This window comes from Solanum dulcamara, chromosome 4 (assembly GCF_947179165.1).
Source record: "Solanum dulcamara chromosome 4, daSolDulc1.2, whole genome shotgun sequence".
NCBI lineage: Eukaryota > Viridiplantae > Streptophyta > Magnoliopsida > Solanales > Solanaceae > Solanum > Solanum dulcamara.
Genome location: NC_077240.1, coordinates 55,024,169 through 55,096,257, shown reverse-complemented (window position 1 = coordinate 55,096,257; position 72,089 = coordinate 55,024,169). Strand labels below are relative to the sequence as shown.

The 72,089-nt window shown below is 38.3% G+C and overlaps 1 protein-coding gene across 4 annotated transcripts; it reads right to left on the bottom strand.

The window, feature by feature from the left end:
• Window positions 1-32,585: 32,585 nt before the first annotated feature.
• LOC129887435 (protein kinase and PP2C-like domain-containing protein) lies at window positions 32,586-57,645 on the bottom strand. Of its 4 annotated transcripts, XM_055962536.1 has the most exons (12): window positions 57,336-57,519; window positions 57,139-57,256; window positions 56,215-56,381; window positions 55,094-55,161; window positions 54,744-54,967; window positions 52,532-52,583; window positions 47,473-48,004; window positions 35,715-35,784; window positions 35,385-35,604; window positions 35,199-35,303; window positions 34,284-34,379; window positions 32,586-33,015 (listed from the first exon to the last, which is right to left on the bottom strand). In XM_055962536.1, exons 1-12 carry the CDS (start codon window positions 57,448-57,450, stop codon window positions 32,821-32,823), a joined length of 1,962 nt encoding a protein of 653 aa, XP_055818511.1. In that variant the 5' UTR covers window positions 57,451-57,519; the 3' UTR covers window positions 32,586-32,820. The 4 variants fall into 4 exon arrangements, 3 of the variants coding, with proteins under 3 accessions (XP_055818511.1, XP_055818512.1, XP_055818513.1); XM_055962537.1 differs by lacking the exon at window positions 34,284-34,379 and having other exon boundaries at window positions 57,336-57,642; XR_008766373.1 differs by lacking the exon at window positions 32,586-33,015 and having other exon boundaries at window positions 34,285-34,379; window positions 35,390-35,604; window positions 57,336-57,644.
• Between the last annotated feature and the right edge of the window lie 14,444 nt (window positions 57,646-72,089).

The following is a 72,089-nucleotide window of genomic DNA, read 5'->3' as shown; positions in this document are numbered from 1 at the left end:
CATAAAGGGCTGGGTACAGTATATAATGATTATGACACCGAGTCCCATAAAAGGCCAGGTACGGTATATGATGATTATGACACCGAGTCCCATAAAGGGCCGGGTATGGTATATAATGATTATGATATCAAGTCCCATAAAAGGCCGAGTATGGTATATGATAATTATGATACCATGTCCCATAAAGGGCTGGGTACGGTATATGATGATATGATGACACCGAATCCCATAAAGGGCTGGGTACGGTATATGATAATGTGATGACACTGAGTCCCATAAAGGGTTAGGTACGTTATATATATGTAATGATATAATACAATGATGTGGTATTGAGTTATGATATAAGATTATGGCCCCGAGCCCCATAGTGGGCCGGGTGCGATATATGATAACGATGTGCCTGATTTGTCTCGTAGGACACAAGTACAGTGCTTTATTGAGTATCATATTTGTTTCTTAGATCTCTACTTCAGATGTGACTTTGTTTATGAAATGTTATGCTTTATATACTCAGTACATATATCGTACTGACCCCCCTTTCCTCAGAGGGGAGGAGGGGCTACGTTTCATGCCCACAGGTCCAGGTACTTATTTCAGAGATCCACCGGCTTAGGCTTTCTGCTCAGCTATTTTGAAAGTGCTCTATTCTCCCGGACCCTAGCCTTTTGGATAAAGATCTAGTGATATATGTATTTATCCAAAGGTACGATGGGGCCCTGTTCCATCATATATTACTATTATTATTCTTAGAGGTCTGTAGACATGTGTGGGGGTATGTGTAAATGAGATCCAGCCATATGTGGTTCAGCTGTACTAGTGCGACTTATGTTTCGGAACGTCCCCTTCCCAACAACAGCCTTGTCGGCTTGCATGTCCTTGCATGACATAATGCAAATAAAAGAGGTTATATGTAGATGAATTTGCTATGACCCTTTGGATTCGTTTGTATAGTTCTTATAGTTGATAATTTTGTATACGGGGGTCCAGGTCGGACCCCAGTCATGGCCTATGGAGTTGGGTCATGAAAGAAGTGGCATCATAGTGGTCCTTCCTTGAAATATTTACAGACCGTATCTAGTAGAGTCTTTTTATCGGTGTGTTGTGCACCACATCTATAAACATGAGGCTACAGGACATTTAGGATGTTATCTTTCTTTCTGTTTTAGATCGTGCGATAGAGCTATGTTCTTAGGATGACCTTTCACTAACCTACCATTATATTTTTAGTAATGCCTCCAAGGAAAGCAACAACTGCCCAGAAGGGCAAGATGGCGGCGGGGGAAACCAGTCAGGCCCCGAGAGTTACTAGGGATCGTGCCCATTCTATGCCGAGAATTGTGGTCCAGTCGGTAAGATTTACTATGCTACCACCTCTAAAGGAGCTTAGGGCAGCAGCAACTGTAAATCCGGAAACCCCAGTACCGGAGCCTCCAGCCTCACAGCTAGGGGTAGAAGACAGGGCTATAAGAGATGCAGTGCAACTGCTAACCGAATTAATAGAAGGGCAGGCTCAGAGATATGGGTTGGATGGTGCCAATAGGCAAGATAGTCAGAGGGTTCATGACTTTCTGGCTTATAACCCCTAGAGTTTTATGGGTCGAGACCTACAGATGATCCACAAAAGTTCATTCGGCAGATGCAGCGTACATTAAGAGTAATTTATGCCTCGAAAACTGAGTCTGTTGAATTGGCATCATATCGGTTGCGTGATGTAGTCATTAATTTGTATGAGTCTTGGGAATTATCAAGGGTACTCCTCTGGCAGAAAGGGACTAGTTTGTAGAAGCCTTTCTTGGCCACTTCCTACCTCCGGAAATGAGATGGGCCAGAATTGATAAATTCTTACAGCTAAGGCAGAATGGTAGGAGCATTAGAGATTACAGCCTTGAGTTTGACTCATTGGCGAGGCATGCACCCACTATAGTAGCTGATATAGCTAATAGGGTGCATCACTATGTGATAGGGCTAGACCATTACTTAATTGATAGTTGTATGGCCATGTCTTCTCAGCCAGGCATGGATATTACCCGGGTATAGGCGTACGCACAAGGGGTGGAAGATCAGCATCGAGGGCGTCAGCCCGATAAAGATTATAATGGAAGTCAGCGTAAAAGAACTAAATTAGCTGGGTATTATGGCGAGCTCCGAGGCGGAAAGCCTCTATAGTATAGCAGATATCCTCCTTAGTCAGCCTAGAGTGCACCCCCGCAGTTCCCAAGTAGAAGATTTGGCATCACAAGGTATTCAGGAGCCGGATAGAGCTCTAGGGTTTTAGGCTCACAGACAAACAAGGGTTTACGTCAATTGAGGTTATCTTTGCCTCAGTGTTCTCATTGTGGTAGGGTTCATTTTGCGGAATGCCATTTTTCCACCAACATTTTCTTTGCTTGTGGCAGTCAGGTCCATGTTATGAGAGAATGCCCATCCAGGGGCAGTCTAGGGGGTGCAATTCAGCCTACCAGGTCAGTTTCCGGTCCTTCTTCTTCTGTGGCTATACGCCCTATGGGGATGGGTATGCAGGCACCAACAGGACGTGATAGAGGCCGGGGTGGAGCTTCTAGTTTTAGCGGTCCTTTGAATCACATATATGCCTTAGTTGGTAGATAGGGCCAGAAGGTGCTATCAAGCATGGTTACAGGTATATTATTAATCTTCTCCCAGGATGTGTATGCATTGATAGATCTAGGCCCCACCCTATTATATATCTCCTTTTGTTATTGATATTTAGCGCCTTGTGTGGATGTGATAGACTATGATATGCATATATGTATTGGCTCTATGAGGCATTGTTAGTATTTTCTGCGTGCAGGTTTTGAGATATGAGTGAATATAGAGAAAACTCTGCTGAAATTTTCCTAAGAAGTAAAAAGAGAATGAAATATAGGGTTGTAATATATCTTGAAAAGGTTGTATTCATAGTAATGGTAATTAGAGAATTGATACTGAGATGGTAAAAAGAATTGAGACGGATATGAATGCCTTAGGACAGTTAGTGGAATATGTAAAATAGAATGAACCAGGAGACAAAATGATTATGTCTACCTTATACAGGTTGTATTAGGATGGTTATGCAACCTGTGAATATGTATATGTTGAGTATAGGGTTAAATGATAAGTACGCAATAAAAGGAACTAGAATGTTTTGGATACGTTCCAAAGAGATGTCAAAATGGGTTAGACCAAACTACCGAGATGGTGTGAGTACTAAGGGAAAAATAGGACCTAGCCGTGGTGGAACCAAAGATCTACCCCGATATCGATTGTAAAAGAGGAGAAGAAAGGGCAAGGTGAAGCATGATGACTAGAGAAACGACGTTGAGGTAATTCTTGGGCGAAGTTGAGTGCCTTCGCACATTATTGTAAGAATTGCAATGTATCGTGTTATAGAAAAATTGAAGCCAAATCTGAGGAAAAGGATCATAGAAGAATTTGAACTAATAATAAAGCAACGACCCAAGATTATGTACCTAGAGTGTTATAAGTAGGGTTAAGGGAGTTGTAAAAGGGCTTAAGTAAAACGAGCAGGAGTAGCTGGTTACTAACAAATGACGCATTGGTATGCCAAACTTGTGCAACATTATACCAGTAATGATAGACAAAGCACAGAATGGCTATGAAGGTTATCGTGTGAGGGAACTTCAGCACCACTCGGTAGCCAACTCTGATAGGTAAAAAGCAAAACCCAAAAGGTAAAGGTACCAGTTGATGTCGTCTAAAGAAGGCAATAAGTAATATACGAGGTCAAAGATTCCACAACATGACCTTAGCTATAAGACTCATTTTGCACTCCATGGACGGATGATGGTATATGGAATGTCATCCGTAGATTAACAATATCAGCTGTGTTCCTTCGATCAAGGACTACCTATTCAGCCGAGATTGTGTGAAATTGTAGATCAAGAGAATGGTGGGACTTTAAGGAGTTCCCAGAACTATTGTCTTAGATGAAGGAGCCCAAGTTATAGTTAACTACTGAAGATCATCCCACAAAGAGATTGGGAACACAGACAGGTCTTCATACACTATTGTACCCTCAGACCGATGGAAAAACTAAGCTTACTAGCTAAACGCTAGAAGATATGTTACCGGCCTATACAATTGACTCCAAAGGTAGCTCGGACAATTGCCTACTACCTGTTAAGATTACTTACGATATTAACTATCATTCTAGTCTCTAAATGGCCCCATGTAAGACTTTGTATGATAGAAAGTGTAGGTCGCCATTGGTTAGTCTAATATTGGCGAAACACGACTAATAGACCCAAACATGGTCCAACGGGCTGTGGAGAAGGTAAAGCTTATTCAAGAGATATTATTAGCTACCCAAAGTCGACAGAAGCTATATCCAGACAATCGACGTGGACCTTTGGAATTTTAAGTAAGTGACTGGGTGTTTTTGAAGGTGTTGGCCATGAAACGAGTAACGAGGTTTGGCAAGAAAGGGAAGCTGAGTCTGAGATATATTGGCCCTTACCAAATCCTTCGCCGAATAGGCAAGGTTGCCTACGAGCTAGACTCACCAATGGATCTGGAAGTGGTACATCCAATCTTCCATGTATCAATGCTTTGCAAGTGCGTTGGTGATCCATCCCAAGTATATCCCATAGATGATATCCGGATCACAGAGGAGTTATCCTACGAAGAGCAACCTATCGCCATCCTGGATCGGCAGATTAGAAGATTGCGGACTAAGGATGTAGCTTCCATCAAAGTGTTATGGCCAAATGAGAATCGTGAAGAAATGACCAAGGAAACTGAAGAGAAAGTGAAACACAAATATCTGTACCTATTCCCTATGTCTACAGGTAATTCCAACTTCTGAAACTCTTAAGTTGATGGAAGTATGTGTTATTGCAATAGAAAGGAATTTTTCCTATAGTCTATGTAAGATTTTGAAGAAAGTTTTGTTTAACATTCGAGGATGAATGTTCTAAAGAGGGAAAGGATGTTACACCCCATACTTTTGTACCTTGGAATGCGTTCTTAAGCTTTTTAAGATCTTAAGTTCTTAAGCTTCTAAAGTTTCTTGAAAGGCTCTTAAGCTTCTTAGAAGTCACCATGTGAGCCGGATAATCTATGACGTCATCAAATAACTTTAAGGTAGGGAGAATGAGATAACCTATAATAGAGAAGATTGGAAATAGGGTCGTAAGAATCCGAAAGATGTTGGAGAGAAAATAATGAGTCATAAGACTCGACTACTTACTTAAGCTACCAACTTGGAAATCTTACGTACTTAAACTACTTAAGTACATACCAAGCTTACGTAGCAAGGATTACATAAGTTCGTAAAGCAAGACAAGATTATTAACCCATGAGGAGAAGAAAAGAGCAATACGTGGCAGCATGGGAGAGTGCCACGCAGCTGCAGCAAGGGGGTGGGCCCCTACCTGCCATATGGCATCCCCTAAGTGGAGGGGGTGGTGCATTGGCCCTATGAGGGCTTGACACGTGTCACCACTTGGGGCTTGACATGTGTTACCTCCTAAAGTGGCATATATATATAATTTATGACTTTAAGTTCATCTTTATCCAATAAGTCTCATCTTCATCCAAGAATAGTCTAGAAAAACATAAAGAAGAGAAGAGAACTTATGTCATTGGCATAAGTATGTAAAACTTATCCTTTATCTTCTCTTGGCATGTCATTTGCATAATTATGTGAAGCCTATCCTTTCTCTTCTCTTGGCATGTCATTGGCATAAGTGTTTGAAGCTTATCCTTTCTCTTCTTTTGGCATGTCTTGATATAAGTACAACATGATGCAAGCTTTGGGGAGTATCCCATCCATAAAGCTCCGAGCAAGATTTGTTAGTCTTACCAACTTCATAATGTTAGAACTTCCATAATAATGGAGCTACATCTCTCAATCCTTCTATATGATGGAGGGTAGTAAGTATGTAAAGCTAACCCTTTTTTTTGGTATGTCTTAGCACAAGTATGAGATGTGTATAAAATTTGGGAGTAATTCTATTCTTAAACTTCTAAGTATGGTCCATAAGTTTTATTCACTTCTCGATGGTAGAACTCCTATACTAGTTGAGTTATTGCTTCTCAAGGCTTCTATGTGATGGAAAGTAGTAAGTACGTAAACTATCATCTCTTCTCGTTTGGCATATCCTAAAAGTAAGTTATGTATAAAAGCTGGGGTAATCTCATTCTTAAGTTCCGAATAGGATTCTTTTCTCTTACTCATTTTCTGACGTTAATGGTCTTATGGTAGTTTAGTTACTACCCTCGAGCCTTCTGTACGTAAAACAGGAATTGGCATGTGGAAGTCCATATGCTCATAGACGCTATAGTGGCTCATGTCCTTACTTTGATAAGCTCATATTCCTAAGGACTCTATGACGACTAATGCCTCTGATTTCATAAGCCGTTTGGCATTACTTGATAAATGCCTATGATTACTGAGACTCTAGTTGATACGACTCCTAATGACACTTAGAGGGCACTTGGGATAAGTACCATTCTGAACCTCAAAGGATAGTCCAGTATGATTGTTTTATTGACTCTCAGATGATAATAGGATGATTATAACACTAAGTCCTATAAAGGGTCGGGTATGGTATATAATGATTATGAAACTAGTCCCATAAAGGGTCGGGTATGGTATATGATGATATAATGACACCAAGTCCCATAAAGGGCCGGGTATGGTATATGATAATGTGATGACACTGAGTCCCATAAAGGGTCGGGTACGGTATATGTATGCAATGATATAATATAATGATGTGGTATTGAGGTATGATATACGATTATGGCCCCAAGCCCCATAATGGGTCAGGTGCGATATATGATAATGATGTGCACGTCAAGGTAATCGGCTAACCGGGAATTCATCTTCAGAGCTAAGATTTGTCTCATAGGACACAGGTATAGTGCCTTATTGAGTATCATATTTGTTTCCTGGATCTCTACTTCAGATGTTACTTCGTTTATGAAATGTTATGCTTTATATACTCAGTACAAAGATCATACTGACCCCCTTTCCTCGGAGGGGGGGAGGGGTTGCGTTTCATGCCCACAGGTCCAGGTACTTATTTCCGATATCCATCTGCTTAGGCTTTCTGCTCAGCTATTTTGGAAGTGCTCCATTGTCCCGGAGCCTAACCTTTTGGGTAAAGATCTAGTGATATATGTATTTATCCAAGGGTACGACGGGGCTCTGTCCCTTCATATATTACTATTGATATTCGTAGGGGTCTGTACACATGTGTGTGGGTGTGTGTAAATATGATCCAGCCATATGTGGTTCAGCTGTACAGTGCGACTTATGTTTCGGAACGTCCCCTTCCCAATGATAGCCTTGTCGGCTTGCATGTCCTTGCATGACATAATGCAAATAAAAGAGGCTATATGTAGATAAATTTGCTATAACCCTCTAGATTCGTTTGTATAGTTCTTATAGTTGATAATTTTGTATACAGGGGTCCAGGTCGGACCCCAATCACAGCCTACGGAGTTGAGTTGTGATAGAAGGTTGAATTGAATAGAACCCACCTAGTTGCATTATGTTTTAAAGAAGTTTGAATTGAAAGCTTTGACTCCAAAATGAATGTTTGTGAAAGAAAATATCTATGATTGCAAGGAGTCTTATTAAATGAAAGAATGATAAAATGATTATGAAATGATGGATTCCTCTTGTAAAAGGCCAATTCTCACTTGTGTAAATCAAAGAAGAGTTTTAATGAGCTATACTACTTAACAATCCTTTGATGATCTAAACTATGTATATGAGTATGTTCTTATGTTATATTAAACTTTTCTGTGGGATTGACTTAACACCAAATGGGAAATTGAGGGTGAATTCGGTAAGGAAATCCTAGTAGCAACCCCTTGTCTCATTAACTATGTGTGAACATAGGAGCCCTTGTAGTCTTAGGCTGGTGGATCCATAAATATCCCTAAATATTTCAAATTAAAAAAATTATTGGAATTGATCAAACTTTTTCGATCCAAAGTGTTTCTCTTCTGCCTTATTCCATGAGATCTAGAAGCACTTTTAAAAAAATGAATGAAGTTGATGGAGTTCTACCCGGCAAGTAGTCTCTCCGCACCACCATAGAGGGTTATGTTTGAGTCCATGTAATAGCTCGCGTGGTCTTGAATGTCGGTTATGGTCATCTTCCCACAAAATGAAAATTTTAATGTTATTTATGTTGATTTCTCATTCATCCATCTACTTATGTATTTTATCTTATAATACTTTAATGTTTTATTGAATTGCATGCCTATATACTTAGACATTCAAAGTACTATCGCATACTCTTTTCTTACATGATATAACTATGTAGGAACTGGCGTTGCTCCACATTCACCTCCACGTGGCTAAGTTTTTTCGTTGATAGCTACATAGTTGGTGAGTTCCCATGTTCCAGGAACAATACTCATCTCCTTTTCTAACTTTTGTTATGTAAAGACTTTTGGTACCTTTCATAGTACTTGTTTCCATCTAATATGAGGGTAAGCTAGGGACATGTCTTATCCCCCGCCAAGACTTTTAGTATAGGTATGCTTGGACATAAATATATGATGTTTTAAGTTTGATATTTATTCTTATTCTATGATTTTTCCCTTAGTCTCTTTTTCCTTTTATTGCTGCTTATTGTTTATTATCATCACCTATGAAAGGCTAAAATGAATGTTAAGAGGCTTGGGTGAGGTATCTCTGGGTTCCTCATTCGTCGTGTCACGTCTATGCCCTAGGCTTGGATCGTGACATCTGCGATGCTGACTTATTCCCTGACAAGCCAATTTTGAGAGAATGTGAATTTGGCCAGATTTTGACTTGGGGAAAACTTGCACTGTGGGGGAGCAGGTCCATGTTTCATGCACCTTTCTGGAAATGCATTTTTTTGAAAATTTTATCTTTTGAGATACATGACCCAAAACTCCACTGAGGCCATTTTTGCAATGCTGAACCTTATTATATCATATTTCAACCTTCAAATACCCAGTACATTACATCTACGATCGAACTTGTACATTGCATAAAATATTCTACAGTCCGTAAAAGGGTCCATAGGCGGCTAGAACCCAATTTAATAAGGGATAGTTTTGTCTTTATCCACCTTTCCCAAACTAAACCCAAAACATTTTGGGACTAAAAGTAGTCCCTTATCAGAACCCAAAATTCCATTTCTCTCATTATTACTTAGAATGTTTGGAGAGCAAGAATATGGAAGAAAGGTGAAGCTAGGGTTTAAGCTTTTCGAGCAATCACTTTGAGTTTTGACTAGATTACCATCATTCTAGGTATGTAAGTCTATTCATAGCATTAGATTGAGTTCATCCATGTACCCTATATCTAAATTTCTTTGTTAGAGTTGAAACTTGTGTTTTATCCCTAATTATATGGAGTTTTGTTAGACCTCGAAAGTTGGAGACTCATAAAATGAGGATCAAAAGATGAATTCCCTAAAAATCTCAATTTTTTGCACCAAGTGATGACCAATAAGGCCATCATGGGCTATGGTCCTCCCCACAGATCGTGTTCTGCCACTGTGGTAGTGATTCATAATTTTAAACCTACAAGGAAAGGTCTATGAAAGGGACCAAGGGGCCGTGGTTAGCACCTCAAGCCATGGTTCCCTCTATGATGACCCCTCCCCTGTGTCCCTAGAAATCATCCTAAGGTAGGGACCACAGTTGACCACCATGGACCATGGTGCCTTTAATGGGCCATGGTGTGTCCCGTGGTAGCTTCTTTTGGTGAGTCCTCATGTTTCGAGGATGAGATATTTGCTTCTTATGAGTTTATGACTTCTTTTACTTTTTATGTTGGGTGAGATAGGAGATTGTCTTGTGCCCCTATCTAGACTAATAGAGGCATGTTAGATAGCATGGATTCTATGTTGTCGCTTTTGTCATTTCGAGACTTATGTCCTATTTGAGATTTTGCTTCCATATTAAGGTTTAGTTTTATTTCTTATTTACCTTATGTATGCTCATGAATGTTATACTAAGAGGCTTAATTTGGTTCATTTGGGATTCTAATTGTCGTGTTATGGCTAGGCCCTAGGTTGGATTGTGACAAACTTGGTATCAGAGCATAAGGTTCAAGTGTCTTAGGAAGTCTAACATGCAGCGTCAAGTAGAGTCTTATTCATCTGTGTGAGGTGCTCCACATCTATGAATAGGAGGATACGTGTTACACCCCATACTTTTTACCTTTGAATGTTTATTAAGCTTCTTAATTTTATGGGAAGGCTCTAAAGTTTCTTAAAAGTTGTCATGTGAGTCAGATAATCTATAACGCTATCAAATAATCCTAAGGAAAGGAGAAAGAGATACTCCATAAGAGAGAAGATTAGAAATAGGGTTATAAGGATTTGAAACGAGTTGGAGGGGGGAAAAATAACAAGTCGTGGGACTCGACTTACTTGCGTAAGCTACCAACTTGGATGTCTTACGTACTTAAGCTACTTGAGTACACATCAAGCTTAAGTAGAAAGGAATACATAGGCTCTTGAAGTGGGACGAGATTACGAACCTACGAAAGGGAAATAAGAAGACGACGTGCCTACGTGAAACAAGTAGGTGATGCACCTACTTTGACTAAGTAGGTGATGCACCTACTTGGACCAAGTAGGTGACTGACCTGCTTGGGGTGGACTCCATGCTGCCACGTGGCAGCATGTGAATGGGTGCATGGATGAGGTGGTGCCCTAGGGGGATGCTACATGTCACCCCTAGGGGATGCCTCATGTCCCGTCTTAAGGAAACATATATATACATGTTGTGATGACTATAAGTCATTTTCATCAAACAATCAGCAACAAAGAAGAGAAAAAACGTGAGAAAAGAGAGAAGGCAGCCACGGATTTGGCCAATTTAAGGTAAGACTCTTACTTTCGTTACATGAATTAATTATTTAAGGTATACCATGGCTACATGATGGTGTTTAACAGCGTAAAATTACTATTTGGGTCAGCGAAGAAGGGACGCGAATAGCCCATCAATTTTCAGCATGTTAAGAGAACTTCCGAGGTAAGTTTTAGCGAGTTCTAACAAGGTATGGCTTGGATCTCTTCTCCCACATTTTGGTAAGGGTTTGGACATGTTATGAATGTTTAAATATGGATTGGAAACATGAAAATATACATGTTACGACTAAAGAACGTTGCAGGTCATATAGGGGCTGGTTTGACGCGATTTTAACGGGTTAAAGTTTGGCTAGAGTAGTTGTTATTGTGGTGTTGTGTTGGGCTTTGTTTTGTAGTATTGTTGTTACACCCCGCACTTTTGAACCTTGAAACGTGTTCCTAGTCTTCTTGAAAGTGTCCAAGGACCTCTACTATCTAGACACTATCAAACAGTCGGAGGGGAAAATATGATACCCCATAGTAGAGAAGGTTGGAAATTGAGACATAAAAATCTGGAAGGAATTGGAGGCCAAGTAATGAGTCGTAGGACTCGATTTACCTACGTAAGCTACTAACTTAGAAGTCTTACGTACCTAAGATATTGGAGTATGTACCAAACTTGCGTAGCATGGATTACATAGGCTCTTAAAGTAAGAGAAAAAAGACACGTGGCAGCCAATAGAAGAGTGACATGTGGCAGCACCTCAAGCAAGCAGGTGACCCACCTGCTTGGGGGAGGTTGGCCCCACTGTCACGTGGCAGCCCCACCTTGCTTGCATGGATACGGTGGCCCAATAGGGGATGGATACGTGTCTCCCTTAGGGAATGACACATGTCACCTCCTAGGACCACCCACATGTATGTATATATAAGATATACTTCAGCTTTGGTCTTTAAACTTCAGCACAAATTAAGAAAATAAAACCCTAAGTCTAGAGAGAAAAAGAGGACGGCTAGGAGAGAAAAATAGGTATGTTCTGATTTTGCTCCGTAAATTAATTATTTAAGGTATCCTATGGTAATATAGTGGTTTTTAATAACATAAAAATACATTTTGGGGAAGCAAAAATGAGCTACAAACAGTCCGCAACTTTCAGCACGCTAAAGAGGTTTCCGAGGTGCGATTTTGGCTAGTTTTGGCCAATTTCGGGTAAGGTAAGGTTTCTCCTTTAAATTTGGACTTTATGGGGTTTTTATGGAGTGTATATGTACCTTATATACTACTTGAAGTATAAAAAATTCGTGGAGATGCTCAGTGAAAGAAATAATCTGAATTGAAGTCGCCGTAGTTAAATTGTAGTCAAAGGGAGGCGTTGTGTGTTTGGAGGCGGCTGCTGGTTGTGTGGTGTGTGTTGCAGGGACTAAATGTCTTCTAAAATAGGTGGGGGAGCTTCTGGTTTCAGACACATGACTCCCCCACTTTGTACGATTAAAGGTGTTACAAAATAAAGGCTAGACACCCTATTTTGATATCGTAATCTTAAGCGAGTCATTTGGAGTTTATGTTATATATTGTTGGTGTGAATTGCTTAAACATTTGCTTCAGGTTGTTGTTGTTGGTTGGCTATAGTGTTTAGGGATCTAATTAGAAATTTGGATAGGGCACGTTATAGGGGAGGTGCTGCCCAATATTTGTTAAACGCCTTAACTAGTTAAAGACATAGTCGAGGAGATGAACAAGGAAATAGGTTCCATGAATACTAAGGTGCAATTTAAGGTGCTGGAAAGTCAAGAGTGATTGATATTCGTATTACTTCCATATTGAATAGGTTTAAAGGACGACGAGGTGAACAGGACAAAGAGTAAACCGTACGAGATATGTGAAGCTTCCTCTTGGCATGGTTTGGAATAAGTATGTAAAGTTATTTTTTATTCCTTTTGGCATGTCTTAGCTTTAAGTGAAATGTACGTGAAATGAGGGGATAATTCCATTCCCAGAACTCCAAGTACACCTCATAATCCATATCCACTGCTTAGGATTGGAACTTCTGTAAGGATTGAGTATTGCCTATTTAGGCTTCTACGTGTCAAAAAGTAGTGTGTGGAAAACTATCTATCCTTTATCTTGATATGTACTTGGTATGAAAATGAGATTATGATGCCATAGTTGTTCACCGAACCCCATGATGGGTCGGGTACGAAATATGTATGTGATAACCACATGAAGGAAAGTACAGACTATATAGAGCTTATTCTCTTTCTTTTCTGGCATATCTTAGTTGTAAGTGAAACATGATATGAGCTCTGGGTAACTCCATTCTTAAACATCTCTTATTTACTTTTGAATATCGAACTGTTGTAATAGTTGAACTAGTTCCATGGAAACTTCTATGTATTAAGGAGATAATGAATGTAAAGGCTCCAAGTCTTAAAGACTATATAATACCAAATATTTTGATTCCATAAATGATTTGGCCCTATGTTAATACATGTCTAGGGTCCACGAGATTTCAATTGAGGTAGCCCATAATGGCATTTAGAGGACACTTGTAATGACTACACACTACTCGGGTCCTTAGGTAAAAGGTTAACTTTCTTATTCTGTCGAGTCTCTGATATGATTTAAATTTTATATAGTTACTCACTACTCTATTCGTGTATACTATAACACTTCTTCACCGAGTCCCGCGCCGGTTATCAGATTCGTGCAATTTACTGTATTGTCTATCACCCCTCACTAGAGGTCTGGGTACGTATGTATATATGTGATGATGTGTTGTAATAAGGTGGTGATGGCATGGGGCCTATGATGGTTTTACAGATGTATTCACCGGATCCCTGGTAGGGCCGGCTATATGGTATAATTTGAACATGCATGCTATTGTAATTCATAGAGTACAGGTACAGATTTCTGATTTGACTTTTATCCCCTATTCCTCTATCTTAGATATGCTTTTAGTTGTATTAAGTTATGTTTTACATACTTAGTACATATATCGTACTAACCCTCTTTCTTGGGGGGCTGCATTTCATGCCCGCAGGTACAGGTACTAGTTCTGGGAGTCCGTCAGCTAGGGATTCCGTTAGCTAGGGATTCCGTCAGCTCATCTGGAGGAGGATCCATTGTATCAGAGCCTAATTTTTGGCACTGGCCACTGATGTATAGTATTGTTTTGTTATTCAGAGGTACGGCGGGGGCCCTGTCCCGCCATATGTTGTCATTACTATTTATAGAGGTCTGCAGATGTGTATATGTGGGTTGTGTATGTCAGTTTAATTTAGCTGAGTCTATATGATGTATGATATATGTTATTATGTTATGGCGACCTTGTCGTCTTGCGTTCCCTTTCATGAGGTAATACAAATGAAATAGGCTATTGGTTTATATAAATGTTATCGCCCAATAGGGCTATGATGCATGGCATTGTGTTTTTTGTAGTCCGGTTTGACTTCACTTATTTTGTATGCATTACGTGTCCATAATCTGACTTGACCACAGCTGATAAATATATAAATGAGGGTCCAGGTCGGACCCCAGTCGTGGCCTACGGGGTTGGGTCGTGATAATTGCAGGTATCGAACATGACTAAAAATGACTGTATATGCTGATGGTTACAGCCACATGACACCCCGATTTGTGTGGTTAAAGGTTTTACGAATTAGAGATTAAAAACCCTATTTTGGTATCGTAGTTTTAAGCGAGTTGTTTAGAGTTTGTGTTGTGTAATGTTGAATTGGTTTGCTTGTATATATGATGCTGATTGTTGTTGTTGGTTGGATGCTAAGGTTTGGAGGTTAAAACGGAAGTTTGGATAGGGCAAGTTATAGGGGAGATGCTGCCCGATTTTTGCTAACTTCAAAACTAGTAATGAACTAGTCTAAGGGAATGGATAAGGGATTGGTTCCTATGGGTAATTGGTGGTAGAATTACAAGCTGGAAAGTCGAAGGTAACTAACCTTAGAATTACTTTCATGTTAAATAGGTTTAAGAGATGATGAGGCGAACGTGTTAAGAGTAATCCGTAAGAGGTATGTAAAACTAACGTTTCCTTCTTTTGGCATGTTTTTGGCATAAGTATGTAAATCTTATTCTTTCTCTTGACATGTTTTGACATAAGTATGAAAAGCCAAACTTTCTTTTGGCATGGTCTTTATGAAACAAATATATGAATTTTTTATGTTCCTATTTCTAGAGCCACTAGGATGGCCAATTTCTTGATTTCCAAAGGATATTTTATTACGCTTTGATGCGAGTATATAATTCCAGAAGTTCCATTTTGATGTAATCCATAGTGACTTTCAAAAGGTACTTGATATGATTCTTGTCTTGATTTTGAACGATAGCTTATTTTAATTATTCCATTGAGCCTCATAATATATTTTGAAATATGGAAACAATTTCAGAAAGACTATTTTGACATAGACCATCATGACATCTAAAAGACATGCACTATGATTATCGCTCAATTTCTCCTATATGACTTGGCATCGGAGTTACGCTATCGAGTCTCTAGAAATGTTTTGTATTTTATATTGCACTTAGTTTCTCACTACTTTACTCGTGGATGACTCAATGCTTCTTTTACTGAGCCCGAGCTAGGATTTTTTATCATGCATACTTCTTTGCATTGTTCGTTGTTCCCCGACGTGAGGGGACAGGTATGACCTATACATGGAATTTGTAGAGTTATGATGTGCCATGTACACATATGATATGATATGATATTATATGACATGATCTGTTACAGAGATATTCCCTACTCTGGAGTTAGGATGTGTTGTTGCACCAGTGATGGGGCGGCGACCACGATTTGTTCACCGAGTCCCATAATGGGGCCGGATATGGCATATGTTTTCTGCATACATAACTGTGGTTATGAAAAGCATTTTGGTATTCTGGATATTTTTCTCATTTTTGTACCTTCTGTTCTGGTAATGACTTTACTTATTACAGTCCATGCTTTACATACTCGGTACATTATCCATACTAACCCCCTTTCTTTGGGGGCTGCGTTACATGCCCGCACGTACAGACGCTTGGTTTGCTGATCCGCTCGCCTAAAACATCAACCTTGTTGGTTGGCAGTGCTTTTTTGTCCGGATCCCTATTTTGGTACTAACTTTTTTGTTGTACATTTGTACATGTTGGTTAAGGGTACGATGGGGCCCTGTCCCATCATATGACTAGGCTATCATTCTGTAGAGGTCTGTAGACTTGTGATGTGGGTTATGTATATATGTTTTGGGCTTTGTGTTCCATGATGGCCTTAACGGCCCTCTTGTGCTATATTTGTTCTCATGCGCTCTCTAGCGACCCTATTTTGACTCCTACTTTTGTCTATTCTATTAACACACTAAGTTGGGCTAAGGGTACGTATGGTGCCCAACTCGGGCACTAGTCACAGCCTATGAAGGTTGATCGTGATAAAAGTGGTATCAGAGCAGTTCGTCCTTAGAGTGTTTACAGACCATGTCTAGTAGAGTCTTGTTTATCGGTGTGTTGTGCACCACATCTTTAAACAGGAGGCTACAGGACATTTAGGATATTACCTTTATTTCATATCTAAGATCGTGCGATAGAGTCGAGTCATAGGGAATGAAATTCCTCATACTAATTTGTGATTTCAACAGAAGGACAACATCAATAGAAGAAAGTAACTGACGATATTGAAGGTTACAGGGCATGCAGGTAAGCAAAGTCATGAAGGAGATATGTCAGGTGAGGTATGGAAATACGATTGACATGTAAGGTTGAAAGGTGAAAGGAAAGTAGACAGGAAAGTGTAACAAATGTAGTTTGAGTTGGACACATGAGGTAAGTCCATTATTTTCATACGGTTATTGATGTTGAAAGCCATGTGTGGCTGTGATATGAATAAATATATGTTGGCCCTGTGAGGCATTGTTGGTATTTTTTGAGTGCAGGTTTGGGATAGTAAGGAATATAGAGGAAACTCTACCGATTTTGTTTTTGGAAATAGAAAGAGAATGAGATATAAGGTTGTAATATATCTTGAAAGATCGTATCCACGATAATGATAAGGATGAAAGCTCATGAAGCAGAAAGGGGTATTATGTATATGTACCTCTACCTTGGAAAATAGTGGGATCCCTCGAGGATAGGGAATAGAAATTGCAAAACAACTAAGGCACTGTGAAATTATCAAAGGAACAAGTGGTATCCTTTGGAAAAAAAGGGTGATAACAAAACGTGAAACACGTGTCATCAGATTATAAGTGCTCCCAAATGGAGAATCAGACACGATTATAAGCACTAGTGATGTACTGATTGGGATGAATGAAATGTATCTTCGGCTAAACTACTACATTAAGTTGTATGACTCGAGTACCAGTACTTGGACTAAATTATATACTATCTATCGAGAATACTAATCACCCTATGGTTGTACTAGGGTTTCTTATAGGGGCAACTTAAAGTATGGATGATCTAACAAAGGGTTTGGACATAGTGCAGCATGTTAAATATGTTGGAATAGAATCATTTGTGCATGAATAGTTGAAAATAAATAGAGGATGACATGGGTACACCCTAAAACGGGGGAAGTGGATAAGAGAAGTACAAGTGTAAGGGAAAATCAACTGACGCTATCATATGTAAATGGGAACGCTTAAACTTCAAACGAGATCCCATAAGGAATGGATGGATCTAGGCCAGCAATAAACAATAAAAGTCGCGGTATCTGAGACCGTGTGAGGAACGGCCAGCAATAAATAGATAGAAGCCGCGGCATCTGAGACCATGTGAGGAACCATTGGTGGAGACCTTAAGGGATGGATACGATTATACCATCACTAATGCACTGGATCCCATCAGAACTCTAAAGTTAAGCATGCTTGGGCGAGAGTAGTACTAGGATGGATGACCCCCTAGGAAGTGAAAGAGGAAATGAAACACAAGTATCCATACCAATTTTCTACGTCTACAAGTAATCCTAACCTTTGGAACTCTAATATTGATTGCTCGATGAAAGTATATGTTATGGCAATGGGACAGAGGAACTCTCCATATAGTCGGTATAAGATCCAGAGGAAGGTTTTGGTTAACATTCGAGGAAGAATGTTCTAAAGGGGGGGGAGGATGTTACACCCCGTACTTTTGTACCTTAGAATGCTTCTTAAGCTTCTTAAGTTTCTGCGAAGGCTCTAAAGTTTCTTAGAAGTTGTCATGTGAGTCGGATAATCTATAACGCTATCAAATAATCCTAAGAAAAGGATAAAGAGATACTCTATAAGAGAAAAGATTGGAAATAGGGTTATAAGGATTTGAAACGAGTTGGGGGGCAAAATAACAAGTCGTGGGACTTGAATTACTTGCATAAGCTACCAACTTGGATGTCTTACGTACTTAAGCTACTTGAGTACACGTCAAGCTTAAGTATCAAGGAATACATAGGCTCTTGAAGTGAGACAAGATTACGAACCCACGGAAGGAAAATAAGGAGATGACATGCCTACGTGAAACAAGTAGGTGATGCACCTATTTGGACTAAGTAGGTGATGCACCTACTTGGACCAAGTAGGTGACTCACCTGCGTGGGGTGGATGGATGAGGTGGTACCCTAAGTGGCTGCCATGTGTCACCCCTAGGGGATGCCTCATGTCCCCTCTTAAGAATACATATATATACATGTTGTGATGACTATTAAGCCATTTTCATCAAAATATCAGCAACAAAGAAGAGAAACAAATGTGAGAAAGGAGAGAAGGCAGCCACAGATTTGGCCAATTTGAGGTAAGCCTCCGACTTTCCTTGTATAAATTAATTATTTAAAGTATCCCACGGCTACATGATGGTTTTTAACAGAGTAAAATTACTATTTGGGGCAGCGAAGAAGGGACGCGAACAGCCCGTCAATTTTTAGCATGTTAAGAGAACTTTCGAGGCAAGTTTTAGCCAGTTCTAACAAGGTATAGCTTGGCTCTCTTCTCCCACATTTTGGTAAGGGTTTGGAAATATTATGAAGGTATAAATATGTATTGGAAATAGGAAAATATACATGTTATGACTAAAAAAATGTTACAGGTTATGTAGGGGCTGGTTTGACGCGATTTTAACGGGTTAAAGTTTGGCTAGAGTCATTGTTATTATGGTGTTGTGTTGGGATTTGTTTTGTAGTATTGCAGGGAAGGAACAAGACTAAAAATGACTTTATATGCTGATGGTTTCATCCACATGACACCCCAGTTCGTGTGGTTAAAGGGTTTACGAAATAGAGATTAAAAACCCTATTTTGGTATCGTAGTTTTAAGCGAGTTGTTTGGAGTTTGTGTTGTGTAATGTTGAAGTGGTTTACTTGTATATATGATGCTGATTGTTTTTGTTGGTTGGATGCTAATTTTTGGAGGTTAAAACAGAATTTTGGATAGGGCAAGTTATAGGGGAGATGCTGCCCGATTTCCGCTAACTTCGGAACTAGTAATGAACTAGTCTAAGGGAATAGATAAGGGATTGGTTCCTATGGGTAATTGGTGGTAGAATTAAAAGCTATAAAGTCGAAGGTAACTAAACTTAGATTACTTTCATGTTAAATAGGTTCAAGAGACAACGAGGCGAACGTGTTAAGAGTAATCTGTAAGAGGTATGTAAAGCTAACGTTTCCTCCTTGTGACATCTTTTTGGCAAAAGTATGTAAATCTTATTCTTTCTCTTGGAATGTTTTGACATAAGTATGAAAATCTAATCTTTCTTTTGGCATGGTCTTTATGAAACAAATATATTAATTTTTTTATGGTTTCAAGGAAGTTCCTATTTCTAGAGCCACTAGAATGGCCAATTTCTTGATTTCCAAAGGATATTTTATTACGCTTTGATGTGAGTATATAATTCCAGAAGTTCCATTTTGATGTAATCCATAGTGACTTTCAAAAGGTACTTGATATGATTCTTGTCTTTATTTTGAATGATAGCTTATTTTAATTATTCCATTGAGCCCCATAATGTATTTTGAAATATGGAAACGATTATAGAAAGACTATTTTGACATAGACCATCGTGACATCTGAAAGACATGCACTATGATTATCGCTCAATTTCTCCTATATGACTTGAAATCGGATTTATGCTATTGAGTCTCTAAAAATATTTTGTATTTTATATTGTATTTAGTTTCTCACTACTCCACTCATGGATGCCTCAATGCTTTTTTCACTGAGCCCGGGCCAGGAGTTTTTATCATGCATACTTCTTTGCATTATTCGCTGTGCCCCGACGTGAGGGGGCAGGTACGAACTGTACATGGGATTTGTGGAGTTATGATGTGTCATGTACACATATGATATGATATGATATTATATGACATAATCTGTTATGGAGATATTCCCAACTCTGGAGTTATGATGTGCTGTGGCGCCAGTGATGGGGCGGCGACCAGGATTTGTTCACCGAGTCCCATAATGGGGCCGGATATGGCATATGTTTTCTGCAAACATATCTGTGGTTATGAAAAGCATTTTGGTATTCTGGATATTTTTCTCATTTTTGCACCTTCTGTTCTGGTAATGGCTTTACTTATTATAGTCCATGCTTTACATACTCGGTATATTATCCGTACTGACCCTCTTTCTTTGGGGGTTGCGTTACATGCACGCATGTATAGACGCTCGGTTTTCTAATCTGCTCGCCTAGGACATCAACTTTATTGGTTGGCAGTGCTTCTTTGTCCGGAGCCCTATTTTGGTACTAACTTTTCTGTTGTATATTTGTACATATTGGTTAAGGGTACGATGGGCCCTGTCCCGTCATATGATTAGGCTATCATTCGGTAGAGGTCTGTAGACTTGTGATGTGGGTTATGTATATATGTTTTGGGCTTTGTGTTCCGTGATGTCCTTAACGGCCCTCTTATGTTATATTTGTTCTCATGCGCTCTCTAGCGACCCCTTTTTGACTCCTACTTTTGTCTATTCTTCCAACACGCTAAGTGGGGCTAAGGGTACATATGGGTGCCCAACTCGGGCACCAGTCACGGCCTACGGAGTTGGGTCGTGACAATATGAGGCATCTTAGGAAATACTTCACTTCTTTTATGATCTTATCGTACTATAGAGTTAAACTCTAAGGTTTCCTCCTCAAACGCTTTCTCTTTGCGATTGCAGAATCATGCCTCAATGATGATACCCTATTTGAAGGAATGTTGTTGATGAGAAGCAACATTCTCCAAATGGCCCCATGAATAATCAAGTCTCTAATGCAGAGTTCCAATCTGCATTTAAGATATTAGCCCAAACCGTGACTACCCAAGTGAATCGAGGGGTGGTAGCTCCTCAAAATGTGCCTACTACAGCTTCAAGGGTGAGAGACTTCATAAAGATGAACCCACCCGAGTTTCACGGATCCAAGGTTGATGAGGATCCCCAAGATTTTGTGGATGAGTTGTACAATATAGGTTATATAATAGGAGTGTCTTCAGAGGAGAAGGTAGAATTGGCGGCCTATCAACTCAAGGGTGTCGTCTAAGTTTGCTACAATCAATGGAAAGTAGAAAGTAGAAAGGGTAGAAGAGGGTCCCATAGGTTGGGAAGGTTTCAAGGTTGCCTTTCTTGATCACTTCTTCCCACTTGAGATAAGGGAGGCAAAGGTGTTGGGGTTTATCAACTTAAGCAAGGAAACATGAGTGTGAGGGAATTTTCCCTTAAGTTCACTAGGTTGTCGAAGTATGCTCCTTCTTTGGTAGCCGACTCTAGTGCCCAAATGAAAAAGTTTATTTCAAGTCTATCGGACTTAGTTATGAAAGAATATCGGACCACTACGCTTATAAAGGAGATGGATATTTCTAGTATCATGACTTAGGCCGAGCAAATTGAAGGGGAGAAGTTCAAAGAGAGAAATGTAAGGGAGTCCAATAGGCCTCGTTATGAAGGTGGGTTTTATCACAACAAATCTTATGGTGGTAATGGTCATTTCCGACAAGGACAAAGGTCTCAAGCCCAAGTTTCTTCACAAGCTTCGGGTAAAAGGTTTGATAAGGATAAGGCCCCCAATCCTAAGGGACAAGGAGATGTTTGTGGATATACTCTTTCTAAGTGTACCACGTGTGGGAAAAATCATAGAGGTACATGTTTGGCGGGTATGGGTGCATGATTTGGATTCGGTAAGACAGGGCACAGTATCTCCAAATGCCCTAACAAGGGAAGAGAAAGGTGCCCTTAATGTGAAACGGCTTCACAAGGTTGTGGTCAGTGCCAAAATAGATTTTATACCCTTCAGACTCATCAAGAGCTAGAGGATTCCCCTAATGTTGTGACTGGTATGTTAAAAGTCTTTGACTTTGATGTTTATGCATTGTTAGATCCGGGTGCTACTCTATCATTTGTTACTCCATATATTTCTATGAGATTCATTGTTAGTCCTGAGGTCTTGGTATAACCTCTTTTGGTCTATACCCCTGTTGGTGATTTAGTTGTGGGTAAAAGTGTCTATAGAAATTGTCCAGATTTATTTTCTCATAAAATCACCTCAGTCGATCTTGTAGAACTTGATATAATGACTTTGATGTTATTCTTGGTATGTATTGGCTTCATGCATGCTATGATTCTATATGTCGCAGAACCCGTGTGATTAAGTTTTAGTTTTCAAATGAGCCAGTCCTAGAATGGAAAGGCAGTAATTTTGTGTTTAAGGGTCAGTTCATTTCATGCCTTAAAGCTTAGAAAATAATTTCCAAGGGTTGCATCGATCATATAGTCCGTGTTAGAAATACTAACTCCAAAACTCCTACTCTTGAGTCAGTTCCAGTTGTTGATGAGTTTCCAGAAGTTTTTCTCGATGACCTTCCTGGAATTCCTCCCGAAAGGGAAATAGACTTTAGTATTGATCTCATTCCCCTTACTCAGCCTATTTTTGTTCCTCTTTACTGAATGGCTCCGACAGAATTAAAAGAGTTAAAGAAACAGTTGAAGGATTTTCTAAATAAGGGTTTATTAGACAGAGTATCTCCCCATGGGGTGCTCCGGTTCTCTTTGTCAGAAAGAAGGGCGGTTCTCTTTGAATGTGTATTGACTATCAATAATTGAAAAAGGTCATAATTAAAATAAGTATCCTATTCCAATGATTGATGACTTGTTCGATTAACTTCAAGGATAAGCCACTTTTCAAAGATTGATATCCGATCGGGTTATCATCAACTCTGAGTAAGGGAAAGTGACATTCCAAAGATGGCCTTTAGAACTCAGTATGGTCACTTTGAATTCTTGGTTATGTCTTTTGGACTAACAAATGACCCTACAACTTTTATGGATATGATGAATAGGGTGTTCAAGCAATACTTGAATATGTTTGTGATAGTCTTCATTGATGATATTTTGATCTACTCTCAGAGTGAGGAAGAGCATGCCAATCATTTGAGTATTGTGTTGCAGATTATCAAGAATTATTAGTTGTATGCAAAGTTTAGAAATGTGAGTCTTGGTTAAGGTCAGTTACTTTCCTTGGTCACATTGTCTTCGGTGAAGGGATCATGGTTGATCCAAAGAAGACTAAGGATGTTAAGAATTAGCCTAGACCATTGACTCCTTCCGATATTTGAAGTTTCTTAGGTTTAGCAGATTATTATAGACGGTTTGTGGAAGGTTTCTGTTCCATTGCATCGCCCTTGACAGGCTTTGACTCAAAAGAATGTAAAATTTCAATGGTCCGAGGCATGTGAGAAAAGCTTCCAAGAGTTGAAGGACAAGCTTACCTCTGCTCTGGTGTTGACTTTGTCAGAAGGTTCTGATGGGCTTGTTGTGTATTGTAATGATTCAAAGTTGGCTCTTGGTTGTGTTCTAATACAAAATGGCAAGGTGATAGCTTATGTTGCAAGGCAACTTAAGGTGCATGAGAAGAATTACCCAACTTATGACTTGGAGTTGGCGGCGGTGGTATTTTCTTTAAAATTGTGGAGACATTACTTATATGGTGTCCATCTGGATGTTTTCACCGATCATAAGAGTCCGCAATATATATTCACTCAAAAGGACTTGAACCTTCAACAAAAAAAATAGCTTGAGTTGTTAAAGGATTATTATATGAGTGTGTTATACCATACGAGAAAGACAAATGTGGTTGTTGACGCTCTTAGTAGATTGTCCATCACCAATGTTGCCCAAGTTGAGGATGAAAAAAATGAACTAGTTTGGGATGTACATAGGTCGGCCTGTTTAGGTGTTCAATTGGTTGATTCCGAGGATGGAGGTATTATTGTGCAAAATTGTTCTGAATCATCTCTTATGGATGTTGTTAAGGCAAAATAGGATAGTGATTCCTCGTTGGTAGAATTGAAGAGAGTGATTTCCGAAAAAGCGATTGAATCTCTCCCAAGGGGGAGATGGTGTTTTGAGATATCAAGGTTGATAATGTGTTCCTAATGTTGATAGCTTGAGAGATATGATATTTTCCGAGGCTCATAGTTCACGGTATTCTATTCATATAGTTTCCACAAAGATGTATCAAGATTTGAGGGAAGTGTATTGGTGGAATGGAATGAAGAGGAATATTACGGAGTTGGGGCTAAGTGTCCAAATTATCAACAAGTGAAAGTTGAGCATCAAAAATTGGGAGGTTTGGCTCAAGACGTTGAGATTCCTACTTGGAAGTGGGAAGCCTTGAACATGCACTTCATTACTGGATTGCCTTGTATCGTAGGCAACATGATTCTATTTGGGTGATTATTGATCGGATGACTAAGTCAGCTCATTTCCTCCCTTTTAAAACTTTATATACAGCCGAGGATTATGCAAGATTGTACATATGAGAGTTGGTTAAGCTTCATGATGTTCTTTTTCTATTATTTCAAATCGAGGTACTCAGTTTACATCACAGTTTTGGAGATCTTTCCAAAAGAGTCTAGGTACCCAAGTGAAGCTTAGTACAGCTTTCCACCCTCAGACGGATGGACATGGCGAGAACACTAGACTTTAGAGGATATGTTGAGAGCATGCATTATTGACTTCAAGGGGAATTGGGATGATCATTTGCCTTTGATAGAGTTTGCTTATAATAATAGTTATCACTCTAGCATTGAAATGACCCCTTTTGAGGCTTTGTATGGTAGGATATATAGATCTCCTATCGGTTGATTTGAGGTCGGTGAAGTTTCTTTGATAGGACCCGAGTTTGTATTTGAGGCTATGGAGAAAGTTAAACTCATTAGAGAAAGATTGAAGATAGCCCAAAGTCGACAAAAGTCTTATTCAGATGTGAGAAGAAGACAACTTGAATTTGACATTAACGATTGGGTTTAGTTGAAAATTTCACCCATGAGGGGTGTGATGTGTTTTAGTAAGAAAGAGAAGCTCAATCCCTGCTATGTTGTCCCATATAAGATTTTGAGGTGGATTTTTAAGCTAGCTTATGAGTTATATTTGCCTACTGATTTGGCATCGATTCACCCGATGGTTCATCTGTCCTTGTTGAGGAAGTTTGTTGGTGATCCTATTTCCATTGTGTCATTGGACAGCATTGAGTTAAAGGAGATTCTTTCTTACGAAGAGTTCCTAGTTGAGATCTTAGAATGAAAAGTGAGGAAATTGAGGAATAAGGCAGTAGCTTTAGTTAAAGTGTTATGGAGGAACAAAGAGGTTGAGTGTGCTACTTGGGAAGCCAAAACTAATATGATGTGTCGATATCCTCATCTCTTTCCTTCCATGCCTAGTTGAGGTATTTAGTTCCTTCATGATCCATTCAGACCAAATCATGTATTTCAGTTATTCTCATGGTTTCATACGCATTCATGTTCATGAAATGAGTTTTAAGGCATGTTTTAGTTTGAGATTGAAAATTTTATGTTTTATGCATTTTCGAGATGTTTTGCATAATGTTGGGCTGCTATGTTCTTTTTCTATTCCATTCATGCAAGCCTAAGTCCCATTCGAGGAAACAATTTCCCAAGTGAAAGATATTGTAAGACTCCGAAAGTTGGAAATTCATAAAATGAGGATCAATAGATGAATTTCCTGAAAATCTCAGTTTTTGGCACCAAGTGATGACCACGAAGGCCATCATGGGCCGTGGTCCTCACCACAGATCATGGTGTGCCATCGTAGTAGTGATTCTGATCTTGAAACTAGTAGGGAAGGGTCCACAAAAGGAACCACGGACTATGGTGAGCACCACGAGCCATGGTGCCCTCCGAGGTGACCCCTCCCCTAAGTCCGTATAAATCATCCCAAGGCAAGGACCATGGTTGACCACCACGGACCATGGTGCCTTTAATGGGACGTGGTGTATCCATGGTGGACACCCCTTTCCAAGACCTTCTCCCGACAAAGTTGAAGGTATTGACCACGGGCACTAGCACGGGCCGTGGTGAAGTTCACGGGCAGTGGTAGGTCCTCTTTGAACCCAGTTCCCAGTTTTTAAGTTGGGGTTATTTTGGTATTTTCCCTATATTTTTCTAATATATATGGACGGTTGTAGGGATTAATTTCCTACCTACTAACTAACCTAAATCCCCCTAACTCTCTCATTCTCAACATAACTCCCCAAATCCAAAACCCTCTATCTCCCAAGTTTTCTCTCAAAGGTCTTCTTCTTCCTCAAGCAAATTCAAGGGATTCCTTCAAGGTCAAGGTTCCATTCCTTATAGTTTAGGGATCATCAAGGTCAAGGTATGAGAGAATTCATCCATGGGTACCTCGTACCTATGGAATTCTAACAATTCCTTCTTAATTCTCTTATGATTTCTTCAAATTAAAAGCCCTAATTTCATGAGTTTTATTCTTCTCAATTATGATATATTCCAATGCTACTAGCCTAATTATGCATAATTCACATCATGTTTCATGTTTTCAAGTTGAATTTCAATGACCTAAGCTATATGCTAGTTTCAATTATGATTTATGATTTATGATCATGATTTTCAAGTTATATTCTATGAAAGCTTTATGAATGAATTGAAAGATGCTTTATGCAAAGCAAATTATGAATGATAATGCAATGATTTTTCAAACAAGTTTATGAAAGAGTGACTTAGGATCCTTAATGAGGAAAGTGACCTAAGACTCTAATGATGTTTTTATGGAAGAGGATTTGTAATGGTGGAAGACCTACACCCACATTAAATGTTAATGAACTAATAAAAAGGGTGACTCAAGATCCTTCATGGTGACTTAAGAACTTAATGAAAAGGCAACTTAAGACCATAATGAGAAGGTGACTTGATATCCTTAATGAGTTATTCCTATGAACAAGTTTATGAGGTATGATTATGAAAAGCTTATGATTTATGCAAGTATGATTTATGATTATAATTATGATATGTATTCCATAGGTGGATAAACTTAGCACTGAGAGGACCTTGAGGTGGGGACTCGACCCAAGGGGTCCTTAGTAGCAATCTCTAGTCCCTTAAACTACATTGCCACTATAGGTTGCCTCTATGGCTTAGCTAGTGAATCCACATATAGCACATGTTCATGATATGCAGAGTCCACCTTGGCAAGTAGTCTCCCCCTTCTCGATGTGGGGATCATCGGATTCCATATAATACCTCACATGGTCTTAAAGACGGCTACGGTTATCTCCAAAATATTTAAGTACTTATGATTATGATTATGATATTTTGATGCATTGATGTCATGACCCAAGCCTAGGGCCTAGACGCGACACGGCGAATGAGACACCCGAAGGTACCTCACACAAGCCTCTTAGCATTCATTTAGCTTTTCATAGGTAATGACATTCAATAACAAGTGGAAATAAAAGGGATAGAGGGACTAAGGGAAACACCAAGGAATAAGAGTCAATGTCAAACTTAGAACGTCATACATTTACATCCAAACATACCTCCACTAAAAGACTTGGTAAGGGATAAGACATGTCCCTAGCTCACCTTCATAATAAAAGGAAACAAGTGCTAATAAAGGTATCAAAAGTCTTTACATGTTATAAGCTAGAAAAGGAAAGGAATATTGTTTTTGAAACATGGGAACTCACAAAAATAGTAGCCTTGAACATAAACGACTAGTCATGTAGAGGTGAATGTGGAGCAATGTCGGTCCCTACATGGTTATATCATGTAGGAAAAATAGTATGTGTTAGTACTTTGAATGTATTAAGTATGTAGGCATGCAATTCAATCCCACGGAATAGTTTAATAACATAGGAACATAATTATTTACATAGCTTTAGATTATCAAAACATCAATCGATAGAATAGCTCATTAAAACTCTTTTTTGATTCACACAAGTGAGAATTGGCCTTTCAAAAGTAGAATCCATCATTTCATCATTCTTTTTATTTCATAAGAATCCTTTCAATCATAGACATTTGCTTTCATAAACATCCATTTTGGAGTCAAATCTTTCAATTCAAACGACATTGAAACATAGTGAAAACTAGGTGGGCTCTATTCAATTCAACTTTCAAATCATTAACATCAATACTAACATACATGAGAGTAATGGAATGCATCTATTAAAACAACCCACAATACACTTTAAAACCCTTTTCCATGCCTTCATATAAGGACCTTTGATACACCAACTACTTCATGAATTTAGAGTTAATATAAGTTAAGATAGATAAATAAACTTCAAATAATCAAGAATCTATACATTTAAAATTATAATATGAAAACCCATAAATTCCATAATTTAGAATGAGCAATTAGGTTTAGAAAAATACTTGGGCTCCATGGGTGGAAGAACCCATGAATGAGACTGTAACACACCGTATTTTCCATATGCTAGTCCTATTCATATGGAACTTGGCATAGCCTTGGAATAGATGAGGGACCAAGTTTTTTATAGGAGTAGTGATGGTTTAAAATAGATGGTAGGTGTTGTAATGCCTCACATGTTTCAGCACGTATACTGCCAAGCTAACCTTGATAGAAGTATTTAAACACAACATAGTAAGGTGGTATTTGAGCCTTATGTTTAAAGTGAAGTGTTAAGTAAAGTAAACAGGATTAAGATGTAGAAAATAGAATAAAATGATGAGCGTCTTGCTCTCCTTAATTAAGCTACTATGTGCATCACCTACATGAGCTACATGGATCTCGTAAAAGGGTCCAAGGCTAAGGGATCAGATTTAGGCCTATGTGAATGGACTTATTGGAGGCCCAAACTAAGTAAAACAAAATAAAATGTGAAAACGAGCCCAACATCCAAATCTGCCAAGGCCTAATGTAGTTAAGAACAAGTAAGGATAAAGCAAGTAGGTGCATCACCTACTTTGACCTTTTGAGTAGCTTGATATAAACAAGTAGTTGCATCACCTACTTGACCAATTAGTGGCTGGAAAGGGAGCTAAAAAGGAGGTTCTAGAGATTTTTTTAAAAGGTTCAGGAAGGCTCAATATAATACCAATATAAGTTGGTCCTTTTACTCATTTTAACATACAAAATTTATGTTTTTACTCCAACTTTCTCCATTTCTCTCAAGGCTTAGAACAGCAGCCCTAAAATTCCTCCTAGGATTCCCTCATCTTTGCAGGCCAAAGGTAAATGAAAATACTTGTGTATTTAGCCTAATTCTCTCATGAAAGACTAGGAAAACATGTTATTCATGCTAAAGTATAAGTATAGGGCAGAATGTTTCCACAAGCTAACTGCTCACTTCTTGGTTATTAAGAGACTTCATTTTTCTTCTTTGGTTGAAGTGTGAAGGAAGGTTGAAGTTCTTGAAGTACAAGTTTAGAGGATAAATTTTCAGAAGCTAAGGTAATTCTACTGCCCAATTTTTCCTCTCCTTAAATACAAGTTTGGGACGAGAATTTTGTATGTATTTGTCAAGGTCTCATGGATGGTTAGTGGCTGCTTTATGTGTACTGTTCTTAGGGGAAGCATGGGTGATGTTGGCAAAGGGTGTATGGAGTTGTGTTGATGTATAGAAGGAGGGTGTGGTGATTCACCATTTGTGTAAGGGTTGTATGTCCCTACTGTCTGCTAAGTGTTTAGCTACTATTTGGTGAGGCCAACAATGTGATTAACTACTAATATTAGTTTCATCGTGACTTATATTATAGATTAACGCCTAAAAAGGGAAGTTGAAACGTGATAGTTGTATTGATTAGAAAACAAGGTATGTAAGGCTATTCGATTCCACACGTTTTGGCATGAACCTAATACTTGAGATTACTATCAACAAAGTAAGTTCCTAAGTGTTATTCTTAGTAAAGGCTACATAGTGGAAACGTACAATTTCCAACGTAGATAATGATGTCTTCCCCTCTCCTTAACATGTCGAATTACTTTAATTTGTGTTTATTATTAGAATCTGCCTTTCTAGTCTTTCAAGTACTAGTATGAAAAAGGTAGTCTCAACACCAAGCTTTTGTGATTACTCCTCTTGACAGATGAGGTCAGTTGTGTCATTTAAACTCCTAAGTTATTACATTGATGTTACATTTGTTCTCTATGTTGTTGTACTGCCTTAAGTGATTATTCTCATGTCTTACACTATTGGTCCTCAGTTCCAAAGTTTAAAAATAATCATGACCATCAAAATAACAATCTTAAAGATTAAAGAACAAGGTGGACCAATCTGTACAGTATGGGTGGCAGCCCAGGTGAAAAAGCTTAGTATGGGTCGATCCCAATTTGTGAATAAGGGTGGCAGCCTAAGGGAAAAAGCCTAACATGGGCCGATCCATATTATATATATCTGAGGACCGCATTCCAGGGGTCTAAATGCCTAGCATGGTTCATCCTCTCTTACCACTGATCAATTGGTCATTTGTATCACATGCCTTAAAAAGATTATCAAGCACAGAAGAATAAAGAAAAGAATATAACGTACATGATTCCACAAGAGTAAACAAAGGGGGTCTTTTATTCTGATTTATACATTGAGGTATTGATACTTGATTTATTTGAGTTCTTATTTTACATATGCTACCGCCTTACATATTCAGTACATAATTTCGTACTGACGTCCCTCACGGGGAATGGTGTGTTTCATGCCACATGTATAGGTACTCCAGCTAGCAGACCTCCTCAATAAGAGAACACGACACTCAACTGATTTTGGTGAGCTCCAAGCTGATTCGGGGTTATACCGAGTCTTTGGTAGATGCAATTTGGTATTGTATATTAGTTATTACGACGGGGCTTGTCCCGACCTAGACTAAGTTTATCTATCTTATAGAGACTTTGTAGAGTCATGTATATAGGGAAGTTATGTTTGGTTCCTTGATAGTTGTGGCCTCAACGACCAAATCATGTACATAAGTTATGTCCCTATGTTAGTCTTTACTACTGTATCTTATATTTACTTGTCAAGCTTCACGATTTTCATCAAGGGAATATGAGCGAGAGAGAGTACAGTTTCCAATTTAATTCTTGGCCAGGTATGCTCCTAATGTAGTAGATACAATGGAGGATAGAGTGCATCGATACGTGGACATATTGGATTCATATCTGATTAGAGATTGTACCATTGCTTCATTGAATAAATACATGGATAGAGAAAGGATGAAAGCTTCCATACAAAAGCTAGAGGATCAAACGAAAAGAAGGAGGACACAAAAGTCAGAAAGAGGGCAGTCCAAGAGGGCCAGATCTACAAGGCAGTTTGTATAATCCCAAGGTGAGTTTATGCCTCGATCTACGGACCGAGAAAAGCTCCACAGGTCGTGAAGTGGTCCGTGGAAACTGACTTGGCCAATGCTGGGCATAGGAAACTTTGACAGAAGGGACTACGGTCCGTTGAGATCATGACAAGCCGTGAAGGCCCTCGTGAAGACACTCTCTACCAGACCCATTGAAGTACTCCATTCTATGGTGGGATTTACGGATCGTCATCCTTTCTACGGGTTGTAGAAAGTGTCGTGAAGTGGACTCGTCTCAAGGTTCCGAGAGTGAAGTTCCACGGACCTCCTTACAGTCCGTGAACATTTTGTGGGTTGTAAACCCGATCATGAACTTCAATCTAATTTTTTCCTTTGCCTGGTCACTTCCATGGGACACCCTCACGGTCGTGGTTTCTTTCACGATCAGTAGAGGGGTCTGTGAACCTACTTCCTTTTAGACATCTTTTCCAGGCGTCTTTCATGGGCCACAGTGCCTTGTATGGCTCGTGAAGGTCTACCTGGTGCCATTTTTCTTAGATTTTCGATTTTCACTCTGTTTCCTAACATTCCAACTCTGTGCACTCTTCCAAAATTCCAGTGAGATCTCATATGGCCCATTCGCGCTCCCTCTTCATATCTATGAATAACCTCTTCTAATATCCCTACAAGATCTAAAATCTCGATTACTCTCAATAAATCTTCCATCACAATATTCATGTCTCCCTCTTTATTCAAGAATTTATGAAAGTATTTCTGCCATCTTCATCTAATATGCGCCTCCTCCAATCATACTTTAACTTCATCATCTTTGGTGCACTTCATTTGGTATAGGTCATGGTAGAACCTCTTTCTCGCCTTGGCTAACTATACAACTTCTCATCCCAGTTTTGGTTTGTGTTCTTCATACAAGCATTCAAATATAGTCGTTGTAACTACAACTTTGTTCCATCTTTGCCACCTTATACCTCTATCTATTTGACCTTTTTTACTCCTAGTCTTTGCTCACCTTCAACTATATATAATCAACCTTCTTGGCTTTCACTTTCCTCTGGACTGCCCCATTCCACCACCAATCCCATCTCTGTCCACCACTTCAACTAATACTGATTTAACATACTACTATATGCTAGAATAAATTATTTTTGATAGTTAATGTAGAAAAAATAAAAAGATGTACTATATCAAAAAAATTGACAGAGAAAAAAAAAGAACAAAAGTAAAATAGCCAGTATGTAAAATTAGATTATGGAGAAAAAAAATGTGAGGTAAGAAGGTAATTCAAAAAAGGTAATTTTAATAAAGTGGACCACATTAGGTATTTTAACATTTTTCCAATTGGTCCAAAAAGAGGAGGTATCACAAGCTGAAAACGCAGACAATCAACTAATCCAAATAACTCTTACGGATTAAAAACATGAGGTTTGTTCTTATCAATTGATTTACAAAGAATGTTGCACTTGTAGGCAAAGAATGATGATACCAGTAACCAGAGGTAGCTAATAAATTCTCTCGGCTGTGGAAACTGGACGCAAGAAAATAACTATAACGGTTATATTGTCTTTGCTGCCTCTTGCCGCAGCTTCTGTCGCTAACCTCTTTGAACACATTCCTGCTTCTTTCACTGTGTCTCTGATTATGTTCACCACATCTTTCTCACTAACAACATCCCAAAGGCCATCACTCGCCATTACCTGATAAAGCAAATAAACATTACCCTTTCCTTCTGCTCCAACAATCATTTAAAACCCAAACAAAACAAACAACACTGTAACTTGCATCACTATATACATATTGTCAACTGCTGGAGCGATTAATTGACAGTTGTTAATCAACCTTGGTACAGACACATTATCAAGTCAAGATTAGAAGCAAGTGGCAACGAGAATGTCCTAATATACACAGAATAAAGGAGACCCCGGAAAGAGGAAAAATAAAGAAAAGACAAAAGGGATTCACGAGATAATAGTGTGCTCTTTCTATGCACAAGGGGCTACATATCTCTCACCAAGGACCCTAATCTCCTATTTTTCTCTAGAATTATTCCATCCATAACTGGCTGATAAATGAACTATCAAGTTATATGGAGATAGAAAACTAGAAAGCTAGCAAACACTTGACCTAAAACCTTTCTGGCTTAATTGGTGGCAAATTTCTCATAGCGAAGATCCTTACAGGTAAAATGTTTTAATGGCATGCAACTTCAATTTAACTGGATGGCTACCACCCAAAGACAAGCACAAAGAACTCACAGGCTTAGGTAACTCTTAATTGGAACAAGAATTCAAAGGTTTGGCTTTTGGACTCACTTCAAAAATATAATGCAGTTTACAAATTCCAATATCAGCATTATACTTTCGCGTCCTTACTCCACTCCCTTTCCCCACCCAAAATATTCACGAAATCAGTTAAATTAATATCCAACCCCCTACTAAAAACAGAGGAGAAAGGGAAGAAAACAAAAACAGAAAGTTCGAATGTAATCATACATTTCAAAGTCAAAGTAAAATGTCTGACTTGTACCCATACATTTCAAAGTCAAAGTAATAAGAGTGGCTGCAAAGAGGAAGCAACAACGGTCAAGGAAACATAGGGCCTCAAACCAACAAATGATATTAGTAACAGACTGGAGTCCACGTCCGTAGCTGTATGCTAGTTGTCATTATCTTTAATGGAAGTTGAAAAACAGACCCTCATCTGGGAACTAATTGTGCAATAAGGCAGTATGTGCCTGGAAATAACTTGTTTTGATACAACCAGAGATAAGAAGCTATATCTAATCTGAGAATCAACTTATGTGGCCTGGAAGTGGGTAAAATGTGGTCAGATATAAACATATTGATAGATTCACTACTAGAATTTGATAACAATAAGTAGTCATTGAAATATCACGGAATGAAATTTTCCTCTTGAGTAAACTAAGTCCCACAAAGATGGAAGATCTATTGGTTGTAATCCTTACAATGTATTCATCCTCGGCAGAAAGAGTAGCCGAAGTTATCTCAGGTTCCGCAGTTACAGCTGGCTTCAGATCATCATCACCAATAGACCTTGTGACCTAGAGAAAGTAAATGTAATCAGATTACTAAATGATAATACAACATCTATATTTTGGAAGATCCTAAATCACCAACTGTTTCTTCCGTTTTTTCCTCACAAGGCCCGCCTAAATCACCAACTGTTGAGATAATGTATCCTATTCATAATTGGTCTCAGCCAAATACAGATCTATTGCTATTTGCTGCTAGTCTAGAGGTGTCGAGCACCCCGAGATATGCTCGACATAATTTTTGAATGTGAAATTTTCCATACTTCTATAATAAAAGTCATTAACTTACCATTCGTCATACAATACATGAAGAATCAGTCAAGGTAGTGCATTCAATGACTACTAGTTCTGATATTAATACATTTATAACTTGTATAACAACTTGATCATTGAGCTTCATGATATCTAAATATAGCTGTTAATGAATGAATATAATGAAAACACCACTTTCCCTTACTAAAAGGATTGGATAATGTGTAATATAAATTTGGAACATGCACCAGTGCTACTTTTTTTAACATCACATAGCTTATTGGGAGTATCTATTTCAACTGGAACTGGGATCAGAAGGCAAGTGAAAATCTTAGAGTCAAGGGATTCTCCTGATAATAAAAAAACAAGGGAACTACTCCAACCAACTGGGAAATTTGCATAAATGCAGACTTCCAGAATATATAAATGCATATAGAAGGGACAAACAAGAACATCCAAGCCGAAGCTGAAAAATCGGCAAGAATTTGGTAAAAATGGAAGAAGTAAAGAGTACTCTGAATACTATGCAAATCATTAAGCAGTGCTATGAAAATATGTGAAACTGGAAAGACTAACCTGGAGAGCCGCATCACCCACCCTCCATGTATCCACTTGCCATTTGACAAGGCCACCTGCACGGATAGTACGTTCTCGCTCCTCAAGACAACTTGCAACATGATCCTACGACAGTACCGTATATTAGTGGAAATGAAAAGCCTTCTGATTCATCAGAAAGTTGGCTAAGAAAATGAATGATCTCACCCTACTTAGAGCATATGGGATCCCAGATCGACACAAGATTATTCTGCAATCACCAGCATTAGCAACAATAAGTTTGTTTCTGACGATAAGAGCAGCTATTGCAGTACAACCAGGGTGCCAATCTTTCTGAACTGCTCCCTTGCGTTTGCGACAAGAATCAAGTTGTGTCCTGAATGCAACATCTGTCTGTATGAATGCTTCAAAAAGTGCATCAGAGGGACTGCAAAGTCATAAACATCCAAGAGTTGAGTGCCTTGACTCTTTAAAAACTTCTTGGTCATTCACACACAAACACAACTGGAGAACAATCACAAGTTAAGCATGTAAAACCTGCAAACTGAACCAAGATTCTGCAAAAATCCTGGTAAAGCTCCAGAGGAAAACTCAGCAGCTGCTGAACCTGTAGGCACACTAGTTAATACTGCCATATTCCAGTGAATGATGTTTCAAATAAGTTTCACTTACGAGAAATAAAAGGGATTCATAGTTGCTGGTATCTCCTTTGTTTGCTAAACCATAAAGTATAATCACTTAGGTAAGAAAATTTCTTTGGCATCCTCAAAACATCACTTTTAACATCAGTTGCAATTAGAATACCAAATTATTCAAATATTTTTATTTTTTTTATAAGAACAAAATTATTCAATTTTAAAGAGCTTGGAGAAATGAAATGTTTATTTTCGAGAACAACAAACAGAAAATATTAATGAATCAAATGCCAACACAGTTTCCAGATTAAAGGGATGCTCTCTGCAATAATGCCTAATTAGAGGTGAGGTTAGTATACTCCAACAAAAGGAGTTCACTATTCAATCATTTTGTCAAAGGCTTTTGGACAATGTTACAAGATTCTGTTAAAAATACACTAATAATAGCAAGATATAACTGAAAGCAACAAATCTTCTTTCCTAGATTTATTCCCTCATCTTGCAACTCCATGCAGTGAGACCTTATTATGTTCTTAACTAAATGAAATTTAGCAAACCAACCATCGAAGGTTGGCTTTGTGGCCACCCTTCTTATCCCAAGTTAACCAATCCCTTCTCCATCTCAAAGATAAAATAAAATAGAATCTTATCATTTTATTAGTAGAGAACATACGGCCAGAAAGATAAACCTCCAGTGTAGTTGTCTTGCAATGAGGAATAACTGGGTAATGTTGATCTGACATAAGAAACAAGTCGTTCCAGCCAATTACACGTTCCTCCCCACAAAATAATCAACAACCAAGTGGTCCCTTGCTATTGATACAAAGGTATAGGGAAGAAAAAAGAAGAGGAGGGCTAACGCAGTAAGCATGTCCCCACCTTCTTCCCTAATGGCATGCCCTTGGCCATTGAAGCGAACAAATGATAAAGCTGCTTGTGGTGTTCATGGTAAGGATGATTGTTAGCAAATGGAGAAGTAAATAGATTTTTGAAATAGGACTCAGCAGTTATAAGGCATTAATTTATTTATATAAACCATAACCTGGTAAAGTTACAATTCATTTTTTTTTTAGGAACAAGTAGCTGTATATTCACAAAATTCCATCATCCAAAATATAATTACCTTGGCAAGATAAGCTCCCAGGCACATTTACCAATGACACTCTGTTTGTCTCATTAAATAGAGGGGAAAGGGATGTCCTAATTATTCCTGAAATAGCATATGCTGGCTGGAAGGAAATAGCATTCAAGATTGAAAGGTTCATTAAAAGCTCCCAAAGCATAACAATGAATGCTCCCCCAAGATTTACGGAAGTCAACTACCCATACTCTAATGCTGTCCGAGAGAGTAAATGGCACACCAGGACCCTCCACAAAGCTGATGGGACAAGTAGGAAAGGCGATATCACCATATCTAAAGTTGACGAGGGGTAGGAGAATGAACTTCTGAAAAGAAGTTTAGTTGGAAGTTTTGGTTTAGGACTAAAAAAAGACCCACCCTTTCGGAAATAAGGAGGTGGTCTGTCTCTTCATGGAAAAAGGCTTTTGGAGTAAACATCTATAAGATGTAGGGCGCGATATTTCTTTTTTTTTTCTTGAGAAATAGTACTGTTGTATTCTTTAGCATTAGGAATGCTGGCCACCATCAAAAACATGTTACAGGGTAGTGAGATTCAAATCTAAACTTGACAAAGTACGTAGGAAATCAACCAACTCCTCTACTTCCTCTATACAGTTTTGTTTATACCAAAAAAAAAAAAAGAGGTTTCCAAGCAGTTCCATTTCACATCATGAATGGACCTGATCTTTTCTTCAAAGTACCTTCCATTTCTCTCCTTCCAAATTTTCCACCATATGCATGAGGTATTATCCTCCACCATTTTATCTGACTCTTGCTTCCACCTCTTCTAATCCAACAGCTCATCAGATCAGTTGTATGCTCTGGCATTGTCCATATTGTCTTTGTGAGACTGAAAAACAGATTCCACACTTGAGTAGTGAACTTACAGTGTAGGAACGGATGATTATTTGTCTCTCCTGTTTCATGCACAAAAACCACCTGGTCACCACTACTCTCCCCTTCTTTTGTAGTACTTCATGAGTAAGGCATGCCTTCTTAACTATTAGCCAAGTGAAGCATCTTACCTTGGTAGGAGCTATATTCTTCCATACATTCATACATATCCTTAGCTCTTCCTCCTGTATAACACTATTCTCCCTCTTGTACAAATTTTTAACAGAGAAACTTCCTTCTGTAGTGTGTCTCCAACTTAGCTTGTCAGGTTCCATTGTGGTTCCAGCAAAAGTTTCCACTTCATTTAGCAAACTAGCCTCCCTTTCCACTTCCCAATCATTTAGGTGTCTTCTAAAATTGAGATTCCATCCATGGTTAGACCAACATTCAGCAACATTTATCTCTGGATTCCTACATAACATCATGAGATCTGGGAATCTGTCCTGCAGTGGAGCTTCACCTAGCCAATTGTCCTTCCAAAACTTGGTTTTGAGGCCATTCCCCACCCTAATCCTAGAGTTCTCCTGCAACTTCGGCCATAATGCTCTGATTGCCCTCCAAACACCCACTCCATATGTAGTATTTACCTCATTTCAGCACCAAGGGTTGGTTTACCCATACTTATGGATAATTGCTTTCTTCCAAAGAGAGGACTCTTCTTCACAAAATCTCTAAATCCTCTTCATCAAAAGGCTACTGTTTTGGGTCTTCAAATACCTTATTCCTTGTCCTCCTTGTTGAAACAGAAACACTCCAAAAAACTGAATTGAAGTATAAAAACAGAGTGAACTTATGAAATTCCAGCCATTTCATTAACTTGTAGAAGTTCTGAATTTATATAAGGAAAAAAGCTAACCATTTCCTATCTAATAGCCACTTACAAAGTGGATGGAAAACTGAAAAAAGCATGTGCCACTACCAGCCATAAAAGGGCCACTAACTTCAGAAAATTAAGCAACTAAAGTTGACTAAGTCTAGCTAGAAAATAGGGAAGCACTAAACTGAAACTAAGTAAAACACAACAAGTTGGAAGTTCAAAATGCCAATTGTCTAACACTCCTCCTTGGCATTTTCGCGATGAACACCAATTCTTTGCTCAGATCTTCAAACCTTTCCTCTGGCATAGACTTAGTGAAAATGTTAGGTAGCTGGTTCTCAGGTGAGCAATGAACAAGCAACACTTCATTAGATTGCTGGACTTTTCTAATAAAATGAAACTTGATCTTGATGTTCTTAGTTCGACCATGAAACACTGGATTTTTTGAGATTGAAATTGTTGAACTGTTGCCACACATGATCCTGGTAGCTTTAGTTTGTTCATGGCCTAAGTCCTTTAACATCTTCCTTAGCCAGATAGCTTGGTTCACAGCAAATGCAGCAGCTATGTACTCAGCTTTAATGTTGATTGAGCTGAAGTTTCTTGTTTCCTAAAGCTCCAACTAAAACAACTTGTCCCCAAACAGAACAGATATCCAGAAGTGCTTCTGGAATTATCAGCGCCGCCACCCCAATCACTGTCAGAGTAACCGACCAGATTCATAGTCACTTCGGCAGATGCTGGGAAAATATTCCAAACTTGCTGGTTCCTTTTATATACCTTAACACTCTTTTAGCCGCTGTGAAGTGTGTGTCTCTAGGCGAATGCATGAACCTAGAGAGCAAACTTACAACAAATAGAATGTCAGGTCTGCTTGTGGTTAAATATAGAAGGCTGCCAATTAAGCTTCTATGCATACTATCATCCACTTTTTCAGAATCCTCATCCTTGCCAAGCTTCACATCAGTAGATATTGGAGTACTCACAGGTTTGCAGTCTTGCATTTTGAACCTGTTCAGAATATCTGAAATGTATTTCTGCTGGCATATAAAAATTCCATCACTGGACTGCAACACTTCCATGCCAAGGAAGTACTTCATGACTCCAAGATCAGTCATTTCAAAACTTCCTCCATTTCATCCTTGAACCTTTGGATTAGTTCAATTTTGCTTCATGTCACAAGCATGTCATCCACATAAATTGAGACAATTAAGGACTCACCACCAGTGACTTTCACATACAAAGTATCTTCACTTTGACTTCTACTAAAGCCAAGTTGGATAAGATGATTGTCCATCCTCTCATACCATACCCTTGGGGCTTGTTTTAGTCCATACAAGGCCTTTGTTAAGAGATAAACTTGATCCTCTTTTCCAGGAATTGAGAAACCATCAGGTTGCTCTACATAGATCTCTTCAGCAAGCAAACCATTCAAAAAAGACGATTTGACATCAAGCTAATGAATCTGCCAGGAACTATGAGATGCAAATGCAAGAATAAGCTTGATTGTGTCATACCTTGCTACGGGAGAAAATATTTCCTGGTAATCCACACCATATTGTTGTGCGTATCCCTTCAGCACCAATCTAGCCTTATGTTTGCAAATTGTTCCATCAGGATTGAGTTTTGTCTTGAAAATCCATTTTACACCAATCACCTTGCGATTTCTAGGCCTGTCAACGTGCTGCCAGGTTCCATTCTTCTCGATCATGTCTAGTTCAGCTTGTATAGCTCTCCTCCATGCTTGAGAGTCTTGTGCTTCAGCATAGCTTGTTGGTTCAGAGATAACCAAATTACACCGCTGATAGACATCTTTTAAGGTTCGGGTGCCTTGTACTGGTGCGTCATCCACTAGTTCATCTTCCGCAAGTTGAGGCTGCTCTTTTGAATATAAATCAGAAAAGAGGTCTTCTGATTTTTCCAATCCCAAGCAGCTGCTTCATCAAACTTCACTTCTCGGCTGAGAATTAGTTTTTCTGTTTCCAAACAGAAAATCATGTATCCTTTGGATGAACTGTAGCCCATAAATATGCCCTTCTGAGACATGTTGTCCAGCTTACTCCTCTTTGTTTCTGGAACTTGATAATAACATATACACCCAAAGATTCTGAGATGTTCTACTGATGGTTTGTTTCCACACCAAGCTTCATATGGAGTCATGTCTTGCAAGGCCTTAGTAGGCAATTTGCTCAGCAAATATACGAAGGTATTGACTGCCTCTGCCCAAAACTGATTTGGGATCTTTCTTCCAAGCAAAAGGCACCTGGCCATCTCCATTACTGTCTTGTTCTTCCTTTCAGACACGCCATTTTGTTGTGGAGTGTACAGTAATGTTAATTGGCGTTCAATACCTGTGCTGCTATAAAACTCCACAAACTGAGAAGAAGTATATTCTCCTCCATTGTCAGACCTTAAAGCTTTAATACTGAGATTACATTGATTTTCTATTAAAGCTTTAAATTGTTTAAAAACATCAAAGACTTCACTCTTCAGTCTAATGAAATAAACCCAACACATTCTAGTGTAGTCAGCAATAAAGAGGAGAAAATATTTGTTACCACTCAAGAAATCTGTTTTCATTGGGCCGCAAACATCCATATGAATGAGCTAGAGTTTCTGGTTAGCTCTCCATACTTGATTTGCTTGAAATGGCAATTTTGTTTGCTTTCCCTGCTGACAGGTTTCACTAATTCAGGCATATTTTCCACTAGCTCCTTTTTCATTTTTGCGATGCTTCTCAGATTGAAGTGACCAAACCTTTTGTGCCATAGGTTTGTACATGTTTATGAAGTAATAATGTAAGCCTGCTCTGTTATTTTCCCCAAACCAACTGAAAACATTTTGTTGCTCATCTTAACACAAAATAATTCTACTTTAGAAGGGTCAGAAACAACACATTCCAGATTCTTAAAATGCAGAGAATAATTATTTTCAAGCATTTGTCCAACACTCAACAAATTTTGACTCATATCTGATGTGTACAAAACATCAGGAATAGTTTTGATACCTGATATTGTTGGGATAGACATTGTACCTCTGCCTTTGACTTTTACAGCCTCACCATTTCCCACTTTTACTTTGGATTTGTAAGTATCATCAAGGAATTTGAACATTTCAGCATCATTGCACAAGTGATGTGTGCAACCACTATCGAGAAGCCACGAATCAGAGGATTCATTGATTGAAAAGTATGAAACTGTAAAGAGTTGCTCCTCATGTGCATCTGCAGCTTCTGCTACTTGTGCTTGAAAAGCTCCATAGGCCTTTGTTCTTAATTTGCAAACCTTGGATATGTGCCCCGTCTGCTTACAGTTGCCGCATATAGCATCGACTCTCCACCAACAGTACTATAACACCCCGTATTCTCCATATGCTAGTTCTATTTATATGACACGTGACATAGCCTTATCGTATAGATGAAGGACCATGTTCCTTATATGAGTAGTGTTGCGTTAAAATAGATTGAAAGGTGTTGTAATTCCTTGCACATTTCAGCATATATACTCCAAGTTAACCTCAACGGAAGTATTTAAACTCGGGGTAGTAAGATGGTATTTGAACTTAAAGTTTAAAGTGAAGTGTTAAGTAAAGCAAAAGAGATTAAGATTTAGAAAATGGAATAAATTAAGTGAGCAGCTTGCTTGACTTAACTAAGCTAGTAGGTGACAAGTAGGTGCGTCACCTACTTAAACTTTTTGACCAGCCTCAAAAGCCAAGTAGGTGTATCACCTACTAAGACTTATTTGACCATCTTATAGGGCCTAAGGACACTCACCATCTACTTGACAATGCTGGCCCAAACTAAGAAGAAAATGAGAATAATGGGCAACCAAGGCCCAATAATTTTAGGTCCACAAAGGCCCAAGTGAAAAGGCCAAGTAGGGGCATCACCTACTTGATAAATTATGGCCCAAAATGAGTGATAAAGTCGGCCAAGGCAGGTCCCTTTAAAAGGGATTGATATCAGCTCTTTCAAGCCATTTAAACTTAGGAAAAAAAACTGATTTCTAGAATTCTCTCTCTCTCTCTCTTAGCTTCATAAAGCAGCCATAAAATACCATTAGGGCTCTTGTATATTCTCCCTCTTTTCAAGCTAAGATTGAAGGGAAGTTCAAGCTCTTGGAGGGTATAAGTTTAAGAGGATAAAACTCTCCACCAAATAAGGTAAAAGCTACTACTATATTAGTATTTTCTACTCTTAAGATATAATTAGTGTGCTGGCTTCATAACCCCTCTCTTATTATCAAGACAAGTTGGAGAGGACAACCTTTACCGTAAGGAATCCAAGTTAGATCCTGGGTTATACCAGTGAATTTACATGTGATCAATTGGCCCGCAACTTCCACCAATTCCCCCTCATTCCCTTTTGTCCCACATAATCAAGATCCCTCCCCTGCTACCCCTTGCCTCCAGATACTCTCCCCCCACCCATCTACTAGCCCATAATTCTTTAAGAAAATTCTTCACATCTTCCTCCAGCTTAGTCTCTATGAGGACGTAAATATTTGCTCCTCATTGATGCACAAGCTGCTTCACTAATTTCCTCTTATCTACCCCATTCAAACCCCTTACATTCTATGAGATAATTTTGGTTCTCATTGATCATCAATTGATGGTCTCCTCCCCTTCCTCAGCTCACTTCTTGGTTCCCCATCCTTATATTTGACATCAAAATTTAGATTTCTAACCTCTTTAGGAACCAGTTGGTTGTCATTGTTACCCACTAAAGGGACCCCTCTTCTTTGGTCAAGCTTTCTAAATAGCTCCTCTGAATCCTTTTCCAAACCATCGAACATGGCCCCAAACTGTTTGCTCAGCTTAATGATGTGTTCTTGCACCCAAATCGTGGCATCAGACCCAACTTCCTTTATACATTCACTTGAGTCGGATTGAATTGGCGTTGGCTCCTCCAGTGTACAATCTGGAAGGAGAGGAATTCCACATGTTTTGAGAGCTTAGAGAATGATGTGCAGACAATCAAGTTGAACTTCATCGTACTGCTATGTTTTTGGTGTACTCAGATTTACTCTAAAGATACTGTGTCTGTCATAGATGTTCTAGATTCTTTATGGCTAGAGAGGGAAGACACTAGAGCTCTATTGTAAATATGGTTTCAGTACTACCCAAGTACTGTTTTGATCCCAGATATAATACAAAGTTACTTTTTTCAAAAAAAAAATTCCATCATCCAAACAATGATGAGAGTGAGCACTTACATCACATAGGATAAAAACCAGAAGGCCACAAGAACTAGTCTATGGAGCTTTACAATTTCCCTATAAAATCAACAAAAAGTTCTATATCCCCCACCATATCCTGTTTATACCAAAAATATAGAAGACTAACGCAGTTCATTCTAATTTTTTTGCATGTTGTTGCTTTTGTCTTTAAAGCCTCTTGCACTTCTTTCCTTCCACAATGTCCACCAGATGGTTGCATGAATCAATTCCCACCGGTCCTCTTCTGACTCTCTTCTTCCAATCTCTTTCCAGCAGTCCATCATACTTTTAGCAGTGTTGTCAAAGGTGCTTAAGACCTGAAGCAAGGCTCAAAACGTGTTGAGCGTTTCGCCTCTCTTTATGTGCACTTCAGTGTGGTCATCAAGGATCTAAGGCAAACTTTTCCTTGCCAATGAGCCTCTTTTGAAGAAGTGACGCTAAACAATTGATATTTCACTTTATCATACATTTTGTTCAATTTCTTTGGTCATATATTTGTCATTCATGTTTATAATTATTGGTCTTGAACTAAACATATATATTTGTATGTTTTTCTCCCTTTGCACCTTTTTTCATTAAAGCTCACACTTTATTTGGACTCTGTGATTAAAGCCCCAATGGACCTTAGAGCTTTTTTTGTGCTTTTCGCCTTTGATAACACTGACTTTTAGTAGTTTTGGGAACCACCCAACTCACTCCAATTATACACAAGAACATATTTCACAGATTTGCAGTTGCTTTACAGTGTAGAAATAGATGGCTATTTATTTCAGCATCCTGGTCACACATAAAACATCTTGAGCAAATCTGTCTACCTCTTCTTTGTAGTACTTTATGAGTCAAACAAGCTTTTCTGCAAACTAACCACACAAAACAAGAAACTTTTAGGGGGACTTTGGCTTTCCAGATTAGTTTCTAAGGCCAGTTCCTAATCTGTAGTTGGCCAGTAATTCCCCTCCAATAGCATGCTTTCACAGTGAAAACGCACCATTGCTGTGAAGTTTCCAGACTGGTCTGGTGCATTGGTAGTTCCATTGAAATCATTTATCACCATAAGCAAATTTGCAACTCTTTGAACCTCCCAATTTTAGGGCCCTTCTAAAGTTGAAATTCCAACCTTGTGTGCTCCACATCTGAGCTATATTGGCCCTAGTCAGTTGACTGAGGAGGAACAGATCAGGGAAGAGAGATTTCAAGCTCCTTTCACCTATCCAAAGTTCATTCCAGAACTCAATCTTCAGGCCATTGCCCACCTTGAGTTGAACATTTTCTTGAAACTGGGGCCACAATCTCCTAATAGTCTTCCAGACACTACAATCAAAATTTCCAAGGACATCTTCAGTGATCCAGTGACTTTGAAGTCCGTATTTCTCAATGATGATTCTTTTCCATAAAGGCATATCCGCAGCACAGAACCTCCATAACAATTTTTACAAAAGACAAAAGATGTGGAAACTGAGGTTCTTAATACCTAACCCCCCTGCTTCTTGTGAAGTGTTACAGCATCCCATTTTACAAGGTTTTAACCTTCTGCTCCTTGTTTCCATTCCACAAAAAAGTTCTTCTGAGCAAATTTATTCTCTTCTCAATACTCTTTGGTATAGGAAATAGGCTCATCATATAGGAAGGAAGGGAATCCAGCACAGATTTGACTAGTGTTAATATCCCTCCTAAGGACAAATATTGACTCTTCCATCTTGCCAATCTCCTGTCACATCTCTCTAGCACTTCTCCCCAAACTTCCATCTCTTTGTTCTTTGCACCCAGGGCCCAGGGGCATCCCTAGGTACTTTGTGGGTAAGGCAGCTACCTAGCATCCAAGATTACTTGCTAATATCTCCATATTATCAACTTTGTTCACTGGGTAAATACAACTCTTTTGCCAATTAACATGAAGACCAAAAATGCCTTCAAAAATAGTGAGGATAGCCCTAATATGTCTGATCTGTGACACTTCAGCTTCACAAAATATTAGTGAGTCATCTGCACAAGAAGATATGTGAATCCCCTTTCATCTTCTTTACGCCCCTGCACCTGAGCTTGGAAACCCTTAAATCAACCATTTTCCCTTGCCAACCTGATCATGTGGTTGAGCCACTCCATAGCTAAGATAAACAAAAAAAAGTAATATAGGATCACCCTGCCTCAACCCCCTCTCAGATGAAAAGAAGCCTTCATTATTGCCATTTATAATTAGAGAGAACTTTACATTAGAGATGTAGAAACGTATCCAATTGACCCATTTTTTACCAAAACCCATGTCTTCAAGCACCTTCAGTAGAAACTTCCAGTTAACATGATCATATGCCTTCTCTAGGTCATGTTTGCATAAGATTCTTGGAACTTCTTTCACTTCAGATCAACTCCTGCCAATTCTTCGAGTTAACTGTTCTTTTTGTTGGTCATTTCCCCAAAGGTAATTCTGCTCCAATCTTTCAGCTTTTGTTTGAGCATTCTAAGTTTAACATTTAGCTTGTAATCTGGACAACCTTCCACAGTGTACTCATTCCGCCATGAATGCACCAATTCCTTGAACCCCTCTACTTTTAACCACCAATTTTCAAACTTAAAGTTTGATCTCTTTTGTTCCAGTCTCCACATTCTAGAGTGACAGGACAGTGATTACAATTAACTAATCTTATGTCTGACTATTCATCAACACTTCCACCATTTTGTGGTAACAAGTAACTTGCAACCATTTATCTTATTCTACAAACCAAAAAAGGAAATTTCTTTACTCACTTATCATGTTGAATATTTAAATACCTTTCCTTTTTGGATTTTTCCCAAGTAATCTCTATTATGACAATATAAAAAACAAAAGAGCTTTAAGAGGAACATGCGGTTATAATAGTAAATTGTTGTCATGATAATCCGAATAAGAGAAACAACGACTTTATAAAGGCATAATACATATACACCTTAACTTGGCCTCAACTAGCCACTTAACACTCCAATTTTGAGAATGCGCATCTAGACACCTCAAAACGTCCCCACTTAATCTCGTGAACACTCGACGCTAATGTGACACATAAATTTTGGGGTTTTTAGATGGTCATTTTGTAAATTGGAGTGATCAACTAACACGTGGAGATGAGTTGAAGTGTCGAGATGTGCATCGTCAAAGTGGAAGCGTTCAGTTGTCAGTTGAGGCCAAGTTAAGGTGTCTATCTATGTATTATGCCACTTTATTATTATTACTATCTTAGCTTGCATTGCTCTTGAGCTTTGTTAGTGTTATTAATATATACATGTGCAAAAAAAGCTATATGATATTAGACACAATGTTCCCTGTTCTTCAAAAACCAAGTAGTAAAGACATGAGGTAACATATGATACCAATGTGTTCCTCCAAAAATTACTACACACCCACATTTCCAGCTCTTCAATCTGACAAAGCTAATGAGAACATTCAGTTTGGATGTGTAAGAAATTATTTATTTCCCTTCTAAATGATAGTTAGCCTAAGGGTAAAATGGTAGGAATTAAGAAATTTGTTCAATCCCGTTTCCTTTAACATCTGATTCCCTTTTGCCCACATGTAGAATACTCGGTGGTCATTCAATTCAACAGTAAGAATCACAACAGAGAAAAGGACTTTGTATCCTACCTCGATGACCATCAAAGATTGCAAACATGTGAATATCCTTTTCACCCCACAACTGAGGCATAAGGAAGTGTCTATCTTCCATTGTTTCCCTTCTCCCACATGATGCAAAGGAACCCCAAGACAGAACTGGACTATACATATGATCATCTGAAGAATCCAGCCATGTGCTAGCAGCAAGGACAGTAGGAACCCTTTTCAAAAAGTCTTTACCTTGACTGAACCAGCTAATATTCTCCTGATAGCTTTGGAAATTTGCAGCATCAACACCATTTGAAGAAATAAAAGCTTCCCCTGAGGCCTTCTCCATACAGTTCCTTCCAACTTCATGTTCCAGAATGGAATCAAATTCCACAACAATATCATCAAAAGAAGGCCTATTTTGCGGATCTTTATCCCAACATCCTTCTATCAAAGAGACTAAACTTGCTGGAGCACCGGATTGAAGATCAGCTAGAACGGGTCGTAAGCCTTCAGATACAACGGCTGCAGTAAGTTGCTGCTCAGTGTAGTTCATTTCAAGCACAGTATGGGCCTGCCACGCGTAGATATAGGAACCAGAAAGCATCTAAGATATATGACAGACAAAATCAACTGCTCGTAACTCTCTTTCCAAATGTAAAAAAAGATCATGTATTCAGAAAAACAGTTTCTTGAATTAAAATCCAACTCCCATCATGTATGTGAAGGAGAAAAACTGATAGTTCTCTGCCATTTCAAAAGGAGAAAAGCATTCTATGAATCTTTATAACCATAAAATTGCTTCTATCAAGTATAGTGATCAGACACATAAACAAAATTAGAAAATGCACGACTAGAATGAGCATGCCTTTGATCAGTGTAATAGACAACAATTAATCTATTGTAGGCTTGTAGCAATAAATATTCATTTAACATCTTCATACAGGAGAAAGGAAATGGAAGTTAAAACATATAATCCATTCTTAAGAAAATTATCTTTTTCTCTTGAACCATCTCATTGGTTCATTGATATTCCTAGTACTAGTTCTGGGAACGTGAGTTGCACGTTTATCTAAAATACTTCATATAAATTTTGTATTGCAAATGACATATATTTTATCCCTTTCAAATTTATTGGTATTTACTAAAAAAATCCATCACTTTTACGATAAAAAGTACATATATCTTTGTAATAAAAAAATACATCCTTAATTATAAAATTGATTAAAAATGGGTAAAGTAAAAATAACTAACTATTGTACAAATATAATATTCAAATGAGGATACTAAAATACTACATGCTAGGCTAATATACACAAAGCAACAAATCACTGTAATTCTCAATAATAATAACAAAACAATAGCAACATGTACAATTAAAACAAACAAGAAACATAAACATTAAACCAAAAAAAAAAGACAAGAGAAGAGAGCATAGAGATTCTCATATATTTTTTTCAACAGTTTTAAGTGTATATAATATTGTGTCAAATCTCTCTATTTATAGGATAGGATTGAGGAACACAAAGAGTTGTCATGAATATGACATTAATCCATTTGAGATCATGGATGAGAGGTGGGAGTAAAAAACATAATGAATATAATTATTAGTGGGAGTTACATATATTTACATAATGGAGAGTTAGTGAAAATAAAATTTATGTAATGTACTTCACATTAATACAAATATTTATATATAAAAAAAGAATATAATATAGGATTGTGTGTTTTTTTTCTTTTTGTGAAGGGCAAACATAACCATTCAATTTTCTAATTGGAAGATGACAAAAAAAAATATTCATGAATTTACTCCAACATGGAATTAATACAAAGAATATATACTCAAGAGACTTTATGGTGGTTGATTCATGTACTAATATGATGATTTACTATTTAATATATTTAATTTATTAAATAGTTTATAAGGAGTGCTGGCCAGTAAAGAACTCTTATGTTCAGAAGATGCATGTGGCGGAAATAAGAATGCTGAGATGGATGTGTGGACACACTAGGAGTGATAAGATCAGAAATGAGGTTATTCGAGAGAAGGTGGGAATGGCATCTGTGACAGACAAGATGAAAGAAGCGAGACTGAGATAGTTTGGGCATGTGTAGAGGAGGGGTGTCAGCGCCTCAGTTAGGGAGTGCGAGCGGTTGGATTTGGGTTTATGCGAAGGGGTAGAGGTATACCAAAAAAGTATTGGAGAGAAGTAATTAGACAAGATATGGCGCTACTCCATATCACCGAGGACATGACCTTAGATAGAAATGAGTGGAGGTCGCAGATTAGGGTAGAAGGCTAGTAGGGATAGAATGGTGCCTGACCGTGTACCGGTTTGGGGTGGTCGTACGTCTAGACGTGCCTTTATACTTGTGTTTGTTATTGCCTTTGATTATCACATTATCACATTACTATGCTATCATTATTGTTCTTGTAATGTAAAATTTGCATCGCTTTCCCTCTTTTTTGTATCATTATGCTATATATATTGTTTTTCTATTTTACTTGGGAAAGTGACTCTTGAGCCGAGGATTTTTCGGAAACAGCCTCTCTATATAATGATTTACTATTTAATATTTAATTTATTAAATAGTTTATAGCATTTAAAATTTAATGTAGGGGTAAAACCGTAATCTAACTTTTGCCTAACATTCTTCCCACTTTTAGTATAATATGATAGTAGATGCTATCACACATACAACCATACTTACATACTTCTCCTTCGACATTTTCCACTATTATAATAGCTAATGGATAAAAAAGTTATTGTTAAAGCAATAGGTGAGACTCACCTTCTTCCCTTATTACTTTTAACTTGAGTCCTATAGCCCAGAGTGTTCATACAATTTAATATATATTAGTACATAAATCAAGAACCTATTGGTCAGAACAAGTATGGGACAGTATTGACACAGTTTATATCGAATAGCCACCAACGTTTCGTTGCTCAAAGGAAGTCCAGATTAATGCACTGAGGTGTCATCCCTTTATGGATTTGAAAAATCTCAAAGATCATGGTTTAGCTATTTCAGAACTGTTGTCAGGCAATTCAACATACTTTCAAGTGAAGCAACTCGTTCAGTATTTCAAATACATTCATTTCACAGCAAGCACATTTTTCTTGATCATTTATATTAATGACATTTTCATAATAGGTGATTATGGAAATATCACTCCAGTTAATCAATATTACCAGTTATTTTCAAACTAAGGATTTTTGGAACTTTAAACACTTTTGAGGCACCGAAAAGGCACAATTCAGTAGTAGTTTTTTCATTTCATAATGAAAGTAAAGACAGATATATTGGAAGAAACAGGTATGAGAGACTGCAAACCTATTGATACCCCAAATGTTCAACTTGTTCCTGGAGAAGGAGCCTCTGAAGGATAGGTTGATATAGGAGACTTGTTAACTAACCCATCTCATAATTACACAAACCAACATCTCATTCAATTTTACTGTGCTAAAGTCAGTTTCTCCAAGCTCCTTGCAATAGTAAATGGGGTGTTGTAATTTGAATTCTTAGAGGTCTCCTGGGAGGATGGTTATATGAGAACAGCGCACATGTAAAGAATTGTTAAGTGATTTTTATGCAAACTGGCACGATCTCCTTTAAATAGATGATCCACCTCAGAATATTGCATTTAAATGGTGGTAATCTGATATCTTGGTAAAGTATGGTCATATCAAGTGTAAGGTATCTAGCCATAGATTTAGTCACATATAAGCTAATACGATAATACCGTTCTATCAAGAATCGCTGAGGGAAAGAATTAATAACACTGATTTGTTGACAATCAAACCACAATACATATGGTTTCCCCGTATTTCACGGAAGACCAAAACACATAGGGATAGATTGTCAACAACAACAACAACAACAACAACCCAGTGAAATCCCACATCGTGGGGTCTGGGGAGGGATAGATTGTCAGTATTATCAAAAGATTGAATCAGTATGTACTGTTATTAGTTTCGTAAATTCAAATGAATAATTTTGCCGATATCCATACAAAATCACTTCGAGACTAGCGAATACCTTTCGCAACAAGATGATAGCATATAATATGTACAATTGTACATGTCAGTTTAAAGTAAAGTGTTAAGACATGCTCCCTCCGTTTCATTTTGTGTCATAACTTGACTAGGCACGAAGTATAAAAATGCAAAGAAGACTTTAGAATCTTGTGGTATTAAACTAAAGGTGTGTATAACATACCAAAAATACCCTTTGAATACTGTGGACTTAAAAAAGTCATCTCATTCTTACAACGGATTGTCACTAAAAATAAAATGGAAATGTTGGAATTATAAACTTACTCCCTCTATCCCAATTTATATTTTTCACTTTCCTTTTTAGTCCTTCCCAAAAAGAATGACACAATTTCTTATTTGGCAAATGTTTTATGAATCAATGTTTTACCCTTGTTGGGTCCCACTTACTTAGCAAGAAATCAATAAAGGTGTACTCTTCTATCTGAAAATCCATTTATTTTAGGGGTAGTTTTGGAACAATGCAAAGTCTTTCCATATTTCTTAAATTTTGTGTTCAGTCAAACTATGTCACAGAAATTGGGACGGTGGGTGTACTAAATATAGAAAGGTATTTTTTTTAAATAGACTAAAAAGGAATGAACATAAATTAAAACGGAGGGAGTATCAAGCGTACTGTAATATCAATTTGGTAGATCCACTACAGTAAGTTAGGAAGAATCTCTGCATCTCACTAGGTATTCATTATAATCCTTCCAACTTTAGAGCATGTGTACGTCAATATTTAAGTCTCAATTGCTTGAGAGAACAATCGAACTGGTATTACCAATTTTCTTCTTCTCTTCTTCCCAGTCTACATTCTGGAAACACCTTCATTTATGTTGTGCAATGTGCATAACTGTTTACCCAACAAAAGGAAATAGAACTGAAAAAGAATTAACTACCTAATGGAGGGTTTTTTTTTCTTATTTTTTCGAAAGGTAAAACTTACCTTAAATTTGATAGGAATAAAGACCGACAATTTTCCGACCGTAACTAGCTTGAGATTAAGGTGTAACTAGTATGCCAATTAAATGTTCAATTTGGGGAGGTGAAAAAACACCAACCTGTGTCTCAGCACGAAGATCAGTGTATGGAACCATGCCAGTAAGAAGCTCACTGCAACATGATGAATCCACAAGCTCTTAGAATGTAGAAATACAAAAATACATTTCACAAGAAGTTTGAAATAAAGAGGTAGTCCATGCAAGTTTTAGCATCAAATACAAACTGAGGACAGGTTAATCCTTGTTGCTGCTAGCAGCCCCATCGATGTATTTTACAACATAGCATTACTAACAAAAGTGAAAAGGATATGCCAGTAGATTGGACACAATAACACAAAACTAGCTCATTATGGGAACAACCTCTTCTTTGTCATGATCCATTAAAAAGAAGAATATAATAGAAAATAAAAGCAATGCTGCTGCAAACATGGAGCCGAGGATCTAACGAATAATAGAAAATAGAAGCAATGCTGCTGCAAACATTGAGCCGAAGGTCTAACGGAAACAGTCTCTCTACCTTCTCAAGGTAGGGGTAAGGTCTGTGTACACTCTACTCTCCCCAGACCACCCGTGGGATTACACAAGGGTCTTTTGTTGTTGTTGTCGCTGCAAACATCAATGTGTCTCAAATTATTATCATGGGACACACAAAAGTTTCTGAAACCAGGCTTCCAGGAATAAATTTCTGAGACCATAAGAGGTCACACAATCTTCTGCTTGCATAAGTAGCCCATACAGCGTTCTTAAAATCTTATCACAGTATTGTAAAGGTGGTAAGAATTATGTCACTTAGAAAAGCTAATATGTTTGTTTCAATAATTAAGACTGAAACATAGGACTTGGGCAGTTACCCATGAAACATCTTGTGTGCAATCTGAAGAAGTCATTTATATCCATATTGAGGAAAACAATGCCCAAACCACTTTTGACAACTCAAAGGGCCTTTCTGTGAGCAATTCCTCTATCTGATAATAATTAGGGCGTCAAAAAAAGAAAAGAGAATACAGAGTAGCTGATTAACTTGCTTCTACACGCAAGAATCTCGACAGATCCATGTGGATGCAGAGATAGGATATCAAGATAATGAGGTAAAGTAGCTAACAGTCTACAGAAGCTGCATTAATCACTGAATCAACACCATTACATGTTTTGAGCTTGTTTATGTAACCGACTACTTTTGGAAGATAACAAGTTCATATAATTTGCAAAGTTTACAAGAGCTACATAGTGATCAATCCAGCTTTGCTAAGCAAGCAGTGGACGTGATGTGAGAGCATCAAATTACCAGCTATTATCCAGGAAATTTACCACTGTTTGTAACAGATATCAAAAGAGAAATATCTACCTTGCAGTATCACTAAAACAATGATTCTTTAACTGAAGAAACTTTGATGAAGTCAAAGTTAAGCATTCCATTTAAATTTTCTGGAGCATCTTTTTTTGTTTTGTTTTGTTAACCATGGTCTCCAGCCAGCTAGTACACCTCGACTAATTCCACAGATACCTGTCACCTCCCACCAGCAACAGGCACCAAGTAATTCTGTCCACCAAGGCTAGAACATATAGGAAATAATCACCTAGTGTTTTATCTATGCTGGGATTTGAACCAGAGACCTCATGATGCTCAACCAACTTCATCAACCACTAGGCCACACCCTTGGGTACAATTTTCTTAAGCAGTTTTAGCTTCAAATTGTTGTATTTATCCATGTTTATGTTTCAGATATCATTACATCAGTTCAGGTGGGAGTTTTCTGTATGAAGGTTGAGGGTTAATGTATTTACAGGATATCTCTAGACCATGAATGACTATTAGTTTCCAGTATCTGTGAGATGAACATATAGACGGTTTAAGGTAGACCAGAACATGTTTTGGAATGTGAATGGATGAGTTTTCACTTGCTAGAGATGGATTGTTCAACCCTATATGGAGCATGTGTCATATTTATGCTGATCTTTTTCCTCTAGAGTTTTTATACTGCTAAATTATTTATTTGGATTGAATTTATTCGACTTTTTATCGAAATATTCAACCATTTGTGCTTCCAGTCTTCTCACCACTCTATATTCATGGAGAAATCCAGCCCCACATTATGACAACAAATCAGTGATGCTATATAGGAAGCTACTTGTTTAGAAGCAAAACAACATTCAAACAGCATATATTATATATTGAAAACAGGTATAACAAGTTAGTAGCAGGTAAGTAAACTTGCAAAATCACTTCCATTTCTCATTGTTATGCAAAGCAGCTGGTGACTGCAACACTTACTTTACTGTTATTCCAAAGCTATATACATCAGACTTTTCAGTGTGGATCTCTTTCGTCAGCACCTCTGGTGCCATGTAAATAAGCGTACCAACCATATTCCTCTTATGGAAACCTCCAGTTGGCTTGCCAGTTGATCTCCAGTTTTCAGTGGAAACTAGTTTAAGATTCTTTTTGTATTCGGCCAAACCAAAGTCAGCGAGATGTGGTTGTAGCTGTCTATCAAGCTGCAGTATAGCAAAAAAATAAATCAATGAAAGTATATCAGGAGATAATTGGGAGAGGGGCTTATTTAAAGTAGACAATGATATACATAAAAACTGCAAAAGAACCAGGAAGATCGAAGACATTACAAGAATGTTTGCTGGTTTCACATCCCTGTGCACAATCCCAAGGTTATGTAGGTACTGTAAGGCCTTTGCTGTAATAGGAGAGAGCACTGTAAATTTTGCTAAAATTGAATTGATTTATTCTCATTAACAGAGGAATAAAGGAGAGAAAACAAAGTAGCCTGGACAATTCAATACATTTCCTATGTAGCCAAAAATAGCCGGGTAGCTGGTGTGCCTCGTAATCAAAAGCTTTAGGAGAAAGAAATGCCACTTAAGCAAACATCTTCTATGCTTAAAGCCATTTGGAAAGATAGCCAGTTTTAAGGAAAACCCGAGGAAGGAGGAAAAGTGTGAGATGTACTTAACTTTAGTAGGAAAAAGCATCTTAGCTAGCACATTACTCTTTCATCCACAAATGTAACTGTCACTCAATAAGATGTGATGGCATTTCTTGAAATGTCATGGTATTCGCTTCACCTCCTCCAAATTTCCTCTTGCGACCAATGATTTTTCTTTCTATATATTTCATCAAGGTTAAAAAAATTCTAAATAGTTGATATAAATATTAAACTACAAAACCTCATAGCAGTCCAGGTGTCTAGTAATGATTCAAGTGTCATCCAATGCCCTTTCTTTCCCTTTTAAGTCCATATGTGTCAGCTACTATGAATGACAATCTGATATTGCAGTCTTCCAATAGAAGCTTAATTATTTTTTATTTTTTTATAGTCACGGTGTCTGTGTCAGCTTTCGTGCACCTCAACTAAATCCATGGGGGCATCAACTACCTCCCACCAACACATGTCTATCCACTAAAGATTGGACAGATGGAAAAAAATCACGTAGTGTTTTTTGCCTCCGCTAGGAATTGAACTTTCCATCTCATTGTTCTTAACTCACTTCATTAATAAATATTTGCCTAATAACACTCAATAGCATAACATTATCAATGCAACTTTCACAAGATTAATCGCTCACATGATCCTTCGTAGAAAATGTTATAAATTCTTTGGAATTACGTTACATCATTAACCTTATTAGATAGGTCAAACAATCCCTACACCAAAGGAAAAAGAACTCTGTACTATCCATGATTACGTGGAAAAAGACAAGCAGATGGAAAATACACATGCATAACACACCTAGACGAGCTGAGATTTCGAGTGCCTGTCTGATACTTGGCCTCCATTCATCCATGTGTAATTTCCCGGCAAGATTTCCAGACTCATAGTATTCAAAGAAAAACATGTAATTTGGCGGCTTGGCATGCGCCCCCACTAGCTTTGCTATCCCCCAATGATCCAATGTGCTATATCCAAAAGACATTTTAATAAAACTTCACAAACAAATAAATTAACCAAGCTCAAAAACATAACCATAACTCATGATATTCTTGTAGAGAAACACAACAACAAGAAGTAGGAAGTATTCTCGTATGGCTTATAAGGTAGATATTCTAGCTTTGTCAATCAGAAATGGTAATTTTGTATATCATTCTTTTTCTTTTTCAAGTGATACAATTTGCTACTTCCACTGTTTCAAAAAATTGGAAGGCTTGGAGTATGAGATCAACTCTTCTAATTGTTAGTTTCAACTCTCCGACATCGAATTCTTAATCGTCCAACTAGAATTTACATAATCAAAAACTAATAAAAAGTACAATTAATACCAATTTTTATTATTAAAATATTTAGAATGAAAAAGTTTTGGTCAAAAACTTTTACCTTCTCAAAACAAAAAACAATTGTTTGATTACCCACATTTCACATTAAGACACTCAAAACTTTACTATTACTATTATTTTTAGAATTGTTGTGTGTGGGATTTCACTGGGTTGTTGTTGTTGTTGTTGTTGTTGTTGTGTGTGAGGTTATTTCACTAAAACCAATTTAACAAACCTCAATCAAAACCCCACACACAAACAATTTGCTCATAGGTAAGGACAAAGTAAGAACTACTTGCTTTGCTAGTCCAGGATGATCTACTTTGCTATTTAGAAAACACATTTCGCACAAAAAGACGCAAAGAAACAAACTAATCAAACAAAAGAAGGGGAGGAAATTCACCACAATAATTGCAGTTCTTTATGGAATTTATCAATATCTTCAGATGTGGACAGGATGGGTTTTTTAACAGCAACTCTTTTACCATCAAGAATGGCTTCATACACCACACTTTCAGCCCCTGCAACCAAATAAAGATTAGTAAAACTTGGTATGTAGTTGCATTTCTGTAGAGATTTCAAGTATAAAATGAAAAAGACCTCGGGCAATAGGCTGAGACAGAGAATAAGAAGGAGGAGGGAGATGAATGGGGATTTTTCGGCTGGTACAACACCCACGAATGCAAGTGTTAGGTTCCAAGATTTCCAGGCCCATGTTAAACAATTAATTCCCTGTCTTCTCTTCCTCGTGAAATTGTATAAGGAAATTAAGAAATGCGCACCTGACAAGTGACCATATTCTTCAGTTAAAGGTGGACCCAAGTGACCCAATTGGAGGAACTTTCCGCGGTTGGTAAGCAACTTCGTCCACCATTGGCCCACCATATGATCAAATACACATATTTTGCCACAATTTTTTTTGAGAAAATACGTAAAAATTTCCCCAAACTTATTGGTAAATATACTTTAGCACTAGAATCATACGGGTAATTTTTTATCCCTAATTTTATTTCAAGTGAATTTAATACCTATTCAAAATTCAGAAGTATAGAACCACACTTAGAGTGGAAGGTGTGATACATGCACCTCCACATGATAAAAAAATATTTTTTATTTTTTAAAAAAATAATTCACCCACCCCAACTTTCGTCTTTCACATTAATACTGTCCTTTATTCTTCACAATACTGTCGTCGTCGATTTCACAAAGCCCACCACCAACTACTTCTCGCTTTATTCCTCATCCTCTCCATTAATGTTGTCGTCGAATTCACAAAGCTCATCACCACTACCATCATCATTGTCGCAACCATCAACTCCACAATATCCATTACCAATAGCAACATCACAATCTTCAACTCCATAATACTCATCACCAACAGTTATATCACCTCCACCGACGTCAATTCCATAATTTCCACCACCACCACTAATATCACCCCAGTATACCTCGCCATCAATGTCAATCCCACAATATGACAATACCCATTGCCAATACCAACGATGTCAACTGAAAATTCAGCCACAATAAACATTTAAAAATATATTGTAAGGAAATTAAAGAATAGTGGAAGAGGATTGAAAAGGTGGTGAGGTATGAAAATGGATGCAGGTATGACCCGCCAAATATACCATCTCAGAATGGAATTGGGTGGTATTGTTGTTACACCCCACATTCTTGAACTCGGAAGGTTCCTTAAGTTATTTAGAAGCTATCATGTGAGCCCCCTAAGTTACGACACCATCAAGAGACTCTAAGGAAATGAGAATGAGATCCCTCATAGTAGGGAAGGTGGGAAATAGGGTCAAGAGAAGTCGGAAGGAGTTGGAGGCCAAGTAACGAGTTGTAGGACTCGATGTATCTACGTAAACTACTAATTTAGAAGTCTTACATACGTGAGTTACTTGATTACATACTAAGCTTACGTAGCAAGGGTTTCATAGGCTCTTAAAGTGAGGCGAGATTACGAATGAGATTACGAACCCACGAGGAGGAAAAAAAATTGTGCGGGGCAGCCAATGGGAGGGTAACACGTGGAAGCACCTAAGCAAGTAGATTACCCACCTGCTTGGGGTCAAGTAGGTGACCCACCTTCTTGGGGGAGGTGGGCCCCACTGCCACGTGGCAGCCCCTCCTTCAACATATAGATGTGGTAGCCCAATAGGGGCTGGACACGTGTCACCTCTTGGGACTGACACATGTCACACCCTACATCCACATATATGTATGTATATGAATCATATACTTCATTTTGTTCCTCAAATTTTAGCCAAAATAAGAGAAAACAAACCCTAGAGCTAAGGAGAAAATTGCGACGGCTTGGGAGAAAAATAAGGTAAGTCCCGATTTTGTTCTGTAAATTAATTATATAGCGTATACCATGATGATATGGAAGTATTAGTAGAGTAAAATTAGAGTTTGTTGCAGCCAAGAAACGGACAGCAAGCTGCCACGACGATTCAGCACGCTAAAAAAATTCCGAGGCGCGATTTCGGCGAGTTCTAGCCAATTTCGGGAAAGGTAAGTTCTTCCCCTATAATTTGAAGTTTATGATGTTAAATTAGGGTGTATTACACACCTTAGGTGATGATGGAAGTTGGGTAAAAGGTTTGAAAAGTTTGGCGTTCGAAATAAATGAATTTGGAATCGCTATAGTTAAATTATTATCGAAATAAGGTGTTGTGCGCGTAGGGGCTGCTGCTGGTTGTGTTGTGGCGTGTTGCAGGGTCTAAAAGTTCTCTAAATGATTTGGGGGAGCTGCTGGTTTCATCCACATGACCCTCCGCTTTGCAATTAAAGGATTCGCAAAAGAAAGATTAAAAACTCTAGTTTTGGTATCTTAGTTTCGAGTGAATTGTTGGGGGTTTATATTGTGTAATGTTGTCGTAATATGTATATGTATGGGCTGCTGGTTGTATTGTTGGTTGGCTGCAGGTGCTAAGGACATGGTTGGAAATTTGGATAGGGCAGGTGCTGTCCAATTTCCGTTAACGCCTTAACTAGTTAAGGAACTAGTGGAGAAGGCGAGCGAAGGGATGAATGTTATGAATACTCGTGGGTAGTCTAAGTTGCTGAAAAGTCCAAGGTTGTTAATACTTGCATTACTTCCATGTTAAATAGGTTTCGAGGACAACGACATGGACGTGATTAAGAGAAGTCCATACGAGGTATGTGAAGCTTTCCTTTGGCGTGTTTTTGGAATAAGTAAGTAGAGCTAATCTTCTTTTCTTTTGGCATGTCTTAGATATAGTCTATAAATGATATGTATATGATATTTGGGATTCAATCCATTCGTAAAGCCCTGAGTACGATTCGAGACTCTCGTTTACTTCTTGATATTAGAACTCCTGCAATAACTGAGTCATTGCCTTTAAATCTTCTATGTGATGAAAAATAGTACATGTAAAGCCTATCTCTTCTTTCCTTTGAAATGGCTTAATTTTAAGTAAAATAATATATGATACGGGTTTAGAGGTAATTCCAGTTATGAGCTCTGAGTGTAACTCATGACTTGTAGTCACTCCTGAACATTAAGAGTCTGAAAGTAGTCAAACTACTATTCTCGAGCCTGCTATATAATGAATAGTAAGTAGAGGTACCAGCTCCTCTTTTTAGAGGCTCTGAAATGATAAATGCCGTTGATTGCATGAGTTGAGTCTTTGACTAGATAAATTGTGTTTCTGATTGCATAGACTATATTTCTGATTGCATAAATTGTGTGGCATTATTCTGATGCATGTTTATGATCCCTGAAGCCCCAACTGATGTAATCCCTAATGACATCTAAAGGGATACCTTGGATAATTAGTCCCCTAGTCTTCAGGTGACGGTTCACTTGACTGTTTCATCGAGTCTCAGATAATGACTTAGTTGCATATGGTTTCTCACTACTCTACTCGTGCATACTGTAATCCATCCTTCCTCGAGTCCCACGATGGGCCGGGAACGTTATCGTGCACAGTTTTACTACTTCTTTCACCGCATCCCGGGTCGGATGTGTATAGTTCCACTCACAAGGAGATGATGTCATACGTGAGGTGTGATATATGTTATATGTTATGACGATATGATTATTTATCGAGTCCCGGGTCGGCTGTAATATAATAGTACATGTGGTGAAATAAGGAAGGAACACCGAGTCCCTCCTTAGAGGGCCAGGTACGTATGTATATTATGATGGTACGCTATAGACGTACACCACTCCATTCACCGATTCCCTCACTAAAGGGCCGGATACTTTATGTAGGCATGCATATGAGATTAAAGTGATACATTGTGACCCTGAGCCCCACAGTGAACCGGGTGTAATACGATGATATACTTGATAAGATTATACCGTGTACGATGATATGATACCGTATATGATGATATGATGAAATGAAATGCATGATGATACGATGATATGTGAATATGAAGAAATGATTATGACACCGAGTTCACTAGAGGGCCGGGCACAGTATATGATGATGTATAGGATTACGTGTCCTAAAGTGCAGGTACAGTAATTTGTTAATTGTTATACTTGTCCCCTGCATCCCTATTTCAGTTATGGTCTTAGTTACGATGTGTTATGCTTTATATAGTCAGTACATATATCGTACTGACCCCCCTTTTTTCGAGGGGCTGCATTTCATACCCGCAGGTACAAATGTTCATTCTGGAGATCCGTCGGCTTAGGAGTTCCTCTCAGCTATGTTGGACGTGCTCTACTGTTTTGGAGCCTTACTATTGATGCTGGTCATTGATGTATATGTTTACTTATTCAGGGGTACGGCGGGGGCATTGTCCGGCCATATGATACAGTTATTACTCTTAGAGGTCTGTAGACATGTGTATGTGGGTTATTTGTAAGTTTGTTTCAGTTGCGCTCATATGACGTATTGCAAATGTTTTTGTGGTATGGCAGCCTCGTCGGCTCGTATATAGTATCACATCACACACGGTTCAACTTAAGGGTAGCTGATAGATACGCATAAGGGGGTCCAGGTCGGACCCCAGTCGCGGCCTACGGGGTTGGGTTGTGACAATTGTCAATACCACAATAACCACCGCCAACTCCACAATATCCACCACAAATACCATCAGCACAAACAATTTTATTTCCTTGTGAATGGGACACCCTCCTCAGAGTCTTAAGGTATAGTTGTTATTCTTCTTTTAGCAACGCAATAGACACGTCTAGCAAGCTCGCTATTCTACACCAAAAAAATCAAAATTTATTTTTTCATTCTTTATTTGGTGGAAAAGAGGAGGTGGGTAGGGATGTGGATAGAGAAATAGAAATATTGTACACTCAATTGGGAATAGAGTGGTCGCTATCAAAATATAGTAACCCAACCGTCATGACCCAACCTAGGCCCTAGGTGTGACACGACGATTAAGATTTTTGAAGAAACCCCAAACAAGTCTCTTAGCATATCATAAGCATACATAAGGTAACAATAAAGTGGAAACTCATAAGAAATCCAAGAACATAGCATAGCTAGAATGAAGAAAGACAACATAAACTTCATACACATATCCAACATGCGTCTACATAAACTAACATAGACGGGGACAAAGACATGTTCCTAGCTCACCCTCAAAGGAAAGAAATGACATAATATGGAATAGTCTCAAGGTACCAACATAGTCTAAGAATGACAAAAAAGAAAGATAGACTCGGCTTGCCCTTGAAGTATGAGGATTCACCACAGAATCTTCAACAATCACCAACTAGCCACGAGAAGAGGATAGAGCATCCGTCCCTACATTCTGATATATTGTAGGTAATGAAGTATGTGTTAGTAGGTTTGAATGTACTAAGTATGTAGTCAATGTAATGTATAATAAAACTATGTTGTGCAAATGACCATTTCAAATAGCATGATAAGAGAGGTAGTAAAATCATAAGTAGAAATGAGAAGAGTCAATGCAAAATAAACTATAAGAATATCATGTAAAAGTAAAGGATAGGATTAGTTAAGTAAATGTAAGACCCCGGAAGTTGGAATGTCAGAAAACGAGGTTCAAAAGAAGTTTCCAAGAAAATCTCAGCTTTTGCACCAGGTCACCTCCACGAGCTCAGTTCATAAGTCGTGACTACCCCTCGTGGTGGGAGCCTTAGAACTCAGTAAATCATGGGTGAGGACCACAAGTGGCATATCTCCCCATTGGGAACATTAGTCCTCGAATGGGACTCAAACTAGCATGAATGTAATAGGAGAGGAATATAACAGCCCAACATGAATGCAAAACATCTCGAAAATGCATAAGACATGAAATTTTCAATCTCAAGCTAAAACATGACTTTAAAACTCATTTCATGAGCATGAATGCATATGAAAATATAAGAATGATTGAAATACATGGTTTGGGATGAATGGTTCATGAAGGAACTCAATACCTCAACTAGGCACGGAAGATAAGAGATGAGGATATCAGGATATCATATCGGCTTCCCATGTAGCACCATCAACCTTTTGGTTCCTCTATAATACTTTAACTAAAGCTATTTCCTTATTTCTCAACTTTCTAACTTGTCGATCTAAAATCTCAACCGAAACCTCCTCATAAGAAAGACTCTCTCTACATCAATGTTATCCAATGACACAATAGAGTTAGGATCACCAATAAACTTCCTCAATAAAGACACATGAAATATCGGATGCACTGATGCCAAATCAGAAGACAAATCCAACTCATATGCCACCTTGCCAATCCGTCTCAAAACCTAATATGGGCCAACATAGTGAGGACTAAGCTTCCTTTTCTTACCAAAATGCATCACACCCTTCATTGGTGAAATTTTCAAGTAAACTCAATCATTCACCTCAAATTCAAGCTCCCTTCTCCTCATATTCGAATAGAACTTTTATCGACTTTGGGTTGTCTTCAATCTTTCTCTAATAAGTCTAATATTCTCCATAGCCTCAAATACCAACTTAGGTCCTATCAAGGCAACTTCACCAACCTCGAATCAACCGATAGGAGACCTACACCTTCTACCATATACAGACTCAAATAGAGCCATTTGAATGCTGGAATGATAATATCACGACCCGAACTATGGCCTAGCCATGACACGATGATTAAGATTCTTGAAGAAACCCAACCAAGCCTCTTAGCATATCATAAGCACACATAAGGTAAACAATACACGGAAACTCATAAAAGTCCAAGAATATAACATAGGGACAATTTTAAATATATACAATAAACTAGTTAGTTTACAACAAATATAGCCATTTTTTTACATAAAAAATAGTCAAAATTATAGAAAATATATAGTGACTATACATTGACTATATAATATAAATTACGTATACATGAGCTATACAGTGAATATACATTATAATACACTCAAAAACTGAATACAGCTTGACTATACATGAAATATACACTAACTATACATGCATATACAATGAATAACTATTTTTTTGGTAATTACTTTGGTCGAATGGCCACTAGGTGTAATTTTTCCTATAACATAACTAGAGAGAATCGTGACAAAATAAAATTCTTACACTATGCCCAACATGCCTCTATATAACTATATAGGCGGGGACTAGGACATGTTCCTAGCTCACCCTCAAATAAAGTAATGACATAACATGGGATAGTCTCAAAACATTAACATAGTCTAGAAATGACAATAAAAGAGAGAATGACTCGGCTTGCCCTCTAAGCATGAGGACTCACCACTCAATCTTCACAATGGATCACCTACTAGCCACAAAATAAGATGGAGCGCCCGTCCCTGCATTATGATATAATGTAGGTAATAAATTATGCGTTAGTACGTTTGAATGTACTAAGTATGTATGCAATGCACTACATAATAAAACCATATGGTGCAAATGACCATTTGAAATATCATGATAAAAGAGATAGTAAATAAGTAACCATAAGAAGGATCGATGCACAATAAATCATAAGAGTATCATATAAAAATAAGGGATAGGGTAGTCTTTTAAAATATCATAAGGACCATACATATGTTGGAGATAACCGCAACCGACATTTAAGATCACGTGAGCTATTATATGAAATCCCGATGTAACTTCCATATCGAGGAAGAGAGGCTACCTGCCAGGGTAGACTCCGTATCATCATCATCATTAAGTGTTATATGTGGATCCACTCCCAAGAACCTACGGTGGGAATATAGTTTAAGGGACTAGAGGTTGATATAAAGGTTTTTAGTAGGGCCTCCACCTCAAAGTGCTCTCGGTGCTAAGTCAACATTCCACGGAATACGTATCATATCATAATCATAACTCATACTTGTCATAAATCATAAGCTTTTCATATTCATATTCATAAAATCATTCATAGGAGTAACTCATTATCATTGTCACGATCCAAGCCTAGGTCCAAGACGTGACACAATGAATGAAGAATCTGGAGGTACCTCACCAAAGCCTCTTAGCATTTATTGAGAATTTCATCAGTAATGATAAAAAAACAACAAGCGAAACATAAGAGATAATTGGGACTAAGGGATTTTGTATTCAATAAGAGTCAAAGTCAACATACCATCTTTTACTATGTACAACAATACCTTCTACATTAAGACTTGGTGGGGGGCTAAGACATATCTCTAGCTCACCCTCAAGATTAGGTCAAATACCAAAATATAACTCAAATGTCTAAACATAACAAATTATCTATCGAGCCGTGAAAAAGATTCAGGCTAGATAGGTTAGGAGGGTCGTTCCTGGAACATAGGAACTTACCAAAAGTGGTAGCCTTCAACGTTCAACTTAGCCACAGGGAAGAGAGTATGGAGCAACACCAATTCCTATATGGTGATATCATGTAGGAAAAATTATGTGTTAGTACTTTGCATGTACTAAGTATGACAACATGCTATAATGAAGAACATCAAGTCATATATATAAGCAATATGCATTAAGGAATGCATGCATGAGAAACATCATATGGAACCTTAAAACATTCATTTTATGGGAAAGTGACTGTAACCGAAATTTAAGACCATGCGAGCTATTACATGAAATCCAACATAACCCCTGACGTTGTCACAGGGAGACTACTTATCGGGTAGAACTCCGCCAACTTTAACATTTCTTTAACTTTAACTTTAATGGCTAATCATGGATCCACTAGCCTAGAATAGCCGACAAGGGCCCCTATGTTGGTGCATAGTTAATGCATCGAGACTTTACTTAAAAACCCCTTAGGTCGAGTCCCCATCTACATGCTACATTCGGTGCTAGGTCAATCCCACAGAATAACATTTGAACATAATAATAGCATAAGCAGTTATATAACTTTAACATAAAATCATCATTCGGTGGAATAACTCATTAAAATCTTTTATTTGATTTAATGCGAGAATTGTCCTTTTCACATTAAAACCTTACTTTGGATAAGAAGTCCATTCATCATTCAATCAATCATAAGACTCCCATTACATAAAAACTTTCTTCATATCATTCATTTGTAGTCAAGCATTCATTTCAAATTTACTTTAACATAAGGAAATTTGGTTGGTTCATTTCAAAAAAAACCTTCAAATGCATTTAAACAATACTTGCATGCATGAAAGTGATGGAAATGCATCAAAATACACATTTTAAAATAACCCACCATATATACCTTAAAACCATTTTCAAGCCTTCATAGAGACACTTTAGCAAATCATTCTAGTCATGCAATTGAGAGTCAATATACATCAATATATGTAAATAAACGTGAAATACATCATAATTTATGCATTGAAATTCATTATATAAAAGCCCATGAAAATTCATCATTTAGACTTGAAATGCTAGTTTGAGAGAAAATATTTAGGCTCCATGGGTGGAAAGACCCATGGATGAAAAACTCACATACCTTGGGGATACAAAATCCCTATGAAAAAAATTGAAGAAGAAGTGAGACTTGAAATGCTTTGAGATGAAAACCCTAATATTACCTTGGAGTCCTTGGGAGAGTTTGAGAGGAGGGAATTTGAGTGTATTGAGTATAAGTATGGAGAATAAGGGTTTTAGAGGTTTTAGGGTCTTTAGATGGAAGAATTCAGCCTCCAAAACGACACCATTTAGAATTAAAACACAGGAAAATACTAAAATACCCTTTTTAAATTTGGCTGAAAAGGATTTCACGGGGACCCTTCATGGTCTGTAGTGCTCACCACTGCCCGTGGTGGGGTCCCATGATGAGGGACTTAGAAAATAACTTGGAAGAGCCTGCAGAGTAGTCTCTGAAGTTTCACTATAGGACCTCTTCACGGTCCTTGAAGTGTACAACGGTGCGTGAAAGGTGGCCGTGGTGCAGGTCCTGCAGGTGGACTTGCAGGGTGTCCACCATGAGGACACACCACCGTCCGTGGAGGGCTCCACGATCCATGGTGGTTTTCTGTGGACCCTGCCTTTGGAAAATTTCTAAGGGTCTTGGGGAGGGGTCACCACGGAGGGCTTCAAGTCCCTTGGTGCTCACCATAGTCCACGGTTGCCACGACCCAACCCCATAGGCCTTGATGGATATCCAATCTAGACACTCGTGTATATCCTTATTAACTATAAGCAAACCTATCGCATGATTATGCATTGGTACAACTTGTCTCCTGAGGGGTCACAACTTATTATTTAGGCAATATAACATATAAGCCGATGAGGCTATCATAGCATGTAGAGTCGTCCCCCTATATATATATATACGCGAGCTAACAAGGCTATCATGATGAAGGGAACATCCCAAAATATGAGTTATATGGAAATAATCGAACACACATATATACACAACCCACACACATATCTACAGACCTCTAAGAGTATTAACGATAACATATGGTAGGATAGGGCCCCCGCTTTACCCTTGAATGAACAATATACACATCAGAAGGCCAGTACTAAAAGCTAGGCTCTGATACAATGGAGCTTTTCCCAAACCACTGTGTGGAATCCTAAGCTGGCGGATCCTCAAGATGAGCATTTGTACCTGTGGGCGTGAAATGCAGCCCCTCAGAGAACGGAGAGTCAGTAGGGATGCAGGCAACAAGTGTAACAATTAACAAATCACTATACCTACACCTTATAAAATGAAGGCATGTACATCTTCCTCACATACCATACCTGGCCCGCTGTGGGACTCGGTGCTACAAGTGTGTCACGACCCAACCCCATAGGCCGCGACTGGGATCTGACTTGGACCCTCTGTATACCTATGTATCAGTCGTGGTCATATCGAATTATAAACATGCAATGCATATAAATCAAGTGTAGTCAAACCGGACTACAATGACATGATACGTACATGAGAACCCCCATGGGTCATAACATTTTGTATATCTGTAGCCTCTTTCATTCGTATCATAATATGAAAGGGCATGCTAGCCAACAAGGCTGCCACAACATAATAACATATATCATACATCATGTAGACCCAGCTGAATCAAACAGACATACACAACCCACATATACATGTCTGCAGACCTCTAACAATATTAATGACAACATATAGCAGGACAGGGCCCCCGCCGTACCCCTGAATAACAAAACAATACTACACATCAACGGCCAGTGCCAACAACTAGGCTCCGATACAATGGAACCTCTTCCAGCTGAGCTGAGCGGAATCCTAAGCTGACGGACTCCAAAACCTGTATTTGTACCTGTGGGCATGAAATGCAGCCCCCTGAAGAAAGGGGGTCAGTACGACATTTGTAATGAGTATGTAAAACGAATCATAATACAACTGGAGGTATATCCGAAATAAATAAGCAGGGGAACAACTTATCAAATTAGAAGCCTGTACCTGTACTCTGTGATTTACAAAAGCATGCATGCTCATATCATACCATATAGCTGGCCCTTTCAGGGGTCCGGTAAATCATATCTGTAAAACCATTATGGCCCCAGTGCCATCACCTTCTTATTATAATACATCATCATATATATACATATATACCCGACCCTCTAGTGAGGGGCTCGGTGGATAATGCAGTGAATTGTACATGATAACGTACCCGGCCCAGGACTCGGTGAAAGAAGGGTTACAGTATACACGAGTGGAGTAGTGAGTAACTATATGCAATTTAAATTATTATCAGAGACTCGACAGAACCTATTCAACATGGAAGTAATACAAATATCAACCACTCTGGACTTTCCAGTACCTTCAGTTGCACCTTAGTATTCATGGAATCTATTTCCTTGTTCGTTTCCTCGACTAGTCCTTTAGTTAGTTAAGGCGTTAACGAAAATTGGGTACCACCTCCCCTATAACATGCCCTATCCAAATTTCCAATCACACCCTTAATAACTAAAGCCAACCAACAACAACAACCTACATCATGTATACAAGCAATTCACACCAACATTACACAATACAAACCCCAAACAACTCACTCAAAACTATCAAAACGTGAATTCTGGACAACTTACTATCTTGCATTGTCGCTTTATTTTGAAGGGGTAATTGAGGGAAACAGGATTTATGTCCTCCATGAAAGTTATAGACATGTCTTAGGGTCGCATACAATTTCTAATCACCCCTAGATCAATTCTGTACAAAAAGATATGCCCAAAATACCAACAACAGTCTGTGTAAGATTTGCAAAACCAAAATCTGGGCAGTACCTCCTCTATACTTCATCACCCTTTTTCGACAAGATAAAAGCAAAAGTGGATTTTAAAGGTTATATAAAAGTTATAGACCTATGAAATACATTTCCAAAACATATTTAATCACTCGAAACGAAGCTATACACAAGAAGTTATACCAATATTACTAACAATAGTCCCTTCCAAAAACGGGTTTGTTAACTTGTTCTTAACATTTTCTCTCTTTGTTCTTTCAACTTCCTCTCAAGTTTCAAGCAGAAGAATTAATTTTGTAGACATCATAAGATACATATATACATATCCACGTGGTTGAAGAATACCGTAGATAATTAATTCACAGAGGAAAATTAGAGAGCTTACCTTGAATCCTTCAAAACGTGGCTGTCTTTCTCTTCTTCCTTTTTCACATTTTTCTCTCTATATTCTTGGCTGATTTTTGGCTAAGAAATGTTGTACTTAGTCATAAATATATATATCCACCTTTTTAGAAGTTGCCACATGGCATCCCCTTAGGGGTGACACATGGTATCCCCCTAGGACGCCACCTAGGCTCATGCGGCCTATCACACGCCACCACATGGCAGCGGGGTCCACCCCCCTCAAGCAGGTAGGTGAGTCACTTGCTTTCTTGTCACCTGCCTACTTGTCACCTGCTTTCTTTGCTTTTGTAAGTTCGAAAACTAGTTTTGCTCCCTTTCGTAGGATCGTCATCTCACCTCATTTCAAGAGCCTATGTAATCCGTGCTTCACAAACTTGGTATATCCTCAAGTAGCTCAAGAGTGTGGGGTGTAACATCCTTCCCCCCTTTAGAACATTCATCCCTGAATGTTAAATAAAACTTCCCTCAAGACTTTATACCGACTGTAGGGAGATTGTTTTCTATTATGATCACACATATTTTCATCCAAGTAATTAATATATGAGTTTTAGGAGTTGGGGTTACCTGCAGACATCGAGAATAGGTGCGAATACTTGTGTTTCATATTTTCTTCATCTCCCCTAGTCATCCTCTTTCTGGTTTTGGTTTTGCCACAGTATCTTGACGGAAGGCACGTCTTTAGTCTATGATCTTCTGGTTTGCCGATCTAAGATGGCGATAGGTTGTTCCTGGCAGGATTCCATTTTCTGGAGATCATCTATGGAACATACTCTAGATGGCTCACTAGTACCTTTGTGAAACATCCTTATCTAATAGACTAGGCGTATAGTTTTCCAATCAGGTGGTAAGCTCAACTTACCGGCAACGTTTCCTACCTTATGAGCAACTTGGCAAGATCCAATGTGTTTTGGGTTAAGTTTCTTTTTTTTTTGGTGACCCTATTATGAATATCCAATCATTAATTTGAACTCTGTATGTCGATGGTGATTATCTGTATATCATTTCTGCCGACTCTGGGCTTTTAGTCAATAGTTTGCTTAATCATGTCGAGGCCTTTTTAGCTTAGTATTTCTAACATCGACCTATCCACTAGGGAACTTACACGTCTTGCTCTACCAGTCTTGTACGGGGCCATTGGGATACTAGAGTAGTAATTATTATTGTAGGCAACTTGATAAGTGATAGATAATCATCCCAGCTATTTGTGAAGTTAACAACACCAGCTCATGACATTTCTTCTAGCGTTTAAGTGGTACGCTTTAGCCTGGTCATCAGGTTCGATGGTCAAGAAGTGTACGAAGACTTATCTGTCTTCCTAATTTCTTCGCAGACTGATCCTCGATAGTTAATTGTAACTTAGGCTCCTTCATCTTGGATAATAGATATGGGGACTCCGTAAGGTCCTACTACACTTTTAGCCTATAATATTACACCTTATCGGCTGAGTAGGTAGCCTTTGATCGAAGGAGCAGGGGCTAATATCGTTAATCCACAAGTAACATTCCCTCCAGAGTTATATGACGCTGGAGTGCGAAGTGAGTCTTGTAGCCCTGGTCATATTGTGGGATTTTCGACCGCGCGTATTACTTCCTATCTTCCATAAATTACATCAACTGGTATCCTTACCTTTTGGGTTTTGCTTTTTTTTTTTCTAACCTAAGAGTTGGCTGCCAAGTGGTGTCGAAATGTTCTCGCCCACTGACCCATATAGCAATTCTATGGTTTGCCTCTCATTAACTGGTACTATGTTGAAGAGCTGTGGCATTCGAGTGCATCATCCGTTAGCAATTACCTAATCCTTCTTGTCTTGCTTAAATCCTTTTAACAATACCCTCAACGTAATTTATAGTACTCTAGGAACATAATCTCATGTCGTTTCTCCGCCGCTAGTTTAGATTCTTCTATCTTGCACGACCACACCCGCACTATCACACTAAATTCCACTAGAATTTAGAAGTTAAGTGTGCTTGGGCGAGAGAAATACTGGGATGGGTGACCTTCTTGGGAAGTCCTCATGTCGCGTTTCATGGCAATCCTTGCAATAATGTGTGGGGCACTCAACTTAGCCCAAAATTTATCTTAGCGTCGTCTCACTAGTCTTTATGTGTTGCCTTGCCCTTTCCTCTGTTATCTTACAACCGGTATAGGGGTAGATATTTAGTTCCACTACGACCATGTCCCTTTTTGGTCATTTTGGTTTAAATCCTTCTATTGTATTCACCCCTTTTTGTACGCACCCATTCATTAGGGTTGGCTACTGAGTAGCGCTAAAGTTCGTTCATATAGTGCCCTTTGAGCCACTTTGAGTTCTGTCTATCATTAGCTGGCATAGTTTTAAAGGAATTTGACATATAAGCTTGCCAATCCTATAGTAACCCGCTAGTCCTGTCCTTCTTATTTAAACC

Excerpts from the sequence above, each read along its gene's own strand:
- LOC129887435 (XM_055962536.1), bottom strand. The coding sequence starts at position 57,450 with ATGGGCCTGGAAATCTTGGAACCTAACACTTGCATTCGTGGGTGTTGT. Across the intron at positions 57,257-57,335 it reads GTCTCAGCCTATTGCCCGAG|GGGCTGAAAGTGTGGTGTAT; the intron begins GTCTTTTTCATT and ends ATTTGGTTGCAG. Across the intron at positions 33,016-34,283 it reads CTGCCGAGGATGAATACATT|GTAATGGCGAGTGATGGCCT; the intron begins GTAAGGATTACA and ends TTGCTTTATCAG.